We start from the raw sequence: 71,546 nt of genomic DNA, 5'->3' as shown, positions 1-71,546 counted from the left end.
ATCACATTTTATTAAACAAAACAAAATTGGTTAGTTTTTGTACAATGTTATCTGAAATGCAAATAGTCTTGGTATAAGGAATGGAAATGGAATGTTGTAAACTTAATGCTCTAAAATGTTGGTATAGGCTTATGTAAGCTCATTATTAGAATGATTTTGAGGTTTTTTTCTAAATCTAACTGGATTTTATATGGTTAGTGACATTGAAGATTCATAATATACTGAAACTCAAGTCTTTTATTACCCTTCGAAAGTGTGTTAAGGAATTGATTTTGCATAGACATGAAAGTTATTGTATCCCTAAGTTGAGCTATTGATGTGATTTAGCCCTTTCCTTCAATCTTTTCATGACCCAACTTATAGGATTTTGATTTATTCTTTTTTTTTTTCTTATAAGAAAAAGGAAGCTAACTGAAAAGAGTGAAATAGAAACTTTATGTAATTTGAAATTGTGTACTCTGAACGGAAACCCCCAGAATATTTGGTCTTGCAGCTCTAGCGTTTTTAATAGCTACCTCATAATAGTTTAACTTCTAATTCTCAGCAGTTGAGATCTATTAGGTAGACATTTATCTGATAAGCCACATTCTGCTATATCCTCCTATTTCTTATTATATACCACTAAGATTCACTTCACAGACACGTTGGGTGTTTGAAAATAGTAGGTTATCAGGTCAGTTATGGGTTGAATGTTTTACTTATAAACAGTTTAGTGGTGTTGAATGACTGCAAGGATGAGAAAGAACTGTAGTCTAAATGGTTCAGACGAATGCAGTCATGACTTATGAGAGGAGGGTTGGTTAGTAAATGAACAGAGTCTTTAGCAGCGTACGCTTGCTGGGCCAGGTGCTTGTCTACATATGTCCAACAATCGGATGGGCTTGCTCAAGTCAGGACCCAACCCAATGCTTTATTTTCCCCTTTGTTTGTCTTGATTTAGCTAGTGAAGAAGCAGCATTGATATGTTTTGCAGAGGGTTTACAAGAGAAAAAGCTCATGGGAACAACAAAATTTCCTTGATAGTTAGCTTGTCCTAGTTGTATTCTTAAACTGAAGGGACTGAGTTGTAATGATGATCCTTCCTCCAAAGTGATTGAGAAATACACTGGTTTAGTCAAAATGTATATTTCTCAATTTTTTGTATATCTCAAATCTCCCTGTTCGTTGTTCAAAAACCAAAAAAAAAAAAGAAAAAAAATCCCTTCTGTTCTGGTAACTGTGATGTGACTAAGTTAGACGGACAAGCAAATTTTTTGTAGACACTGGTTTAACGCAGCATTTGAATGCCATTTTGCCATGCATGCATAACACTACATATTTACTTTTTGTTGCAGCAGAAGGTGAAAAGAGAGACTGGCTATAACCGTTTTAACTGATGTGATGTGGGCAGACAGATTTGAACAGTGAAAGGATGCTGTACTCATAGTAAAGAGATGTTTAAAGTTGGTCATTTGAGGTTTTTTCATTGAGCAAAAGAGTCATAGGTCTGTCTTGGATGCAGATTTTATTTTGGACTAATTTTATTCATGTATTATTTTACTTAGTTTGGGACACATCCTGTATCAGCACAATGTCTGTATTCAGGATTCCTATCTACCTTGTTTTCTCAGTGTACAAATGTGTGTTTATGATAGAATTTTCACAATTCTTCACCTTGGTGTATAAATTTTGCTTGTTTGTTGGCATCCTGTCTGTCACCCAGTCAACTTCATGAATCAATTTCTTTGATCCCCTAGAATATTATTGTTTTTTGTTTTGTTGAGTTTGATGTGTTATTGACATGTTTTTTTAGACCAACCTTCGTCGTCTGTGCTCTTAGGTCTGAAGTGAAAGCCGAAGTTTGACATTCATGAACTAGAAATCATCTTTATTAAGAAGGGAAGAGACTAAGAAGTCTCCTCAGTCATAGAAAACCCTATCAAACCCTAAAGTGGTTGCCAAATAATGACAGTACAATCACCCATTCAATGTAAAAACAATAGTAATATCTGGGTATATTTAGGACTTATGAAACAGTGAAGCAGATGAAATAACTCAGCAAATTGTGGACGTTGAAGCGTAAGATGCAATGAATAGTAGGAAGAAGAGCAGAGAAACTGTCATCTTTGTAGAACTTGCATCTGATGAGCTGCTATTGGTTGATGGTACATTTTTCGACCCGTTTCCTACACCCATGGAAGCATCAACATGAATGTTTTGATATGAATTTTTTTGGCATTAGAATGGTTAAAAGTTTGTTATACTATCCAGTGCAATGAAGATGTTTTGCAAAAAAAAAAAAAAAAAAAAAAAAAAAAAAAAAAAAACACACACTTCTGTACCTGAAGGTACATTGTTTGGAGATGCTGGTGTTCCTGAGGGAGACACGGCTGGGGAAGCAGCTGCTCAGGTAGTGATGTCACAGGTTAGTAGAGGACTAAATATATTTTCAATGTCAAATTTTACGTTGTTTTGAGTTATGACTTTTTTTGTATGCACTCTTACCATTACAGTTGCTGATGGATGGAGTCTTAACATTGCAAGCTCCAGGAAGGGCCAGAGCCAGAGTCTGGTTGACATTGAGCGCCATGGACGAGGAACTACCGTTAAGGACCTCACACAAGCACTCTGGCTGTGTGCGAACAACGCTAGCAAGCTGTGTGCAGCAACTTGAAGATGGTGTTGAAGAGTTCCCGGTAATGTAGTTGAGGCACGGTGACATGCTAATCAATGCATTTGTACAGCTCGATGACTGAGCTGCTGCTCCTGCCCAGAGCATGGCGACCAGGACCAGGACTACTACACCCATCCCATTTGTTCCACAGGCCATTGGCAGTTCTCTCTTCTCTGATTGTTGCAGAAAATGCTGGTGAGTGAAATGAGACTCTTCTGGCTAGGTATGAATGATTGTGTGATTGGTATTGTGGAAAGTGTTTTGCTTATATAAGAAAATTGGGAAGAAGAGTCTAATGAAAATGGCCAATGTGGGTGACCCACTTGTCCTAGTCTACTTTATTAATAGTCAATAACTTAGATTTTTTTTTTTTGCCAAGATTGTAGGATGTTAGTAAAATAAGATTACGACTAAAGGGGTCGCTGCTGCTCCATCAGTTTGAAGTCCCGACCTTCCCCTCGCCATACACTAAGGTGTGGCTGCAAGAACGCTGGGCCAAACCCCAAGGTCTCAATAACTTAGATTTAAAGGGTGTTTGGAGTTGTTAGAACTTGGTTTGTGGTTTGTTTAGGAATATTTAGGTGAAGAAAAGGACAAATGATTAGTTATATGTGGGTGACCAACTTATTTAACTATTCAACTGGTTCTAGGTTATGCAGCCACCTGTGTTTTAAGGAGGCCCTTCAAATGTGTAGACTTTTGAAACTTCTCCCAAGAATAAAGCATGTGGTGTATACCTAACTCTTATCATTTTGTATGACAGCTTTGGTTACAGCTAGTCATGGTTGGCCATTTAGTGAAAAATGAGGCTCCAAATTTCATTTATTCACTTTTTCAAGGTGGTTCGTGAGACGATGAAATTTTTTTTTTTTTTCTCTCTTACAGTGCAGACTATAAGTAATTAGGGCTGCAGTTGATTCGGTGATTCAGGAACAATTACACAATTTCTAGAGCTTAGTGTTGTTCTGTTTCACTTTCGCGAATTTGTACTTGGGTGATACAAGGGAAGATGGAATTTAGATACAATGGAGCAATGATATATATTATTGATTTTTATTACTATTTTAAATCACATCAATTATGTCAAGTTGCCTTATTTCTACATCATATAATTTTGGTAAATTACACTGTAGTTATTGTAAGTTGCTTTGATTTAATCCGTTTAATTTTGATGCATGAGTGCTTTTATTTACGGGATGGGGGTCACTGCTGTGCTTTTAGCACAACAGCAACTGTTGTGTGTCTATTTGAGGTATATTATGAGTTTATTTTTATGATCTGAACCGTTCATTTTGTAGGGTATGTTGAGTACTTCATGCCTACCAAAAATCATATTAATTGGATATCAATAACTATATGATCCGTAATCAAAAAAATAAACAATAAGTTTTTCTTTTGAGAAATAGCATAAAAAATATGCAATTTGATCATATACTTATTGATATCCGATTAATATGATTTTTGGTAGGCATGAAGTACTCAACAAATCTTACAAAATGAACGGTTAGGATTATAAAAATAAGCCCATAATACACCTCAAATTGTGGCACATAGCACAACATTGACCTGAATTCCTTTATTTAGACTAAAAATGAAGGAATTTACACCATAAAAATAACTCATTACATTACAATTTTATTCCTATTTAAAATAATCAAAAAGTAGTCAAACACTAAATTTTCATTTTGAAAAATGTTAAAAATTTTATCAAATGTCTCACATAGATGAGGGTTTCATATGACACTCACATTGTGTGAGTTTTACACCTATGTGAGATATTTTGGTAGAATTTTTGATAGATTTTTTGGGATTTTTACCATTGCTCTTTCATTTCACCTATTACTTTTCCAATGGACCATCACCACCACTACCGCCTTATTGACACTACCATCACCTCTCCCTACTCTCCTCTCAACCGAGCTAAGTAAAGCGGTTAGATAAATACATTATCTAATGATGTCTTTTTTGTGGGTATAATTTGGAGTTAGTAGTTCTAATGATGTCTTTTTTAAATAAAAAAAATTCAGCTACCAAATAAAAGAAGCTGTTGGTGATACACTAGGCTGTTTGACATCAGTGGTGGCCGCGATTATGCACTGTTGCATGCATCTTGTTAATATTATTTTTTATTATTGCTAAAAAATAGTGATACTGTTTTAACATCATTTTTTTAAATGGTTCTCACTAATTTGATTCCTTTTGGAGCTCAAGGGATTGAATTCAGAACTGAGAATCCATTGAGTTCCATTACCCTATAATTTGTACAACTCGATTTTAAGAGTTATTTACCAAACTCGAGTTATTTCAAAAATTAATAAGGCCTTCTATTTAAGGATGCAGTTATAATTTTGTTTCTTTTAAAAAAATAAATAAATAAATAACATGGTAAAATAGATATTTTATTGTAAAAGAGATGATAATATTATTTTTTTTCATCCAACTAACAAATTTCTAATGAAAAGAAGGTTAAGTATTATGTGAATTAAAATCTTAAGTGAGTCCAATGTAATTATATTAAATGTGTGAACTTTTGGAATATTAATTTTATGCAATCAAAATGAAATAAATTAACTGTAAAATATTACTTTGAGAATTTATGTAGTAACTTTAAAACGAATTTGATCGAAACTAGTGTTTGAATACAATATTTTTTATGACATAAAATCGGATTCAAATTTCACAGTATAGGAGTAGTAAATAGAACAAAACACAAAGTGTCGTTCATTATTGTACTTGTATAACACGACCCATACATAAGAACTTAAAACAAAACATTAATATAAAACATAGACTGTTACACATAAACATTGTATTAAATAGTAGTACTAGAGAAGCTCCAATCCACAGAGCTCTCAATCAAGACTCATAAAGCTGTTTGAAATTAAAGCATATATATATATATATATATATATGTATATATCAAACCGTGAAGAGAAGGAGGGTGACAAACTGAAGGAGGCATCATAGTACTATACTGCCATTATTGAGCTGTCTGATGGAGCTGCTTTAGATCCTGCTTCACCATCCATTCATATGTTAACATGCGAGACTATATAAGTTCATAGTAAGAATGCCTTAAAATCTACTAAAAAATAAATAGGAAAAAAATAGCTATACTTGTTCGAACTTCGAAGAGTTTAAATTAGAACCGTAGAGAACCAATTTTAGACTATTTATAACAGATCGTATAGTTTCAATTATGCTAATATTATATTTTAACTTGTTTGAAGTTTGTTATATCGGCTATAGCCGTACACAAGGGCAGAACAAGAAATTTTACTCGAGGGGACAAAACTATGAGTCTCCGTTTTCACAATTTTTTTGATATATATTCTCCTGCAACAGAACAATTTCTAAAGCTTAATTAAATTTTCACGTTGCTTATTATCATTGTTATTTGATACATTACATTCTGGTATTTTTTATATATTATCCATGGTGCTAATGTAAGGTATTCATGCGGACTTTAAGAAATTTTATTGTTCTTTAGTGTAGCAGCCGCAGAAAAAAAATAAAAACGAAGTATTATAGCATGTGGCGGGCAAATGATAAGGATGATATAAATCAGGATTCTTCACAATGGATCTCTCTCCAATAGTAAAAATAAAGTTATATTGTTTTAGGATGCATGATTTTAATGTCATTTTATTTCAAATTTAACTTAAATCGTTCAATTATATATTTTGCTGCCATGTCTTATTGTAATAAAAAATTATAACAAAATCATCACAAGTAAATAATAGTAAAGTAATCCGACTTGGAAAATATAAGGATAAATAAGAAATTAGGAGAAGATTTCAAAGTACCATAGTAACGAACCAAATTTACTTAGATTTTAGGAATCTACATACTAAGCTTGCACAAGTCTTGTTGGGCTCTATCATCACTTTGCATTGCCTGACCAAACACGTACGTGTGTGTTGGGAAACGGTAACTGCTATGCTCTTTGTGGGAGGGCGTCTCGAATATATTTCGATGATCTAAATTATTCATATTGTAAAGTTTATCGAGTAGATCATCCTTACAAAACATGAAGTTGATTGGATATCTGTAGCCCTATAATCAAATTTGTTTTCATAAAAATTAACAATTAACATAACTTTCATAAATTTTTAAAAACAATTAGGACCTAATTATAGAGTTATGAATATCCGATTAATTTGATTTTTACAGGAATAATATTCTCGACGAACCCTACAATAAGAACGGTTCATATCATTGAAAAACATTCGGAACAATCTCCCACAGAGAGCACAACAATTACTACTGTGCCTATAGCACAACAGTACCCCTTTTCCTATTGGGAAACGGGGATACTACAATGCTCTTTGTGGGAGGTCGTTCTGAGTGTTTTTCGATGATCTGAACCGATCATATTGTAGAATTCGTTGAGTAGATCATCCTTACAAAACATCAAGTTGATTGGATATCTATAGTCTTATAATCAAAGCACATTTGTTTTTATAAAAATTAACAATTAACATAACTTTAATAAATTTTTAAAAACAATTAGGACCTAATCATGAAGTTATGAATATCCGATTAATTTGATTTTTTACATGAATAATATTCTCGACGAAAACGGCACAACAGGTATTGTTGTGCCTATAGCGCAGGAGTACCCCTTTTCCTATTGGGAAACGGGGTTATTTGCTGTGCCTAACTGCTATGCTCTTTGTAGGAGGTCGTCCCGAGTGTTTTTCGATGATCTGAATCGTTCATATTGTAGGATTCGTCGAGTAAATCATCCTTACAAAACATCAAGTTGAATGGATATCTGTAACCTAATAACCAAAGCACATTTGTTTTTATAAAAATTAACAGTTAACCTAACTTTCATAAATTTTTGAAAACAAGTAGGACCTAATCATAGAGTTATGAATATCCGATTAATTTGATTTTTTACATGAATAATATTTTTGACGAACCCTACAATGTAAATGATTTAGATCATCAAAAAATACTCAGGACGATCTCCCACTAGCACAGCAGTACCCCCGTTTCCTGTTTATTGACTCCTATTAACACTGTTGATTTGTGAGTGTTGATTTATGTTTTTTTTCACGCATTGAAAAATTAAAATTTCATGTATATAATATATATGATATGATAAGATACCTCATAGTAAGGATGATGAGCTAGTTAGAATTAGGAGATGCTGCCGGTGGCGGCATAATAACTTCCAGAGAACCTGCAGCTATATTCCCAACAAACAACATCATCAGACATATATCAGTATGTATGTATGAATCTACATTACAATAACATTATAGAGAGTGGCTCAAATTGCAGTTTTGAGAGACCCATTGTATTGGTCTCAATGTACAAAGCATGGTTCAAATAGCAGTTTTGAGAGACCTATCGTATTGGTCTCGATGTAACAAAGCAATATGTTTCGAGAATTGGGTATTGTAGTCATAAATTTTTTAAAATCATTTGTTGTAAAAGAGAGTTTTATAGTAGTCGAACATGCTATATTAGCTGTAAATCAACTTGTGAATCGGTATGTATTGGGAATCAACCAACTGTTATATTGGGATGTATTGGTATTAGAAGGAAAAAGTTAGTGTATATTGACAGATGTAGTACTTATCGATCGATATTTACACTTCTTTTATTTTGTTAATTTTTTTTTTTTTTTTTTTTTTTGCATTTTTGTAGTTAAGAGAAAACTCTTTTAGTAATCAACAGATAAACAAGTTTACTTGAGAAAAAAATATTTTTTATTTTTAAAAGATGAATAACATTTTCTGAACTCTTTTACCACGCTATCACCGTCAATCCCACCACCTCCTCCACGATGGCACCATCAATAAAATTACTAGCGCATTAATTTCGAGATCATAACTGAACACAAGAAAATGTTTTTAAAAAAATCATAAAAATATTTTCTAGTGAAACAAACAAGATTAAAACATAGGGAGTGGTTGCTTGAGTTTTACCACCACATTTACTGACTGGTGGAGTTTTCACATTGCATGCACCAGGGAGGGCGAGGGCAAGAGTTTGGTTGATGTTGAAACCCAGGACTGAGCCACCACCATTGAGTACAGTGCAAAGACACTCTGGCTGTGTATTCACTACACTGGCAAGTTGCGAGCAGCACGAAGATGACGGTGTCGACGAGCTCCCGGTGACATAGCTCAGGCATGGAGCCAAGCTGAGGAGCACACTGGTGCACCCCGACTGAGCCTGGATTCCTCCTGTCCAAGCCATGGTTGCTAGGGCTAGGACCACAACACCTATCTGAATCATCCCAGTTGAAGCCATATTCTGAGCTGATAGTATCTAAGGTTTTGTTTGTTTGCTGGGAATGTTAAATTGTTGTTTGCTTGGGGTTGGGGTCGGGGTTGAGGGAAGCACATAAACTGATATTTATACAATAATAAGGTTAATTAATTAAGTTTTGGGTAGTATTTTTTATAGAAATTTCATACAGAATAATGTGACTTTTTTTTGGCCATTTTATTTCAAATCAAAACCACATTATTGTATAAGAATAATATTAGAAATTCCTAAATTTATCCAGAATTACATATCAGAAATTAGGTTTTAGTTGATTGATTTATTAAACAAATCAACAAATGACATGTAACAATTCATGTTATTAGAAGTGCTTTAGGGTTCATGTTTTAAAAGTCTTAAAAACATGTTTTATGATGAAAACTATTGTTTTAAACACTTGACAAGTTGTATGAACAACACACATTCTTGATTGGTTAAAATAGTCACCAAATTAAAAATGTAATGAACGCGATTTAAAGTAGAGGATTTCATTAATTTAGTTAATAAAAAGATAAATTTTGTTTACACACTTTCCAAATAAATAAAACCAGACTCCCATTATTATAATTCATAGTTATAAAAAATATTATTGTAAAGTTTTTATGGGTAGCCTAACCTTTTAGTAATGGCAAAGCTATTGGTAAGCTACTCAGACTAATCAACTAAGCCACTGGTGTGCCTGTGTATCTATACGGCGGTTTTAATTAAACGCTTTTTATGGAGGGAAGTGAATATCGAACTATAGTACAATCAAATTTTCTGAGCCAGGAATGCTATGTGTCAATCCACAATGTCGAGACATGATCATACGAGAATTAATATTAAGGAAGACGGTAATTTTTTGATTTTTTAAATTTTTTTTAAAAAAAATATATAAAAAATTATGAAAGATGATATGATCTAAAATAAACTAAAAGCTGAAAGATAATTTTTACCCATCTTCTCAAAATAACCCTAGGCAATGAATACTACGCATTGGGACAGAAAATTACGTGTCCAAGTTCTTTTTGTCGTAGTAATTCAATTATTTTTTTAAAAAAGAAATTATTAATTGTTTACGGTCTACAGGTCATGACCATGACAACTGTGTGCCCAAGTTATTTTCCTCTTACGAATTCAATTATTTTTAAAGGAATTATTAGTTGTTTATACGGTAGACGTCGTGGTCATGACATGTGTTACGCCCACAATGTTGTGACGTAGGCTCATTAAACAAAAGATTTAAAGAGTTAATTGAGTACTTTAGAAACTAAATATTTTTAATTTTAAAAGTGAAAATTTTATTATAAAAGATATTTAAGAGTCAATTTGTATCAACATAAGAATATTTGTTAAAAGGTCATCTTGAAAAGTATAAAACAAATCTTTTAGTGATAAAATTTTGAAAATGTCACTAAAAAATAGACTTTTGAAGCAAAATAATTTGGTCTAAAAATAGTTTATTTTTTGAGACAAAAAATTTGGTCCTAAAATGATAATAATTCATCACTAATATCTAATTTTTATTACAAAAAATATAATAACAGCATTTTTCATAACAAAAATATTTAGTCCCAAAAAAATAATTTATCTTTAAATTTTTATCTCTAATTTTTTTTTTTTTTCTTGTAGTGGAGGAATATGTTTCCATGGTCGTTTAAAAAAAAAATGAATTTTTCTTGTAGTAGCACTGCAAACAATCTGTACGGCTAACTAAAACCCGTGTTCTAAACTCTAAGAATTTTTTCGTAAAAATAATATGAAGAATATATCAATGTAAGAGAGCACAAAGAAGACAAGAAGTGAATTTTTCAGAATGAAAAAATTGCTGAAAGAGGGTCTGCTTTTATAGGCAAAGTGGTGTCCCTTTGGAAGGGCCAAACATGTAAGATTTCAATTTGAACAGGTGCAGATTCAAACTGAACATGTGCGAATTTGAATTAAACCTATTAAAACAGGTTTGAATCTATCTGGGAAGAGATTGAATCTGTTTAGGTGCAAACTGTTTAAAACAAGTTGAAAGAACTGTCTGAACTTGCTAGAAAATGGACCCGGAAGAGGCACTGTTTGGACAGGCAAATTGAATTCAAATTTGGCGCAAAATTTGAATTAATTTCATTTAGAAAAAATATTTTTTCACAATAATTTTTGAAAAAAAATCAAATAAATTTTGTCTAAAAAATTAATATTAGGACCAACCCGACCCACAACCCACATCCGCATCCGCACCCGGCACGACTCGGTTTGGCTAGCCGGGCGGCGGCACACGCATGTGGTGGTTTGAGTCAAAGCCCACTTTGTCCATAGTTCCTCCCTTCTATAAACTTGGGCTGCCCTTTGGAGCCTAACCCAAGCATTCCCACATAGAATTTATATACACACATAAGTTTTCTTGAAATTTCAGTGTGGGACAACCATTTCAAGGAAACTCACATTTTATTTCTTTAATTGTCCATTCCACGAACGCGAAAACGACGTCAACTTTCCATTCACTTATAAATGGTTTTGACGAACCGTCTTCACCATGTGACTTGCCATTCGGCAAGAAACACGTCATCTCTTTAGTCCCACTCCATAAGACATGTGGGACCCACTCAAATTTGGGCTCAAAGTTGGCCCAAAATAAACTTATAAAAAACCATAATTCTAACAATCCCCCATATAAATGGAATTAACGAAGAGAAAATACAATAACATGATCTTATTACAGAAAGCACATAAATTGGAAATATTTGCAAAAGATAGGTAGCTTTTGGCTTTGAAACTTCTCTTGTAGACACTATCGAATTTACTATTTAACCAGTGAACATGATGTCTTGAACTGTTCAGTCATTTGTGTAAATCAAGACAATAGAACTCACTATAGCGATCCGGGCTTAGACCTGACCCATTTATTGCTTTTGAATCTGAAAAATCATAGTTATGATGGTCGTTCTTTCCTCTTCTTGGTTGGTTTTGGCTTCGGGGGCCGACCCCATCCTTGTTGGTATCGGCACTCTTTTTTTTTTTTTTTTGCTCTAGGTGTTGACACCAGTGTTGAAAGGGTCGATACCTTATTGTTGCTGTGTTTTGAGTTTGGGTATTGAAATTTAGTGTCGACACCAAGCTGGGAGGTGTTAACACCTTTCATGCTGTTAAACATAAGTGTTCCAACTTTTCTTCATAAGGATCGACACCTCTGCTGCAGGGGTCGACACTTGTGAACTTTTTCCCAGATTTTCAGTCAGTTTAGGCCCTACTTTTTGGGAATTTTGACTAGATATTTTGGGTTGACTTTGGGGTTTATTTTTATTTTGACCTAGTACAATAAATAGGTCCACCACTTAATCTTTTCTTTACTTTTCCTTCTCCTTTCGCCCTCTAAACCGTGAAACTCTCTATTTCTCTCAAAAAGCACTTTTTCACTCAAAGATCCTTAGATCTACTCACTTGAAGGCCTCTCCTCGCCTTGCTTCTTTGAGATTAATTGTAGAGTTTGTCGAGGGCTTAATTTTGATCAGTGCAAAACGCCGTTCCTCTTCCGTTAACTTTTGGGCTTGTCTTCCTTTTTCCTCTTCTAAGCTTGAGGTAGGGACTTTCTATACTCTGGTATGCTTTTTAGCTTGGGTATTTGATGATAGTGCAAATAAATATTGGGATTTGGGTGATTTTAGACAAACCTAGGGTTTTGGTTTAAAATAAAAAAGAGGGGTTTTCAAATAGAGGTGTTAAAAGGGATATGGGGTGATGTTGTGTTGTGTCAAGCTTGTTGATTTTGGCAAATGGGTTGTATTTGGAAGGAAGTGAGGTGTTGGCCTAACATGTTTCAAATGGTTGTTTTGTATAAATCGTGGAATTGGTTCAACACAAGTGAAATTGGTTAAATGTGTACATAAATGGTGGAGTTGGAAAATTATCGTTTCTCATCGATGGACATATGGATAGTTTATCTATTGTGAAGTTTGTATAACTACTTAGAAATATCTGTTTTGGGCTATCGGTGTAGGATAACTATGGTTGTTATAAAACTTGCTTGAGAATTAGGTGAATTGAAACTAATCTCGTATTAATTGTCAGTAAATATGACTATGTGTTTATACATTGTATATGAATCATATTTGGGAGGAGAAATGTGATGTACTCCATGTTTGGAAGGAGAAAGGGGATGAACTCCATTGAATTAAGTTGGTGTGTCTAGGGTGAAAGTCTCGAAAACAACGCGTATATACATGAGTGTCGATTCTCGCGGACGAAATTTTCGTAAAATGACAGATTGAATTGTTTATGTGATAATTGTATTGGTAGAGAATTATTGGGATGTAATCTCAGTTGGATTGTTTGGATAACAAGGGATTTAACTCATGGATTGAGATGAAATGAATTGCCATGAACTAAAGTAAGACTAAAATGGCTTAAGATGTAAAACTTGGCATGGTATGATCTTAACATCTCGAATCATTTGTCATAGGCATTGTATATGCACACCATACTTATACTTTTGTTAAGACTCATATATTGTGATAGATGATTTCTACTGGACTTTGGCTCACCCTACTTGGGAAAAACATTTTCAGGTGATAGTGATATGCCTCTACCAAGGACTTAGCTTTGGAGGATTATGGAGCTGAGAGCTCACTTTTGTTCATTTGTATTTATTTTCTTTTTGTACAAGCCTAGGGCTTTACCTGTATTGAGCTTCTGACTCATTTTGTTGTAACCAGGCGTCGTCTTGGAATGTTGTAAGCCTGTAGGGCATTTTTATCCGTTTATCTTTCTTCCTCTCTTTATTTGAAAACATATGCTATAGATTCAGGGGTAGGCTTTATGAATGTATGATGCATATGCTTCTCTTTTGTATATCATATTGAACTAATGGAAGATAACTTTATTGTCGTTGTTATTATATAATGCTTATGGTGGATGAATTATTATATTATTTTCGGGGCTTTACAACTTGGTATTAGAGCGTACCAGTTTTGAATACTTTGGGTACGTAGGAAGTGGTTAGTACCACAATGGGTTTGTCTCACTTGATAGGGACCCTAGTATGAAAGCCGTGTGCTTTTGTGATAATGATAAGAGTATTGAGCCAGTTAGTATTAAGCCAGTTCAATCAGTTCAAGATTCAAAAGATTCAAGATTCAGTTGTAGCTATAATACAGTAGTTTGTTAGTGTGTTAGAGAGTTTGTTAGTTTGTTAGTTTGTTATCTGTAACAGAGTTAGCCTAACAGAGTTAGTCTAGTATTAATACTCATGTACTGCACTAATAGTTGTTTAATGAGAACCAGATTGTTTTCATGGTATCAGAGCTCCTAAGCTCTAACGAGCAATATCTAAATGGCTTCTTCATCTTCATTCTCTTTGCCTTCAAATTTTGGCATTCTGATCTCAAACTTTACTTTACCTATCACAGTGAAGTTAGATTCAACAAATTTTCTTATCTGGCGCAATCAAATGCAGAATGTTGTGCATGCTACAGATCTTCTCAGCTTTGTTGATGGTTCGATTTCCTGTCCAAATCCAGATGTTCTTGATTCTCAAGGCAAAAAGCATACCTAATCCAGAGTTTGTGAAATGGAAAACAATTGATGCTCACCTCCTTAGTCGCATCTTTACAACACTGTCTCCTACGATCTATTCATCAATTCTTCAATTTCAACATTGCACGCAGGTCTGGAACCATCTCGAAAAGAGGTTTACTTCACTCTCCAGATCACACATTCATCAACTGAAAAATCAATTACAATCCGTTTCAAAGAAATCTCTCAAAATGGAAGAATATCTCAGTCTTATCAAAGATATTTCTGACAAACTTGCCCTAGCTTTAGCATATATTGATGATGAAGATTTGGTTCTTCTCACTTTAAATGGTCTTTCTGCCGAATATGATGTTTTTAAAACTACGATTTGAGCTCAAGCTGAAGTAATCACCATGGAGGATCTATGTTCTGAGGAAATTCATATTGATCACAAAGTTCAGCAATCAGGCTCTGATTTCACTGTAGCCTACACTGTATCAAAAGATTCTCCTTCTGAATCTTCGTATTCTAGAGGCCATTATGCTAATCATCGAGGCAGACATCATCAATTTTATCAATTTCGTGGTCGTTCTCGTGGTCGATCTAGAGATTATCATTTCAATCGCACTTGTGGAGGTCGCCAGAGTTCTTCTACTATTGTTGGTTGTCAGATTTGTGGAAAATTAGGACATATGGCTTTTGATTGTTGGTATCATATGGATCCTAATTTTCAGTATCCAATTTCTTCTTCTTTACCTTTCTCAGTTTCTCAATCTAGAGGCTATTCTCGTGCTTATACTGCTACCACAACTTCACCCCCACCACTCTCATCTGCTTTCCCCCTGGTATCTTGATTCTAAAGCAACCAATCATATCACCAATGATCTAGCAAATCTCAGTGTCTATCAGCCATACACAGGTTCTGAACAAGTTACAGTTGGTAATGGCTCCACTTTACCTATTAAGCACATTGGTTAGGGTTTACTTCCTACACCACAATATTCCTTTCTCTTAACTAATCTTCTTCATGTGCCTGCTATCTCTTCCAATTTGTTATCAGTTAATCAATTAGTTAAAGATAATAATTGTGTCATTGCTTTTGATCATAACTCATTCTTGATTCAGGACAAGAGTACGAAACAGGTTCTTCTTAAAGGACCTAATCTTCATGGTCTTTATCATTTCACTCCACAGAGTTCCTCTTCTCCACTTTGTCATGCTTTTCATGCTGTTGGTGTTTCACAGTCTTTTTCCACTCCATTTTCTGCTTCAGTTTCTCTCTGGCATAGTCGACTTGACCATCCTTCTTCATTGAAGTTTCAACATACTCTACCTTATCTGCCAGACAAAATTTCTCCTAAGACTTCTTTGTTTCAATGTACACATTGTAATGTTTCTAAGATGCATAGATTGCCCTTAAAACTTTCCAATTCCTCTGTTAATAAAGTGTTCTCCGTAGTCCATAGTGATGTATGGGGGCCTTTTGAGCCATCTGTTTCAGGTTTCAAATTTTATGTTTTGTTCATTGATGACTATAGTAGATTTACTTGGTTGTTTCCTTTAGTTTACAAAAGTGAGGTGTTTCTTGTGTTTTTGTGTTTAAAAGCTTATGTTGAAACTCAGTTTACCACCAAGCTTCAAATTTTAAGAACTGACAATGGTACTGAATTTGTTAACAAGCAAATGGATAATTACCTCACTTTTCATGGCATCATTCATCAACTTAGTTGTCCTTACACACCAGCTCAAAATGGTGTAGCTGAAAGAAAGCATAGGCATCTTACAGAGACAGCTATTACTCTCCTTCATCAGTCCTCTCTTCCTTTAATTTGCTGGTTTGATGCTTTTGCCACAGTTGTGTTTTTTATTAATAGGATGCCTAGCTCAACTCTAGCTCACAAATCTCCCATTGAAGTTTTGTTTAACTCTGTCCCCGATTATTCTTTTTTCAAAGTTTTTGGTTGTTAGTGTTTTCCTTGGCTTAGGCCTTACACCTCAAACAAGCTCCAGCCCCGATCTCAACCTTGTGTGTTTTTGGGCTATCATCTCTCAGTCAAAGGCTATAGGTATTTAGACCCTCACTCTGGCAAGATTCATGTGTCTAGGCATGTTCTCTTTAATGAGCATTGTTTTCCCTTCTCTGTTTCTTCCTCCTCCTCCTCTTCTCTTCCTACTATTTCTTCATTTTTCCGATCTCAATCTTCTCTACCTCCTTCTTCACAGTTTATATCTTCCTCATCTCCTACTCCAACTTTTACACCTAGTTTCTCTGTCCTACCTACTTCTCCTCCTCCTCTTCTTTCTATTCCTATTGGTTTCATATATATCAATCTTCCTCATGTTGCTTCTGCTTCTTTTGTTCCTACTGTTGCTCCCTCTCATCCTATGGTTACCCGCAGTAAGTCTCACAAACCCTCTTGTTTCACTGCTGCTTCTCTCATCTCCATTGAACCTACCACCACTTCAGAGGCCTTACAGTCTCTTGTTTGGTTAGCAGCCATGACTGAAGAGTTTCAAGCTCTTCAGAGGCAATCCACCTGGGATTTGGTTTCTCTTCCTCCATCCAAATCTGCAAATAGGCTGCAAATGAGTTTTCAAGATCAAGAAAAATTCTGACGGAAGTATTGCTAGGTACAAAGCTAGGTTGGTTGCCAAAGGTTATCTCCAGCAAGAAGGCATAGACTATTATGAAACTTTCAGTCCTGTTACTAAACAACCCACCATTCGCATTCTCTTATGTCTGGCTTTTCAGTTCAACTGGCCCATTTTTTACATGGAGTTCTTGAAGATGAGGTCTACATGACACAACCTCAATGTTTCATTAATTCTCAATTCCCTCATCATGTGTGCAAGCTTAAGAAGGCTTTATATGGTCTCAAACAAGCTCCTCGAGCTTGGTATTCTACTTTCTCCTCTTTTCTTATTTCTCAAGGCTTCTATAATAGTCATTCAGATTCCTCCCTCTTTATTAAAAAGAGTCAATCTAGTATTACGGTTCTCTTGATTTATGTTGATGACATCCTTCTTACTGGGAGTGAGTCTAGCATTATAGCTGATTTGGTTCATCATATGCATGAGGTTTTTTTCTATGAAAGAGCTTGGTCCTGTTAGCTACTTTCTTGGTGTTTTTGTTTAGCACCATGCCTCAGGTTTTTTCTTATCTCAGCACAAGTATGCTAGTGATTTACTAGTTAAAGCTGGCCTAGTTGACTGCAAACCCTGTGCTACTCTTGTTGCTCTTACGCCTTCTTCTTCTCCTGGTGATACTCTTCCTTTTACTCAACCTGAATTATATAGGAGTGTGGTTGGTGCCCTTCAGTATCTTACAATTACTTGACCAGATCTGTCCTTTGCTGTCAACCAAGCTTGTCAACATATGCATTCTCCTACTGTGGCTCATTTTACAGCTGTCAAAAGGATTCTCAGATATGTCAAAGGTACTTTAGCTCATGGTCTCACCTTCAGTCCTGGCCCATTTACTCTTAATGCCTATACAGATTCAAACTGGGCTGGTGACAGCATAGATAGGGGGTATACCTCTAGGTTTTGTATCTTTCTTGGTTCCAATCTCATTTCATGGTCTGCCAAAAAGCAGCCTACAGTTTCTCATTCATCTACTGAAGCTGAATATAGGTCCATGGCTAACACTGCTGCAGAAATGTGTTGGCTTCAACAGCTCTTGGCTAATTTGTCTAATTCTCTTTTCTCTGTTCCACTTTTATGGTGCGATAACATCTCTGCCATATCTCTTGCTTCAAACCCAGTTTTCACTCCAGGTCTAAACATATAGAAGTCAACTGTCACTTTATTCAAGAAAGGGTTGCTTCCAAGCAAATTGATCTTCGTTATATTCCTACCACAGATCAGTTGGCAGATCTCTTCACCAAGCCTTTGACATCTTCTTGATTTCATTACCTCACAGACAAGCTTCAAGTGCTACCTTGCCCTCTCAGCTTGAGGGGGGATGATAAGAGTATTGAGCCAGTTAGTATTGAGTCAGTTTAATCAGTTCAAGATTCAAGATTCAGTTGTAACTATAATACAGTAGTTAATTAGTGTGTTAGAGAGTTTGTTAGTTTGTTATCTGAAACAGAGTTAGCCTAACAGAGTTAGTCTAGTATTAATACTCATGTACTGCACTAATAGTTGTTTAATAAGAATCAGTTTGTTTTTAAATAACATGCTTATGTGCTTATGTGGGTATGAGATTAAATTTCTAGGATGTTGATTGAGTCTACGGGTTTCTAGAAGTCCTATTAGAGGAGCACTTGATTACTGTTGTTTCTAATTAGAACTCTGGCAATGTCGTAGGACGGTCATTATCCGGGAATGAAATTTGTATGTGTTTATGTGACAATATGCTTATGTGGAGTGAATTATTGTTGTCCACTGCTTTAGAACGTGAGTGAATTAGCTTCGACACATTTGTAAATGTGCTAATCTTTTCTATTACCTTTATTAGGATGTCAGGACGTGGACGTGGTGGTGGTGCGTGGTAGGCCTAGGAGGCATGAAGTGCCTTTACCGGATGAAATTTCGACACAGGAAGAGGGTGTTGGCCAGGCCAATATGGCCAAACCACTTGGTCAACAGGCCATAGACGCCCTAGCCCAGGATATGGCCGGAGCGTTGCAGGAATCCATAGATATTCTCAGGGTTGAGAATCAAGTCTAGGCCCATGTTGCTAAGACAGGACCATCTTTCTTAAAAATAGAGTTTTTTCGGTCGAATCCAAGCAAGTTTGTGGGTGATCCCAAGGAGCCACTAAAGTCAGATGAGTGGCTAGAGCAAATTGTAAAAATGTTCGAGATACCTGGCATCGAGGATGGCCAGTTGAGAATGACCTTGGCATCCTTCTAATTAAAGGGAGATGCGGGTCAATGGTGGAAGTATACGCGTGCGCGTATTGGAGTGACTTGGGAGGCTTTTGTCAACACTTTCCGGGACAAGTTTCTACCTTCCACGATTCGGGAGAAGTTGAGGGACCAGTTCTCCAAGCTGGTACAGTTGAACACTCCGGTGGCTGAGTTTGAGGCCACCTTTACTTAGGGGTGGGCAACGGTTTATCCGAACCACTCAAACTGCCCAACCCGTCCAACCCGGATATAAATGGATGGTTTCACAAACATAATGCGGGCGGATGCGGTTTGAAATATGACAAATTTGCGGGTTGCGAGCGGGTCGTGGTTTAAACCCGCAAAAACCGCCCGCACTTTAATTATTATTATTATTATTATTATTATTATTATTATTATTATTATTATACCAACTTTGTAACTTTTACAGGAGCACCATTATATTCTCCATGATACTAGGATCCTTATTTTTAAGTATTTCTCAACTTTCTTAATGCCGTAGAATTATTAAGTCCTAAACTTGGTTTCTTATATGATTTTCATTAGTGATTCATCCACTTTTTTCTAATAAAATTTTCCTTCTGGTGGTCGATGGAACTTCTAGTTTGATTATTGATTACTGAACTGACAATTCTAATTGAGTACAACCTTTAATGCATTGATATACATTTTTTTCAAGGCAAAAATGCTAGTGTAGGGTTTCTTTGTTTGGGTACTTTCATTTAATGCATTGATATTTAATTTTTATTTGTAAACTCATCAGAAAATTGTTATCACAAATATATAAAATGAATCTGATGCCTAAATTCGATGGGAAAAAAAACTCAAATTAATTTTTAAAGAAAAAAGTGTAAACCGCAAACCGCCCGCAACCGCCCGCACATTTGCAAACCCTATCCGCACAAACTGCAAATCGCACTGCGGGTGGTTACGGGTTGACTTTTTCCCAAACCGCATAGATGCGGGCGGGTCAAAACCGAACCGCAAACCGCACAAAACCGATCCGTGAACACCCCTACCTTTACTAGTTTATCGAGGTTTACACCAGAACTTGTAGCAATTGAGGATCACCGTTGTTTAGAGTTCGAGAAGAGATTGAGGACCGGGCTAATGTTCAAGGTGGCCAGGTCAATGATTAGGGAGTATGGATGCCTTGTGGAAGCGGCGGCTCATTTAGAGACCGTAATGCAGATGGAAGAGGAGGAGAAAATAAAAGGCTCTAAAAGGAGTTAGGATGTTCAGGGAGACAGTAAGAGACAGAAGGGTGCTAACCCACAGCAGTCCCAAGGAGCTCAGTTGAGGTCCATTTTTCCAGTGCCAAGTTCAGGTTTTGGGAGAGGTGGTTAGGGAGATCTCACTTGTTACAAGTATGGCCAGCTAGGCCATAAGTCTCTCGCTTGCCCTTAGAGAGGATGAGAGCAACGGTCTGCATCATCTTCGGCTCGTTCTCAGAACCTGGGTTAAATGAGAGGGCAGTCGCTCACTTGTTATCAGTGTGGGTAGACAGGGCACATGAGGAGATTTTGCCCTCAGTTGGGTGGCACACCCGGTGCATCTAGTTCGAGACAGACACAAAGCCACTAGCCTATACAGTCAACACAGGCCTCGAAGGCCAATTAGGGAGCCTTTTCGACTCAGTCAGTGTATCAGACTTATGCTTCGAGGGGTAAATAGGTTAAGCAGAGACCTACAGGGCGTGTGTATGCTGTTACTGCGCTGGATCTTGTACCAGCATCGTCGGTAGTGAAAGGTACCTTTTTGTTTTGCAATTCAGTTGATAATGTGTTGATTGATATGGGTGCATCCCATTAATTTATTTCGTCTTCTTTTGCATCAGTTTTAGGCTTAGAGTTGGCTCAATTAACATCTCTTATCTGTGTAGAATTACCTATTGGTGGTGAGGTTGTTTTGAAACAAGGGTGTCGGGGCTGTGACATAGAGGTTGCCAGTCGCCGACTTTCTTTTGCATTTGTATTGATTGATATGTCTAGCTTTGACGTTATATTAGGTATAGACTGGTTGTCATCATATCGGGCTGTTATAGATTGCTACCGTCAGAGGGTTACTATATGTACCCCGAGCGGCGATTGTTTTTATTTCTTGGGGGACCGCGTTGATAGAGTCATATCACTAGCGTATGATCCGCATGGGTGGAGTGAGCTTAGTTGCCTTCTTGCCAACTTCTTGAGTACTGAGTGTAATGAAGTCCGGGTTGAGTTGCCAATGGTGGTTTGTGAATACCCAAATGTTTTTCCAGAGGATCTTACTAGTTTACCACCTCACTGAGAGATCGAGTTTTCTATTGATTTAATGCCTGGCACGACACCGATTTCTATGACACCATATAGATTTGCACCTTCTGAGTTGAGTGAGTTGAAGATTCAACTCCAGGAATTGTTAAATAAGGATTTTATTCGCCCTAGTACTTCGCCTTAGGGAGCACCGACTCTTTTTTTCCAAAAAGAAAGATGGTGCGTTATGATTGTGTATTGATTATTGAAAGTTGAACCGGGTAACCATTAAGAACAAGTATCATATGCCTCGTATAGACGATTTGTTTGATCAGTTAAAAGGATCTTGTTGCTTTTCTAAGATAGACCTTAGATAAGGTTATCACCAGTTGAGAGTAAGGGAGGAGAATATCCCGAAGACGGCATTTCGTACGCGATATGGCCATTATGAGTTTCTAGTGATGCACTTTGGGCTAACCAATGCACCAACTGTATTTATGGATTTGATGAACCGAATCTTTCGGGAGTTCCTAGACCATTTTGTGGTCATCTTTGTGGACAACATCTTGATTTACTCACCCTCTGAGGAGGAGCATGAGAGGCATTTAAGGGTAATGCTTGAGTTGCTTAGAACCCACAAACTATATGCTAAGTTTGGAAAATGTAAATTTTGGCTGAGAGAAATTAAGTTCTTAGACCATGTGGTATCCGGAGAAGGGGTGACTGTAGATTCATCCAAAATAGAGGCAGTGCAAGATTGGGAACCACCTAAGAATGCTTTCGAGATCTGTAGTTTTTTGGGGTTGGTCAAGTACTACCGTCGGTTTGGGCTGTGTTTTAATGTAAGAGGGAAAGGTAGTGGCCTATGGCTCGCGACAGTTGAAAACACATGAGAGGAACTACCCCACTCATGACCTAGAATTAGCGGCGGTGATTTTTGCCTTAAAGATTTAAAAGCATTACTTATATGGTGAGAAGTTTGAGGTGTTTTCTGATCACAAGAGTCTGAAATATCTGTTTACACCGAAAGTCTTAAATTTAAGGCAGCGAAGGTGGATGGAGTTCATAGAAGACTATGAATTTGAGTTACACTATCATTTGAGGAAAGCCAATGTTGTAGCTGATGCCTTGAGTAGAAAGTCTATTAGCAATGTAGCTTGTATTTCCATTCAGGAATGAGAGATATTGAGTGCTATTGGGGAGTTTGACTTGCATCTTGATGAGTCCGCTGAGTCTGCAGCCTTATTTTCGGTAGTTTCACAACCTACAATTGTGAACCTAGTAATAGAAGTGTAAAAGGGTGACCTTGAAATCGAATCCCTCAGTGAGAAGATTTCCAATGGGAAGGTGGAAAAAGGCTTGAATGTGTATCCTGATTCGAGTATTAGGTACCATGATCATCGCTTCATGTCAAAGTCTTATCGAGAGAAAGTACTCTGAGAGTTTCACCATTCATGCCTTGTGGTACATTCGAGAGGCCCCGCCAGTTTTGGTGGAGGGGAATGAAGAATGATGTGGCTGTGTTCGTATCGAGGTGCCTAACTTGTCAACAAGTGAAGACCGAACATCAGAGGCCAGCGAGTTTGTTGCAACCCTTGCCTATAACCGAGTGGAAGTGGAAGCATGTCACAATGGATTTTGTTGTGGGCCTTCCAAGGACTCAACAGAGTAGTGATGCAATTTGGGTGGTAGTTGATCGGTTGACCAAGTCGGCGCACTTTATTCCAATGCGCTTAAGTGATTCGGTAGATTGCCTTGCTGACCTTTACATTAGGGACATAGTGAGGTTGCACAAAGTCCCTATGAAGATTGTTTTGGATAGAGATCCACGTTTCACGGCTCGACTATGGCAGAGCTTACAAAGTGCCTTGTGTACGAAATTAACCTTTAGCACTATGTATCATCCTCAAACTGATAGGCAGTCCGAGCGTACTATTCAGATACTTGAGGATATGTTTCGAGGTTGTGTTCTTGATTTTAAGGATTCGTAGAAGAGGCACTTGCCCCTAGTAGAGTTTGCCTATAACAATAGTTTCCAATCGAGTATTGGCATGGCACCGTTTGAGGCATTGTATGGCCGATCGTGTAAATTTCCTGTGCGTTGGGCCAAGGTGGGTGATGCACCTATGTTAGGTCCAAAATTAGTTTGGAAAACGACGAAGAAAGTTGCACTTATTCGTAAAGGTTGGTCACTGCCCAAAGTCGTCAGAAAAGTTACGCCGACCATAAAAGAAGACCTTTGTTTTTTGAGGTGGGAGATCATGTGTTCTTAAAAATGTCACCTAGGAGAGGTTTGATGAGGTTTGGAAAGAGTGGGAAGTTATCCCGTCGATTTATTGGGCCATTTGAGATCCATGAGCGGGCCAGAAAGGTAGTTTACCGTTTAACCTTGCCACCACAACTTTTCGGGGTTCATGATGTGTTCCATATTAGCAGACTTCGGAAGTATGAGCCAGATCCATCGCACGTGTTGGATTGGACCAACTTAGAGGTAGATGAGGATACCTCGTATGAAGAAAGACCGGTGAGGGTCTTAAATACCCGAGACCAAGTCTTGCGAGGCAAGACAATTCCCTTGGTTAAAGTATTGCGGAAACATCACGGGGTTGAGGAAGCAACTTGAAAACGTGAGTTGGAATTCTGTGAGAAGTATTCGGACTTATTTGTTGATGTTTAAGCATGTATTGAAGTGTTGATTATGTTCATGAAATATGAAAGCATTATACGTGTTTTGCGAATATGAAAACATTGAATATGTTATATATGTTTTGGAAACATGGATTTTATATAAAAAAAACATTGTATGTGTTTTAGAAAATGTGAATTGTACGTTCAATATTGGAACTTGTGTATCGAGTTGATGAAAATGGATAACCGGAGAATGGGTCGTGGTGATGAAATTGATTGATTATCATTGTTGAGATTGGTCTAATCATGGCTTTAAAACTTGCTTTAAAATTTCAGGGGTGAAATGCCTTAAGGGGGGAGGTTATAACGATCCGAGCTTAGACCCGACCCATTTATTACTTTTGAATCAGGAAAATCATAGTCGTGATGATCGGTCTTCTCTCTTCTTGATTGGTTTTGTCTTCGGGGGCTGACCCATCCTTGCTGGTATTGATACTCATTTCTTTTTCCTTTTTTTTGCTCCAGGTGTTGACACTAGTGTTGGAAGGGTCGACACCTTATTTACTCTGGTATGATTTTTAGCTTGGGTATTTGATGATAATGCAAATAAATGTTGGGATTTGGGTGATTTTAGACAAACCTAGGGTTTTGGTTTAAAATAAAAAAGAGGGGTTTTCAAATAGAGGTGTTAAAAGGGATATGAGGTGATGTTGTGTTCTGTTAAACTTGTTGATTTTGGAAAATAGGTTGTATTTGGGAGGAAGTGAGGTGTTGGCCTAACATGTTTCAAATGGTTGTTTTGTATAAATCGTGGAATTGGTTCAACACAAGTGAAATTGGTTAAATGTGTATGTAAATGGTGGAGTTGGAAAATTGTCGTTTCTCATCGATGGACATATGGATAGTTTACCTATGGATAGTTTATCTATTGTGAAGTTTGTATAACTGCTTAGAAATATCTGTTTTGGGCTATCGATGGAGGATAGCTATGATTGTTATAGAAATTGCATGAGGATTAGGTGAATTGAAACTAATCTCGTATTAATTGTTATTGAATATGACTATGTGTTAATACATTGTATATGAATCATAAATGGATGTCTTCCATGTTTAGGAGGAGAAAGGGGATGGATTCCATTGAATTAAGTTGGCCTGTGTGTCTATGGTGAAAGTCCCTAAAACCGCACATATATACATGGTTGCCAATTCCCGCGGACGAAATTTCCGTAAAATGGCAGATTAAATTGTCTATGTGATGATTGTATTGGTAGAGAATTATTGGGATGTAATCTCAATTAGATTGTTTGGATAACAAGGGATTTAACTCATGGATTAAGATGAAATAAATTGCCATGAACTAAAGTAAGACTAAAACGGCTTGAGATGTAAAACTTGGCATAGTATGATCTTATAATATCACGAATCATTTGTCATAGGCATTGTATATGCGCACCATACTTATACTTTTGTTAAGACTCGTATATTGTGATAGATGGTTTCTACTGGACTTTGGCTCACCCTACATGGAAAAAAACATTTTCTGGTGCTGGTGATATGCCTCCGCCAAGGACTTAACTTAGGAGGATTGTGGAGCTGAGAGCTCACTTTTGTTCATTTGTATTTATTTGCTTTTAGTACAAGCCTAGGGCTTTACCTATATTGAGCTTCTGACTCATTTTTTTGTAATCAGACGTCGTCTTGGAATGTTGAAACCCTGTAGGGCATTTTTATCCGTTTATCTTTCTTCCTCTCTTTTATTTGGAAACATATGCTATAGATTCAAGGGTAGGCTTTATGAATATATGATGTATATGCTTCTCTTTTGTATATCATATTGAACTAATGGAAAATAACTTTATTGTGGTTATTGTTATCATATAACGCTTATGGTGGATGGATTATTGTATTATTTTCGGGGCGTTACACTCACAAAGTATATTACCAGACACAGTTTAGTTCTCACTATTGTGTTCATTTTGGCCCTAAACAACCTGATCTTTCATGAGTGCTCTAGAGAATTGTAGCGCTTCACAAATCTCATAGAATTGGCCCAGTTCACACTCACATAGGTGATTTTTATGAAAGAGTATCTTGCCATACTCTGCTAGGTATTCCTATATATAAGAATCATTAAAAGTATTACTTAACCTAAAACAAGTATGAATTTGAATTGAACCTGTTGAAACAAGTTTGAATATGTCTAGGAGGAGATTGAATCTGTCTGGGTGCAAACTGTTTGAAATGGGTTTAAAGAACTGTTTGAACCTATTGGAAAACGGACCTAGAAAAGGCACTGTTTGGACAGAAAAATTGAATTCAAATTTTTAGAAAAAATATTTTCCCATAAGAATTTTTGAAAAAAATTCAAATAAATTTTGTCCAAAAAATTAATATTAGGACCGACCCGATCCACACCCAGCACGGCTCGATTTGACGGCAGCGCGCGTAGTGGTTTGAGCCAAAGCCCACTTTGTCCATAACTCCTTCCTTCTATAAACTTGGGGTGCCTCGTGGGGCCCAACCCAAATATTCTCACCTAAAACTTATATACATACATAAGTTCTCTTGAAGTTTCAATGTGTAACAATCATTTCAAGGAAACTCACATTTTACTTCTTTAATTGTCCATTTCACGAATTTGAAAACGACGTCAACTTCTCATTCACTTATAAATGGTTTTGACGAACCATCTTCATCATGTGACTTGCCATGTGGCAAAGAACACGTCACATCATTGGTCCCACCCCAAAAGCGTGTGGGACCCACTCAAATTTGAGTTCAAAATTGACCCAAAATAAGCCTATAAAAAATCATAATTCCAATAGTTTCACCACTAAACTTGCTAATCGCTCATGATTAAGGGTGAATATCAGAGTGAGTTTGGTTGGGTAACAAAAATGGTGTCTAAGTCCACTGTGGGCTAAAGTCAAAAATTTTAGTCTCAACTGAGGCCTCGTTTGGGAACAGGCTTTTTTAGTAACTTTTTGACTTTTTGGCTAAAATGTGATGTAAAAAAAATTAGTATGTTTGTGATGACTTTTTGACTTTTTACGAAAAGATGTGCAAAAAGTAGAGAGAAAAGAGAATCTTTGAATTTTTGGTATGTGTTGTTGGCTTTTTTATTTTTTTAGTAACTTTTTGACTTTTTAACTAAAAGAGGCACTTGCCAAACGAGAAACCCTATTTAATGGGCCAGTTTAGGAGAAGTTATTTACTAGTCTTGAGTATGGTGAAGTGCTCCAAGAATATTGTGATTGATAAAAAAAAATAATATTTAATATATGATATTTGATAATTGATAAAAGCATTACTACATGGTGTCCAAGGCCATCTAATAATTTTTCATTGTTTAGATGAGCTACAAGCCAAGATCCAAACCTACTTGAGCTTCAATACTTTGGCCTAGGCACGTGCCTAGTCCAAGACTTATTCAGATTTGTCCGGACAGGTCAAATTACAAGCTTGGGCCTGGGTTTGAACCAAATGATTATCCTTGCTTGTGACCAAAGCTAGGACTTGATATTCTACTTACTTCTGACCACCTTTTTCAAGTCAAAAATGTGAAATTTTGAATTTTTCTTCATCTAAGTAATTAGGGAAATTTTTTTAACGTGATGGTTCTATAATGGCCAACATAAATGATACCTAATTTTCAACCAACTCAGGACTCGGCTCCTAAAAAATGTAAAAATGTAAAATCGGCAGTCTTATTTATTTGAAGAAGATAACTACAAGTAATTGAGACTAAAATAAAAATAAAATGGTGGTTCTTAACCATGAAAAAATAATTTATTTATCACATGATATATCAAAATTGAGTAAAGAGGAGGGTTGAGATAGAGGGACATGAGAGTATTGGAACATGGATATCTGTTTTCTTTTGCTCAAGTGATGGAAAGTCGAAAATGCTTTCCAAACAAAATTAATCCAAAAAATAGGTGACAAGTTGCCAAACACACACCTAAGCTCCCCATATGTCAAAAAGTTAGTTAAGGTAGTTGAGCTCCATACCCAATCCAATTCTTTACATTTTCTTCGCTCCACTTCCCCGCTAAAATTTCCATCTATAAATTCCCTCATTTTCTTCTCTTCCAAACATCATCAAATTCCAAATCCATCAATCAACACCTTCTACAACTTAGAATTCCATCCTACCTTAAATTTACACATGCAAATGGCAGTTTTCAAGCATTTTTCACGCTTCCTTCCATTTCTAGCAATTGCTTTGGCTGTTCTGACAATCACGGTCCGTGGCCAGGTTCAATCCCCTTGCACGGCTTCTATGCTCTCGACTTTCACCTCTTGCATGAACTTCATCACCAACAGCACCGCCAATGGAACGACGCCAACTCCAGCCTGTTGCAATTCCCTTAAGTCCCTCATGAGCAACGGCACAGGCTGTCTGTGCCTAATTGCCACCGGAAGTGTCCCTTTCCAAATACCCATCAACCGGACCCTGGCCATCTCCCTGCCTCGCGCTTGCAATATGCCCAGCGTACCTCTCAAGTGCAACTGTGAGAACTTCAGAACCAAGAACTCAAATTCAGAATTGTACCAAGAAAAATAGTGTGGGGTCTACCTTCAGCTATTTTATAGTGGAATCCATACCTAGGCTAGAATGAATCTAGACCACACTAGTTTTCTTGGTGTTTTTCCTCTGTTTTATCAATTTACTTAGGTTGCTGATTGAATTTTTTTTGGTGCTTTTTGGTCAATTGCAGCCTCTGCTGCTCCAATTCCAGCTCCAGGTAACCATTTTCGATTCAAATTCTTTTTTATCCTATGATTTGTAATCATAATTTAATTCAATTACCAAAAACATACTGATTTGTACACCAATTTTGAATAAGCTAACATTCATTTTACTAACCATGGCAGGCCCCATTGCATTTAGTCCAACTGTGTCCCCTGGGGCTCCTTCTCTAAGTCCTACAGGTATAATACATACTTCTCTCAAGGTCAAATATGTTATCTTGAAGCCATCTATAGTTTTAAACGATAATTATTAAATTTTTGTCTTTCCAATACTGATACATGTCATTATACGGGTTGGAATGAAAATCGCATGTATCAGATGGTTCTTAATACGTGTAAGTGTTCGGCTGTTATAAAGCACTTTTTTCCAACTAATAATTTTAAAAATTATTGATGATCACAGCACCTAATTTCCAATACTATTACGCTACCACATATATTGATATGTCTCCCAATACTTTTGGCTGGCAGGTTCTACTGTGCCCACACCAGTGTCACCGGCATTGGCACCGGGAACTGATACAACTTCTGACCTCACTCCATCTCCTCCAACCGTGGCATCAGATGCTCCAACTTCAAATTCAGGGATTCGGCCAGTTGTCACCCCGTCAGCCACCGAGCCATCTCACAGTTTTTCACTTTCCCTGCTGATGGCTCTGTTTGGAGCTATGGCTCTGAAGTACTTCTACTAGTTTGCCATTTTTAGTTGCTCTATATGTGTAGTAGTTATGCAATTGAGATATATTCTTTTGGGGTGTGAAAGTATTGTTTGGGTTTGTTCAGACAGTTGAGAGATATTGATGAATTATTTGTTGAATTAGCTTTGTAATATTAATGTCCTAGTGAAAAAAAAAAAAAAAAAACTTGGGTTTTTTCTTTACAATTAAATTTATGTTCATAATTATACTGGGTGCTTATAAATTACTCTATAGCAATGTCAATGAAGATGGGAATAATGTCTAAAACGCTTAAAAGCAACTCCATTGGCCGAGCTACAAGATTTTTTATTTTTTATTTTTAAAAAAAGAAGTTAGATCTGACAAATATTCATGTTTAATAGTGAGTTAATTAATAAGAAATGGCAAAGTTAAATTTTGTACTGTATTGACTCAAAGTTTAGCAAAATCATTATCTAGAAAGAAAAAAAAAACCATTTTTTTTCTTATTGCAATCACAACTTGCATAAATCAAAACTCACGATCACACAATGGCGGTGTTTGGGAACAAATTTTTTAGGGTTTTTTTTTTTTTCACTAAAAGACAAATTGATTACAAAATTAAAAAAAAAAACAAATCCAAACAAAATATCACATCAAATTCTACAATCATTTCACTTTTTTTCTCCAAACATCACATCCAACTACAAAAAACCCAACTATCTTCCCAAATACAAAAAAAAATTTCTCCAATAATATCCTACAACTAAAAAAACCCACTTCCCAAACACTCACATTCTTAAAAAATTTTAAAAAAAAAATCTATAAATTACAAAAAAATAATAATACTAAAATTTGTAATTACAGAAATTAAATTGCTCCAATTACAATTTATCTCTGCAAAAAATCGAAAACATGATATTCATCTAGATCAAGGAAATGTTCCAGTTGATTAGTGGATCATGTAAAAACTAATTGAATAATGATAAGGTTGAAGGTGGTTATGCTAAAATGACAAGTCACTATTAGAATGACATAATAATAATAATAATAATAATAATAATAATAATAATAATAATAATAATAATAACATTTTTACATCATAACAAGCCAAAAAATTAAATTTTTTTTTGGAGAAACAACAAGATAACATCATATATTAAGGCCACTCTTACATGAGCCACCTTACATGCTGTCTAGAAACTTAAACATTGTTCAGCACATACCATTTTACTGCATCAAAACAAGCTCTGGCCTCAGTCATCAAAGCTGACGTTGCAACAAAATAAAATTTCTTCCAAGCCAATTGGTTTCCTTGTGGATCCATACCAACCCACGCTGCTCCCACCTTTACCGTATGCTCCTTCCACACCCCATCAATAACAAACCTGTCAAAACAAAAATGTGGACACCAATTCTCAGAATTAATCAGAACAAAAGAATCCCCTGCTCTATCATTGCCCACATTATTTTTGGTTGAGGCCTCACTACAAGAAAAGGGGGTAAAAAACACGGAAGCATGAGCGACGGCGGTTTTCCCGTCGCAAAAAATAGTTTTTTGCGACGGCAACATAAACCGTCGCAAATGAAGGCTTTAGCGACGGCGTTATCCCCGTCGGTAATAAAAAATGCGCGGATAGGGAGTAAATGCATCAGTATTAGCGACGGATGTTTTTACCGTCGCAAAAAAGAAATGTTTTGAGACGGCGTACGTTTGCTGTCGCAAATAGTTTACTTATTGCGACGGTAATTGTCCGTCGCAAAAAAGTCTAATTTAAACGGCGCCGTTTTATAAATAAAATACTTGCCATTTGCGACGGTGTAAAACCTACCGTCGCAAAAAGTGAAATTTTTTTTGCCCCCTTCCCTATTCATCTTGTCGTTCGATCAAAAACATAATCCAAATCCCTAAAACTTTGAAACCAATTTCTTTGCCCCAAATCCCTACGAAGCCGAACGGCGAACGGCGAACGGCGAACGGTGGTGCGGTCGTGCAGTGCTGTTGCGGCGAGGACGGCAGGTATGCTCTCTCTCTCTCTCTCTGTATATATATATACAGATCTGTATCGTATATATGTATATATATATATTGATAATATATACATTATTAAATCTGTATATATATATATAAATCTGTATCAATATATATATATATATATGTTGACAAAGCTTCTTCATTTAGATAGGGTCTTTGATCCTGCTTGTTTAACAGAAGCAGTGTATGAGGAAGGAGTGAAGAATGTTGCTTTGTCTGCTTTAATGGCATCAATGGTTATGCTTTCCTTTACATCTATCATTCTTTTTTTTTTCTTTTTTTTATTTTGATCTTTGCTACTACTTCGGAAATTACATCTATACATGTTAAACAATTTTTTTTTTTTTCCTCGTATTACAACAACAATGTTTGCATATGGGCAAACTAGCAGTGGGAAAACCTACACAATGAGAGGAATCACTGAGAAAGCTGTTAATGATATTTATAGGCACATAGTGAATGTAAGCTTCATCATACTTAATTTTATGTAATTCAGTTTTTTTATCAGGTTCGAGCATAGATAAATACTCACTTAAACCTCATCCCTAAATCATGGTGAAAACTTTCCATTTGTTTGTGGAAATTTATGCTTGACCAATGTAGGGAACTCAATATTAACATATATATATATATATACATATATTTTAATTTATCGCATTCAATCTGATTATATGTTTGTTTGGCTTCATAACAGACTCCAGAGTAAGACTTTTGTAAAAGAATTCTGGGCTGGAAATCTATAATGAGAATGTCAGGGACCTCTTGAATTTAGAATCTGGACGCAACCTCAAGGCTTTAGATGCTCCAGAGGTGAAACCTATACATACTGATTCATAGTTACAGGAACCATATGTTTCTGTCTTTTCTCCGTGCTAATATTTGTTTCATGTAATTCCTTGGATGCAGAAAGGAACTGTGGTTCGGAAGCTGGTAGAAGAAACAACAAATGATGATCAACATTTAAGACATTTGATCAGTATCTACGAGGGTAAACATTTAAAGATTCTGGTTTTTTTGTGTGCACATGTCTTGAGTGGCATTTTCTTAACCTTTTAATTAATTTTTTTTAAATGTAGCCCAAAGACAAGTGGGTGAAATCGCACTAAATGACACTAGCTCACGGTCACACCAGATAATAAGGCTGGTAAGCTTAGTAACTTGTAATGTATGTTAGCACAAGTGGATAAAACAATGTAGTCAGTTATTACCAACTTCTTACAATTATTTTTTGCAGACAATAGAAAGTACTCATCGTGAAAGTTCAGATTGTGTGATATCTTATGTGGCAAGCCTGGAAAAACAAACTCTTGCCTTCATAAATTTGTTTAACAAAGCTTTGTGCTATTAGTTTACTAAACCTATCCTTAGAGAAATTTTGGAATCATAAATTTTGAAATTTGTAGTATGGAAAGTAATTGGGCCTCTATATATATAGATAGAAAAGAAACTTGGACTGGCCTTTCTTATTCTACTTTGTTACATAAGATTATGTATGTGATGTTCAAAATTATAATATACAGAATAATGATCCATTTTTATTAAATAATTTTTGAGAATTCTACCATACACATCCATTTATCATATGCATCATTAGTTATGTCATTTTTTTTTTCTTTAGTTATGATGAATTATCTTCGTTAATTATGATATTGTTTTAGTTAAGACTTATAAGATCTTTGGTTGTGCCTCATGTGGTGTTTGGTTATGATTTATTTATTTTTTAAGTTATGACTCAGAAAGTATGAAATTATATCATTTTTTTCTTCAATTAATTGATCTCACGTGTTGTTGTATAAGTATTTCATTTTTTATGTTCTTCTGTTAAATCGGTAAATAACTAACTAGGATAAGACTACCTACCTATTTGAGAGAAATTGGATGGATAGGTGTCATGGTACATGAATACGTAGGTATTATATTTAGAGTTACTTTGATGAGATATTTTTGTGGATGTGTATGGATGATGGATAAGAGTTGGATCGATTTTCCAAAAGGATGTCGAGCGAATATATTAATGGGATTGATGAATTCCTTGTGTTTGCCTACACCAATAGGGTCGAAGGTTCGATGATCAGTTGTCCGTGTAGGAAGTGTGAGAATCGATACTATTTTGTACGAGAGGGTGTACGGGAGCATCTGATTTTGAATGGTTTTTTTAAAAAATACAAACATTGGATTAATCATGGGGAATCTTACGTATCTCTGCATGGTAATCGAGAGAATGAAACATTAGCTAATTCAGACATTGGGGATGATATGATTGGAATGATACAAGGGGTTATGGGAAATCCACATGCCGATACAAGTATTGAGGGTGATGAACCACAGGGCCCTGATCCCCATGAATTTGAACCCCAACTCGGTCCAAATGCAGAGACTGCAAAGTATTTCAAACTTCTTCAAGATGCACAAAGTGAATTGTATCCGGGTTGTCAGAAGTTCACATCTTTGTCATTCATTGTTCGACTTTTACATTTGAAGGTGCTTAATCAGTGGACAGACAAGTCTGTTGACATGCTGCTTGAGTTATTGAATGAGGCGTTCCCGTTGGGTGTGAAACTCCCGGACTCATATTATAAAGCTCAAAAGGTCACAACAGATTTGGGCTTCACGTATGAGACGTGGGATGCATGTCCCAACAGTTGCATGTTGTTTCGAAACGAGGACGCCAATCTTGATAAATGTGTCATATGCAACAGCTGTAGATTGAAATCAAATGGTGATGGTGGTTCAAATGGTCCTAACAAAGGTGGCAAATGAATAGCTGCAAAACAGATGAAGTATTTTCCTTTAAAGCCAAGGTTGCAGAGGTTGTTTATGTCATCCAAGACGGCCAAGTTAATGAGATGGCATGCAGAGGAACGAACTGATAATGGTGTCTTCAGGCATCCTGCTGACTCCCTTGCATGGAAAGATTTTGACCGTCGGAATATTAACTTTAGTAATGATTGCCGAAGTGTAAGGCTTGGCTTAGCATCTGATGGTTTTAACCCATTCAGAACGATGAACATAGTTCATAGCACTTAGCCTGTTGTGCTCGTTCCATACAACTTGCCGCCATGGATGTGCATGAAGCAACCATTTCTAATTTTAGCCGTGCTTATTGACGGCCCAAAAGGACCTGGTGACAAGATTGATGTGTACATGCAACCGTTGATTGAGGAGTTGAAAGAACTATGGAATGAGGGTGTGTCAACATTTGATGCATCAACAAATCAAATGTTTCAAATGCATGCAGCCTTACTGTGGACAATTAGTGATTTTCTTGCATACGCAAACTTGTCAGGATGGAGCACTAAAGGCGAATATGCATGTCCTTGTTGCAATAAGGAAACTACATCGTGTTGGTTGAAGCATAGTAGGAAACAATCATACTTGGGTCATCGCAGATTTTTACCTACTGGCCATAAATTCCGGAAGGATAAAGTATCATTTGATGGTACTCGGGAAGTCCGACTCAAACCTAAATTGTTGTCTGGAACTGAGATGTTGCTACAATTAGAATCTGAGGGTATTTTAACCCAATACAAGAGGGATGACCTTAAGGAGAGGCATAGGAGACAGGTACAGAAGGAGAAAGCTGGACATCGCACCCACAGTTGGAAAAAAAAGAGTATCTTTTATGAATTGCCATATTGGGAGCACAATCTAATAAGACATAACCTCGATGTGATGCATATAGAGAAGAATGTTTGTGACAATGTGTTGTGGACAATATTAGGGGTTGCAGGAAAATCGAAGGATGGCGTTAATGCTCTGCGTGATTTACAAGATATGAATATTAGAAAACCCCTACATTTGCAGTTAAGAGGGTCGAATAAAGCCTATTTACCAGCAGCACAATTCATGATGACCAAGGATGAGAAAGATTTGTTCTTGAAAGTGTTGAAGGAAGTAAGAGTTCCAGACGGGTATTCATCCAATATATCACGTCGTGCGCGCTCACATGATAGAAGTATTGGGGGTCTTAAGAGCCACGATAGTCATATTCTGATGCAACAACTTATTCCATTGGCTATTCGAAGATCGTTACCGAAAAATGTAATTGAACCCTTGATTGAATTGAGCAATTTCTTTAGACAATTGTGTTCAAAAGTGAATCGTGCAACGGATTTGCAATATATTCAAGATCGTATCGCTATAACACTTTGTAATCTAGAGAAAATATTTCTTCCGAGTTTTTTTGATATAATGGAGCACTTGCCTATACATCTAGCTGATGAAGCCTTATTGGGTGGAGCGATTCAGTTTCGATGGATGTATCCAATTGAGAGGTATCTTCTTACTTTGAAGCAATACGTGCGTAATAAAGCTCATCCTGAAGGATCAATTGCTAAAGGATATCTTATGGAAGAATGCATGAATTTTTGTGCACAATATCTCAATGATGTGGAAACCAAATCTAGTCGACCCGTGAGGAACTATAGTGGTGTTGATAATTTGGGTCATGCTATTGGTGAAAACACAAGCTTTTATCTTGATAATACTTCTTGGGTACAAGCTCATCGGTACATCTTATTCAATACAAGCACGGTTCAACCATTCATAAAGTAGGTTCAACCATTCATAAAGTAGGTTAAGTCACTCACTCAATATTTTATTATGTTTTATTGAATTTTCTACAAAATATTTTGTATTGCTAAAATTTCAATCTACACAGCGAATACCTTGAAGTACTTAAGCTCAAAATGCCTCGTGTTGACGATCATCAGCTTCGGCGTGAACATTTTGAAACTTTTCACATTTGGTTCAAGGAACGTGTATGTATTTAACTCTATAGATTCTAGTTACTTAAGTCGAACTACATTTTAAATTTTACATTTTCGTGTAAAATAGGTCCAAACTTTACGAAGGACTACTGATGTCATATTTTTTGAAGAGATTATTCTATTGGCAAATGGTCCTCATAACTTGGCAAGGAGGTTCAACGGGTATATACTGAATGGGTTTCGGTATCGAGTAAAGGCCATGGATGATCGTCGAGCCACACAAAATTGTGGTGTAGCTTTGAAGGCAGATACCATAAGTTATGCTAGTCGAAAAGACAAGAATCCTCGTGTGGGGTCTGTGTACTATTATGGACAATTGATAGATATTGTTGAGATTCGATATTCCAATGAAAAGAAACATGTGTTGTTTAAGTGTGATTGTATTGACAACATTCACGGAAAGAAAGAAGATGTCTTCAATTTCACGTTGGTGAACTTCAATCATTTGTTGTACCGAGATAATCGAATTACCAATGAACCTTTCATCTTGGCGTCCCAAGCAGAGCAAGTTTGGTATGTTGCAGACCCGTTACAACCAGACTGGCAAGTCGTGGTGAAGATGTCTCAAAGAGGTTTATTTGATATGAGTTCGACTGATCCACAAATCGAGCCATACATGAGCCAACAATTGGAAGAAAATATAATGCTTCGTGATGAAGAAGTTGGTTGGGTGAGGGAAGCTGCAGAAGGGGAAACAGTTGATGTTCAAATAGGCTGATAGTGGTGGAAACATTAGTAATTCAATTAAGGCCAACGTTGTAGTTAATCATCAATTTTTTAATTTACTTTGTCTTTGTAATTGTATTAGTTCAATTAATGTCATATTATAGTTGACGACAAACCATTGTCTATGTTTCTAATGTCAATTAATGTTATATTGCTTGCAGATTATTATGGGAAGGAAGAGGAAGCCTGATCATCCCCGGCGCATGATGTCTGATGTGCTACATAACAGGACATCAGTAGCACCACAATCAGAGGAGGCATCACATCGGCCACTATCGGAGGGGCCTTTAGTGGCACCACAGCAGCTACTATGTACTCAGCCTCCACGCCTACCATCGGTGCATCCACCATCAGTGCCACCACAGCAGCTATCATCATCAGCTTATGAGCCATCCGCAGGTATATAAATTTGCTTTGATTTGTATGAAAATTATTTAAACATACATTTATTTATGCTCATTATATATAACTTGTTTATTCTCATTGTATTTTGCAGACCCTTCGACTTCTTCACAGCCCACCTCAGGTTTATTTGATATAATTTGTATTCACATTATTTAAATTTGCATTTGTTTATTACCATTGCATATTGTTTACTGTTATTGTATCTCACAGGTCATATTAGTTCTTCATCAACCTCGACTAGGCGTGGTAGAGGATGTGCCAAGGGCATTAAAGAGTGGGGTACTGGTAAAAAGCTAGACATACAATTTGATGGAAATTACTGCCTAATAGAGGATAACGTGGCTAAGTTAACTACTCAACTTGGCATTATTGTGCGGAATGGTAACATTGTTCCTCTTACTTTTCTTGACTGGAACAATGTGCCTGATGATATTATCGATGCTATCTGGAAGGATGTGAAGGTAAAAGTATATTTTTGTCCACAAATTCGAATTCCAAAATTGTGTTATTATTATTTAAACTTTGAAATTGTGTTTTATAGGACAATTTGAATATATGTCCAGAGGAGTACAAGCCAATCTGCATGAAAAACTGCAACAGCATATGGAAGGATGACAAGAACAAGCTTAAGGCTAAGTATTTCAAGCCTAGAAGTTCTGATCCTAATCTGAAGGATGATGTTCCTATGCACATTGTGCCAAGCCAGTGGGAAGAACTTGTGGAGTGTTGGCATACTTCCGATGCTGAGGTATACAAATAAGTTATATTTATGATATGTAAACATACAAATCATATTTACATACTCACATTTGTCGAACCTGTTATAGAAAATCGCAAGTAGGAACGCTAAAAATCGGCGAGCTCACGGCATAGCTCATACCACAGGGCGTACTACTTTCTCTCAGATACGGCATGAGGTTTACATTTTATTGTTTTATTTTTGTATATAAATAAACATTGTACATTTACAAATTATTTACATTCTAATTTTCATATTTCTAAAAAAATGCAGATGACCAGTAAGGGGGAGTCTACTGATAAGATGAATGTTTGGCTTATGACACGTAGAGTAGATGACCCAGAGGTTATTCAGACCTTGGTAGTTTCCAAACACCTTTGATTGTATTTAAAGTTTATTTTTTGTGTGTCAACCATCTTAATTTGGCATATACTTGTATGTCTTATTCAATACAGGATGAGTTTAATCGTCAACTCTCTATGCTACCTGAGGATGGTCGGACTTTGGAGGCTAGGAATGCCATTTTCCATGAGTTGATAGGTCATGACGGACATAGATATTGTCGCACATACGGGAGAATTGTGCCTCGGAGAGCGGTATATAAAGATGGTGCTGGGCCATCACAATCAACACCCCAGCCATCGACTATTGATCAGATCACGCAGAAGGTTCGTGCAGAGCTAAGGGATGAGTTAAGGGAGGAGCTGTGAGCAAAGTTCTCTACACATTTACAGCAGATGAGAGCTGAGATGATGGCCTTAGTGTCACAGGGGGCAAGTGTGGATCCCAACAGACAGGTTCGATATAAATTAAATTGTTTGATAGTTCAATTTTCACACAAGATTATGTATAAAATTCGAATATGATTACCACATTATGTATTGAATATCATAGGTTCCTGATGCATCGAGTGGCCACCAAGCATTTAGGGAATCTGCAGAAGACGAGAATCCATATACACCACCACCAGAAGATCAGGTATAAAATGTATCTTTGCATTCTAAGCTAAAATATATCTTTGCATAATTTTGAGTTAACGCCCCAAAATCACCAAACGGCGTCGGTTTAGCACAAAAATTGGCACACACGACCGCCTAGGCACGAGAGACTTGTGGGAGAAGACGGGGCTCGAATCGGGTTCCCGGTTTGGGAGTTAGAGCCGGATTTCACTTTAGGCAAACTAGTTCCTTAAGAAACTTGAATTCGAGAAGTTAACGCCCCAAAATCACCAAACGGCGTCGGTTTAGAACGAAACTTGGCATACACGACCGCCTAGGCACAAGAGACTTGTGGGAGAAGACAGGGCTCGAATCGGGTTCCCGGTTTGGGAGTTAGAGCCGGATTTCACTTTAGGCAAACTAGTTCCTTAAGAAACTTGAATTCGAAGAGTTAACGCCCCAAAATCACCAAACGGCGTCGGTTTAGCACGAAACTTGGCACACACGACCGCCTAGGCACGAGAGACTTGTGGGAGAAGACGGGGCTCGAATCGGGTTCCTGGTTTGGGAGTTTGAGCCGGATTTCACTAAACTATCTTTCTAATTATATGGTAGTTAATTTTTTATATTTTTCTGTAATTAAAATATTACCACCATTATATTGTTATTAATTATTTTTATTTTTTTTTTCCAGATATTTCCTGAGTAGCAGTTTGCTTCGCGTGGAATGTGGGCGCGTAAAGATTATGACCAACTTCTGTTTTTGTAACTCATGAATGAATCAAGACAAAAACTTTTGGTTTTGATTTTGATTTATGTTATTTAAATTTGTGACCAACATTATGTATGTATTATGTGACCAACATTAGGAATTTTTATCATTTGCCAACTTTTGTTTATGTATGGATTTATATTATTATGTCATTTTTTGATTTTTTTTAAGCTATTTTTCATTTGCCAACATTAGTTATTTTATTTATGTATTTATATTATTATATCATTTACAAACATTACAGGTTATTTTTATATTTTAAATAATTGTAAAACAGGAATTTTTTTTTTGTAATTTTTTTTGAGACGGCAGAACACCCCGTCGCAAAAAAAAAAAAAAAAAAAAAAAAAAAAAGCTGTGCCAGGCTTTTTTGCGACGGCAGCCATACCGTCGCAAAAGGTGTTGAATTTATTTGAGAAACAAGGCTTTAGCGACGGTGAAATTGCCGTCGCCAATAGTCATAAATGCCACATTTTTTGCGGCGGCATTTTTTGCGACGGAATTTTGCTGTCGGCAAAATCTTATTAGCGACGGAAAGCTTGTGCTGTCGCAAAAAACCCAGATCTTCATCCACTATCGGCGACAGATATTTGCCGTCGCAAAAAAGAACTATTCCCGTCGCAAAAACAATGGTGCCGTCGCTAAAGATCTTTTGCAACCCCCCATGTTGCGACCCCCACTTGCCGTCGCAAAAAAAAAATTTACCGTCGCAAATAGCTTTTGAGACGGCGTTTGGATTATTTGCGACGGCGTTTTGCCGTCGCAAAAAACAATTTTTTTTTGTAGTGCCTTATCCTTATGATGTATTTGGTTAGGAGATTTGGGAAGAGATTTAGAAAGAAAAAAGAAAAAAATATGTGAAATTAAATGAAATATAAATTTATTTTATTTACATTTCACCTACTTTTTCCCTTTCTCTTTCTAAATCTTTTTTCCAAATCTCTCAACCAAATATACAATGTTAAAGTCTGAGAACTTGTTATGATCCATATTCAAAACCAGAGAATTAATTAGTGTGTTTGGTTTTAATTTTTTGAAAATTGAGTTTTTTGTTTTTCGTATTTTTTTGTTTGTTTTTAGTGAATATTTTTTTATAATTTTAAGCAATTTTTTTACTTTTTTACATACACCTTACTTAAATGTATTTAAATAGTAAAATATTTGTAAAAAAAATATTTTAAAAAATTAATAAATTCATAAAAATATATTGAATTTTTGATTTTTTTATTTATATTTTTGGTATTTAATGAATTTTTTTTTAAAAATTCATAAATATTATACAGTGTTTTTATGTTATATGTGTTTAAAAATTAAAAAAAAAAATTACTTAAAATATTTAAAAAATTTAGTGAAAATAAAAAAAAAAATATGAAAAACGAAGAAGTAAATTTTTTAAAAAAGTTATGTGGCTTTATTCCTATGAATCCAAATACCCCCACAAAACCCTAATTTGGAACCATTGCCACATCCATTCATGTAACCAAACAACACTCCCCTTCTTCAAAATTATGATTAAAGGGTTGCTTGGGATGATCTAAATAAGTGCATTTTTTATTTTTTTATGAAAAGATGTGCAGAAAAGTGGAGAAGTGATGTGATGAAAAAAAGATAAAAAGATAAAAAGATGAATTATTTAGGGGATGCCAAACCACCCCTAAGATTAGAAGCTCGCCAAATGTGTTTGGAGAAAATACAGTGGAAACAAAGATAAGGCTAAGTTTGAGAACTTGTAAAAAAGTTAAAAAAATCAAAAAGTTATTCAAAAAGTTAAAAAGTTAACACTATTCACCAAAAGTCAACAATTACGACTGCACAACTCTCAGTTCGAATTTTTCCCTACAAATCAATTTTTACAATTTTTTATTATACATTTTTTCATAAAAAGTCAAAAAGTTAACCCAAACATTCATATTTTCAACCTCAATTTTTTAGTCTAAAAAGACAAAAAGTGCACTTATTTAGAACACTCCAAACAACAAATCATATTCATTTCACTTTTTCTTTCAAAAAAATCAAAAATAAAAAAAAAATTTCTTAAACAAAACTAATTTAGTGAAGTTAAATTAACTAAAAAATTAAAAAGTTATGTGAAAATAATTCTTTCCAAACAAATAATTTTAACTTTGACCATCAGAGTTGGTTCCTGTCGGTCGTTCAACTGCTTTGATTGCTCATTCCTGGTTATGATTTTCTATGATTGCTCATTCACACACTTTAATTAGGGACATAATAGAGACCCTCCAATTACTACTCCCATTATTCTCACACGGGTGATTTGAGGAGTAGGAAAAAATAAATAAATATGTAACTAATGAGAGAGAGAGGGTTAAAGGGGGTGGGAGAAAAGGGAGCATGAAACATTTTTGCTTTAATTAATGGGGGAATTGTTGATCAGTGATGATTAGAAAAATTATTTACAAAAAAATATAAAAATGGAAAATTTATTTATAAATCTCATCTTGAAAAATGATGATTCATTTAGTTTTAATATATTTTTTTTTTATAAACTAAATAGTCTCATTGATTTTGAAAATGTAGATTTAATATATTATTTAGAAATTAAATTTCCGATTATATCCTTATTTCTATTATGTTTCATTTTTATTTTATTTTATTTTTGTGTGTGTGCGCCTGCGCACGCGCTAGAAAGGTAAAATACACAACTTATGGAAATTAAATTTGGGATGAAGTTTTATATGAGAATTTTATATATATATATATATATATATATACGGAATGACTTGAAATATGAGATTTTTCAAATATTTCAAAATGAGTACAAAAATGATTTGAAATATGTGATTCTTTAAATATTTCAAAACGATGTGAGATTCTTTAAACATTTCAAAAAAAGTACAAAAACTTTTTAATAAGTTTTGGGCAAATGTATAATTTTAAACTATAACACTCTAATGTAGCACTCCAATATAACACTCTAAAAAAATTCCTTAGGCCATGTTTGTTTGGACGAATTGAATGTTGGATTAGCATTCTTATGACTAATAATCATATGACTACGAATCCCTTTAGATTGTGTATTCTATCCTATGGTTTGATTAAGTTATGATTATGAGGGATTAACAAAATATTATCCATTCCAATGTTTATATAAGAGGATAGGACATGACAGAACATGGGGCATCTAATATATTGACCATAATACCCCTATTATAATTATTATAAAATTTTGCACTAGCATATGTTATAATTTTTAAAATGCAAATATCCCTATTGTTGCTTCACATCCATTTCGATTCATTTGAACAAAATTTAACCCATTTTTTTAATAGAAAAAATCAAAAATCATTCAACTATAAAATTTATATATACATAAGCAACCATTAAAAAAAATACACTGCTATTTTAATCATCTAACCATTCATTGCCCAAATTCAAAAAAATATTTATTTGAACAAAATTTAACCCCCATTTTTTTTAATGAAAAAATCAAAAATCATTCAACTATAAAATTTATATATACACAAGCAACCATTAAAAAATATGTACTGTTATTTTAATCATTCATTGCCCAAATTCAAAAAAAGTATTCATTTGAACAAAATTTAACTATTTTTTTTTTAATAGAAAACATCAAAAATTTAACTATAAAATTAATATACATAAACAACCATTACAAAATATGAACCGCTATTTTAATCATCCAAACCATTCACTGTCCAAATTCAAAAAGACACTAATTTTTTTTTTTAAAAAATTAACTCTTTTTTTTGAACAAAAAAATATCAAAAATCATTCAATTATGAAATATAGCTATTTAGAAAAATAATGATATCAGAAAATATAAAAAACGGAGCAAATATATTTATGAGAAGATGCATACAAAACACCAATTGTAGACCTGTTGAATTAAAAGTCTATGGTTGTAATTAATGATTACTACCATTCATAATTGTTATAAATAATAATATTATTGTTCTTAGATCATCTCCAGTAGAGAATATGCCAATATCATGTTTTCAGTTGCATGTTGAAATTGTTTTGGATTTTTTTTTCAAATATTTAAAAATTTTATTATTTTTTAAAAATATTTACAAATTTAAAAAATATTTTATGGATTTTTTTTTAAATATTTAAATGAGGGAAAAAATGAAATCTATTAGTTATGATTTCCTAAGACAACAATAGCACAAGATTGCAATTGTAGTGATATTTCTTCTTTGAAAATCAGCACTAGTTCTAGAAAGACAGAGAAGGTAGAGACGAAACTCTGTAAAATTAAATCTCTTCAAATATATATATATAGTCAAGGTAAATTGGGTCATTTGATGAGTTAGTCCAGACTTTGGCTTAATCTCCCAATTTATATCTTAACCTTCTTTGTGGGATTGAATAGTCCATCATATATGAGATACCATATTCGAATGGATTATTAGTCCATACTTCAATTTTTTAACCAAATATCGGATTAATAATTTTATTGGACTACTAGTCCAATCTCAAGCATATATCCGCCCAAACAAATATTGCCTTAGTGTACTATTCCCAAATGCAACACTCCAATATAACATACAAAAAAAATTCTTTAGCTTACTTTTTCCAAATGTAATATTCCATAAAAAGATATGAGATTTTTCAAACTATTTCCAAAGGGGTACAAAAATTCCTTAGTAAGTTTTGGACAAATATATAATTTCAAACTGTGAGTGTTACGTTTAAGAAAAGTACACTAAGGAGTTTTTTAGTATTTTTTATGTGTTATATTGGAGTGTTACGTTTGATATTACACTGATTGGAGTGTTACGTTTAGGAAAAGTATAATAATGAGGGTTTTTTTTGTGTTACATTGGAGTTTTACGTTTCAAAAAAGTACACTAAGAAATTTTTTTGTATATTACATTGGAATGTTATAATACGAATTGTCCAAATGTGTAATTTCATATTTGGAGAAATCCACTATTATCTTTAAAATATTAAACTCACAAGTATAAGAGACTATTCTTTTGTGTAATTTTTATTTTAATAGGACTTTTGAATTTATTGGTACTTCACCCAAAAAAAAAAAATTATTAATATTTATCATATTTTTATAAAAAACCTTCTCATCTCCAGTGATCAATAATTCCCCTTAATTAATTCATTGACGTATAGTCAATTCAAAAATAACAAGAACATAGAGGGCATTTCTGGAACTCAATATATTTTCTTTCCCGCCATTTCCCTTCATGTATTCACAACAGCCTCAATAACAGATATAACCGCCTCACAGTCTCCTCTGTCAAGACCTCTCTCAGCAGCAAAACCTCTCTCTCTCTCTCTCTCTCTCTCTCTCTCCATCATGAACTGCCACAATCCGATCCACCATTTTCCTGCTATCATCATCACTCCCCTCTTCGCCTCCATGCTCGCCCTCGCCTCCACTTCGCCGCCACCAGAAGCCGCCAGAGATTGCTCCGGCGCGGTGGTTGCGTTCTCGCCGTGCCTTCCCTTCATCTCGTCTCCGCCGAACAACGTCTCGTCCTCGCTCTCCTCTCAGTGCTGCGATATCTTCAATTCGCTTTTCGACAACCGCGGTGCCGACTGCCTCTGCTACTTTGTGCGGCAGCCTCTGATCCTCGGCTTCCCTCTCAACTCGACGAGACTTCTTTCTCTCTCTTCTCGTTGTCCTCTGACAAATTCTGGATCAAATACGAATGGCTCTCTCGAATCTCTCTGTTCAGGTTCGTTCGTCAGTTCTTGAATGTTGATCTCTTAATGAATTGAATTTGTGTTTCTCTGAATTTCTACTTCATTTCAATTTCTGGTTAATTTGCGCCGATCTTCGCAATACAGTGAAATTCAAGCCACAGTGATATGTATATATCGATTTCATCGTTATAATATTTTAAGTGCCTTGAAATATAGTTCGATTTCTAGTGTTAATTCACACTTCCATCCAAATTTAATTTCCATTTATGATTCCAGTCTACAAACTGATGCTTTTCAATTTTTTTTTTTTTTTTTTTTTTTTTTTGGATTTTATTATCAATTGAAAGCATATTTTTAACGACAGTTCAAGTGATTGATAGATTTATTTTTCCAATTTTTGTTGTCAGGATCGTCACCACTGCCTCCTCTGCAACGCATAACAGGTACTTGTGATGATCTTTTCATTCCTCATAATTCTTGATTCTCCTACAATTTTCTTTCTTACTTCTATTTTTGGGAGTTAGTTTTTTCAGTTCAATTTATTTTTGGTTTTTAGTTAAATTTTAAAAAAATTGTGTCAATTTTATTATTTTTTTAGATTGTCTAGACTAAATGATTCTAACAATTAGAAATAATTATTTTTCTTTTTCAATCTACAATCAAATAAACTTGACTCAATTGAAACACTTTAAAACAATTTAAATATTACAAACCAAAATAACATAAATAACATACTTTGAAGAATAAAAATATAATTAACCCTAAAAATAATATAGGGATGTCTATGTGATTAGAGATTGCAAACAACATAAAGAGCTAATAGCAGATCATAGAAACTGACTTTAAATTACCATAAGATTAACATGAGAATGAGATAATGCTTATTGCATAGCTAGTAGATGTGACTCAACCATTTATTTAGTTTGTTGTTTAAGGCTCAAAATAAAATAAAAACTCAAAAAAAAATTATTGCTGGAAGTCTTATTTTTTAAGATAAAATCTCATTTTGATATTAAAATTTTAATGTTTAACCGAAAATCTAAAAAAATCTTGACCTGCTAATGTTGACTAGCCACCCACCCCATAACGCAACTAAATTTGCAAATAGTGATGGAAATGTAAACCACAGGACAGCTCACACAAGCTGAGTAAATATGATCTGTCTAAAGATGTCAAGACATTTCTTCCACTGTTTTGCAGGTTCTATTAATTCTCCACCTCCTCCTGTTGATGCTTCTGCAACACAAAACCCGTCAACCGCAATACCAAGCTCACCGCTTGAGTCTGCCAAATATTCACCTGCAGCAAAACAGATTTACTGCAGCGACTGGCTTTCTCTTGGACTGGTTATTTTACTTGTTCCCATCTTCACCAACCTTCACTGCCACACCCATCACTGATCCTCACCAAACAGATCCATACTCATTTGTAATTTTGCCTTTCATGAAGCAAATTACTGTAATGACACTGACATTCGCTCCCCTGTTGTGTTTTCTCTGAGAAAATTCACCTGATTTTGAGACTGGCAGGTTCTTTATTTGTTCATCTAACCATGATGTGGTTATAAGAATTTGTCAACAGTTCAAGAAAGCAATCCATAGAGCAATGATTTTGGAAACAGAAACCATTTTCTTCTAGCTTTTGATAACACCAACCAATCATTGTATGCCAAACACTAACAGGGCAAAGCAAAGCATATATGAATGTTTTTCTGCTTCTGCGACATAAATACTGATCTATAATGTTTCACAAAAATCAGAATCACAGTGGGAAAAATTCGCAGATTGCTTTCATATAACAAGACTCGGAAGAAGAAAATGTGTTGCCTGTTGCTTCCACAAGAAAGTTACCAACAAAGTTTACTTCCAACCATCCGACCACTCAGTTTCATCAAAAACAGGTTCATTGAACTCTTCGGCCTGATGGGTCTGTTCCTCGCATTCAACTTCATCAGATGGCTGAGGGTTCTCTTCTTCATAGCCCAAGTTGTTCTCTTCCGCGGGGCACTCCTGAGGTGAATTTTGCCTTTCAGGGAGAGGACAACCTTGATAGGAGCCATTATCCACACAACGCCATAAGAACATATTCCAGTATAAATCCTGCCAAATGCAGCGGCTAAATATCAGTAATCTAAACGACTAAAGCCCAGTCGCAGTGGGTCAGAGACTTCCAATGATTTGAAGCTCCATAAGAAACAAATTATGAAATACATATTATGAAGGTAACTTATATTATGAATACTGTATGGTTCCTGCAGTGTCATTACAAAGAGTTCACCATGTCAAATAACATTTTAGACCGCAAAGAGACAAATGAAATGCTGATCAGAGAGAGCGAGAAATGAAACATTTGGTGTTACAAAATTCTAACTAGGGAAAGAAATGTACTATATAGTTAGTCCTACATTTAGACACACCATTTTCTACTGCCTACACACAATTGTAATGGGACCTGCATCATCACTATAGAAGCAGGCGGTAGAAAATAGTGTCTCTAATCTTAGTTAATTTGACAAGTTCGGGATTACCTTGCCAATGATGTGTGGGTTCCCAATAACAATCAGCAAAGACCTGGCACGGGTAATGGCAACATTGAACCTTCTGGGATTGCTCAAAAATCCCAAGCAATGGAATCTGTCAAACTCGTTGTGCTTCACCGTTGATCGGACAGTAGATATAATGATTACTTGCCTTTCTTGTCCTTGAAATTGCTCGACACTGCCAACCTTAATGCCAGAGCAACCCAAACTTTCAAGGGTATTACTCAATTTGAGTACTTGTTGCCGATAAGGTGTTATGACTCCAATATCTTCCCCATTCAACCCCTTTTTTTCCGTCAGTTTTGTGATGATCTCAACAACCTTGCTTGCCTCAAATCGATTAAACCATGATGGATTATTCCCTTCCCGCTCGTCATAGCCTTGGATACCAATGAAAAGGAGAGGAAATTCCATGTTAGGAAGGAGGTCCACCCAAGTCACAGAGGAATCAGAATCATCTTTGAATGCGATTAATTCTCCGTTATAAAACAATTGTGAAGGAAGATACAGAATTTCCGGGTGACATCGGTAATTCCGAACCAGCTTCGTGACGTAATTTTCATTCCCAGGATCATACAACTCGCATTCAAACAGCCTTGACAAGTACGACTTTCCCAACCCATAAGTCTCGGCATCTTTGGAGTGAATTACAGGACCTAGTTGCATTGGGTCTCCAGCAAGAACAACCACTGTCCCCCTTCGACAAAGTTGGGATACAGGAATCATGGTATCAGGCTCCGAAGCTTGGCCCGCCTCGTCCAAGAAAATGTGAGAAAAGTGGCCTCGCCTTACGCCTTCTGCATAAAGAAGAGCAGCACTCATGTATGTCGATATGACAATTTTGTAACGTATTAGCTTCTTGAGTGGAGGACATGTGAAGGCTGACTCTTCAAAGAAACAAAAGCAGTGAAAATCAGACTTAATATCTTCAATAGATCGAGAAGGTGCATTGAGCCTAAGAATATCTCTCTCTTCAACCGCAACAACCTTCTCACAAAGCAGTTTCTCGAGTATAAGATCGGCTGCACTATTCGAAGGTGCACAGACAAGAACCTGGGCATCATTTCGCTCTGTATAGAGCTGAAGGATTGCTCCTACGAGTGTCACGGTCTTGCCTGTACCTGGAGGCCCATGGATCACATAAGGCGGCCCTTCTTTGCAACCAAGTATCATCCTAATCGCATGGTTCTGCTCCTCATTGAAAACAGAAGACATTGGGGGCAGTCGAGGAGGTCTAATCAGTCTCTTTCTAGTTGATTCACTTGGGAAGAGAAACTCTGTTTCTAAACCTTTAGAAGCTTCAACGGCCTGATATAATCTTCTCATGTTTATTCGATTATAGGTGAACTGTACATTATAGGGTTTCCCAGCTTTGTGATGAAAGTGAAATTCTTCATCAAACTTCAAATGTACTTCTTCAGCCTCAACACGGTAGATATAACCCTGTGCAAGACACATACAAAGAGTAATCTTTCAATATACTTCAAATTCTAAACTAGTACAAAAATATATACACAATACAAATGGGTAAAAGAAGGAAAAGAATTATAGATCTACCATTTTATTTAATACATTTTTACCCATGCGAAGGTGCTTTGTCATTAGTGGACTACTCAATTTAAGGCCCTTTATTTGCCTGCCTAGTAACAGATATGGAAATCAGGAAACCTTCTATTGTATATAGTTTCCAAATCATACGTTAGTTCATGTATCCAATTCTATAGTTCTGTTGTATGTACTATATTCATATCATGGGTGACATGACAATATAAATTATAACTAGAGAAAAAATTCGAAAAGGGTGGAAACAATGAATCAAAAATGTAATATTCACAAACCAAACCAAACCAAGCCATAAGTCCCATAAAAAATGTAACACTCAACAAAGATGACAAATTCAGAGTCAAATATTCATTCTTGAGATCTAAAATCAAAAAGGGTTTTGTTAAACGAGTGCCCAAGGGCCTTTGTTAATAAGCTTAAAATAGTGGTACATTGAGTATGTGCCATAAAGAATGTATAATCATTTTAAGTTTTGGTACAAATACCCTTAGGGCACTCGTTACCAAGATCCTACAAAAACAATTAGGGCATTAATTAATATATTTCCTGAAGTATGACTATCATTCCTATGTAGAAGACTAAAGCAAAAAAGTAAACATAAACCATGTAGACTATATACCCCATTGATTTATCATCATGGCTTGAAGCAGGTGTAAAAGATCAACTCTATGATATTTTTACTACGTCTTACCATAACAGAGGATTGAGCAAAAAAGAGCAAATGGTTAGGAACACCAAGATGCAAAAAGGATTAGTAATGGAAATTCCATCGGATCAAATTGGCCCAAGTTGTACATTCGTTAGCCCATGCTAAAGTTTAAGCCAATTTCTGCCAATATCCATGTTTCATTACATTGATCGATCAAGTGCAAACAAAACTACATGTTAGAATAAAATTTGTGCATTCCAATGATTCACTTAAAAGAGAGAATATAAAAGCCTAAATTCTGTATATAGTTATATAGTATTTACTTTCCAGTAAGATAATGTTAGATTTTTGCTTTCCTGAGTTACATATTTGAAGTTCTCACAATGTACCCTAAAATAATATTCTGTGTAGCTTCAAAATTTTTGAGAAAGGTGTACAAAGAAAGTCCAACACGGGGGATACATAAAAATGGCATCAGATTCTACATACTATAGCTAGCAGGTGATTTGTATACGATGCAGGAAAGGGCAAAAAGGAAAGGAGAAGCAAAAGTGCATGTTACCTTTACACTTCAATGTACCTTTAAATGATGTTATAATCATCGTCACTAGACTCGCTACCATATGTTTAAAATAGCTTTTGTTGAAAATGTTCAAAGTGAGATATATTGTAGGTCTTGTGAATGGCATGAGATTGTAAAATAACTGATGTATTATTATTGATGTATTGATGTGTAAATTACAGATGGTGAGGTACTCATTATATAGGAGATGATTGGGAAGTAGGTGAGTGTGTGTGGTAGGTGAGTTGAGTGGAGGTGGTAGGTGATGATATATTTTAACAGCCCCCCGCAAACTCAAGGAGGATAGAAACTAACCAACTTGAGTTTGGAGAGAGGAGCAAAACAAGAAAATACATAAAAATAATAAAAAAAAAAAAAAAAAAAAGATAGAAGACACTGTATGGTCGTGTCAGACCGGTGGTGAAGACACTGTATGGTGGTGTCATAACGTGGTAGAGGACACTGTATGGGGGTGTCATAACGTGGTAGAGGACAGTGTATGATGGTGTCATAACGGTGTAGAGGACACTGGATGGCGGTGTCATAACGGTGTAGAGGACACTGTATGGTGGTGTCATAACGTTGTAGAGGACACTGTATGGTTGTGGCAGACCGTTGTAGCAGATAAAGTCTGGACAGTTGACGAGGTCACACCGGACTGATGGAGATGCTAACCGGAATCAATGTCGGGACAGTTTATGGGGTCATGTCGGACCGTTGAAAAAGCTAACCGGAATCAAATGTCGGGACAGTTTATAGGGTCATGTCGGACCGTTGGAGATGCTAACCGGAATCAAATGTCGGGACAGTTTATGGGGTCATGTCGGACCGTTGAAAAAGCTAACCAGAATCAAATGTCGGGACAGTTTATAGGGTCATGTCGGACCGTTGAAAATGCTAACCGGAATCAAATGTCGGGACAGTTTATAGGGTCATGTCGGACCGTTGGAAAAAGCTGCACCCTCAAAAGGTGTGCCCAATCTGTCAAAAGGCGTGCCATTAAAAGGCGTGCCCATTTTATCAAAAGGTGTACCGGACATGATGGCGAGGCACGTGGGCGCCTTGGCTTGCGTGCCCGTTTGTCGGCTGGTGGCAAGAGGCGCGCGATACGCGTGGCTGCCTCGGCTATTTAATCAAGACGGAGGCTGAGGCAAAAGGCTGAGACAAAAAAACTTCGAAAATCCTTTGAAAAAACTCTTCCGTTTCTGAGAGAAAGACTCTGTAACACTTGCCCAGAAAATGGCTTCATCGTCTTCCCGCGGGCTGCTCACCCTCTTTCCCGACCTCAACGAGTCAACGAGAGAGAGAACTGGTGCAGTGGCACTGGAAACCCAACCAAGCGCCCCGGAGTTTGCTCCGTTGAACTTTCCGATGCGGTCGGTGGAGCAAAGAATGGCAGAGCAGTCGGATGTGGAGGCCAATCAGTATACTCTGAAGGCATGTGTGGAAAGCATGACGGCGGTCACAAACTTGTCGAACCGGCTGCAGAGTAGGACAAATGAGGTGCAGCATTTAAACTCCCAGCTGGCTCTGCTCCAACGCATGTATAAGGATGCGCGAGCAGAGATAAGCGTGCTAAGGGCAGAAAACAAGGAGCTGAAGCGGAAGGCCACCGTGATGTTCCGATTTGGAGGTCCTCCATATGCTGCAGTGGAGGAGTATGGGGGAGTGATCATGCCCAGTGGAGTGGGAAACACGGAGGCGACACCGGCAAGGGCCGCCCAGGATGGAGGCAAGAAGAAGAGACCGGCGGCAGAGTAGAAAAATCCCGCCTGTGGATGTGTGTTGTTGAATGTTGTTTTTTTTTTTTTTTTTTTTTTTTTTTTTTTTTTTGTGGTGTAAAATGGTGATCGGGGTGAGCCCCGACATGAATAAAATAAGGTCGTCTTCTTCCTCTGTGTTGTTTTTTTTGTTTTGTTTGGTGGAAAAGGAAATAAAAGAAAGAGTGGAAATATCAGAAGGCGTGGGAATCGGAGAGCGAATAAATGGGATATAAAAAAAATAAAAATAAAAAAAATAGACAAAAAAGTAGTGGATTGAAATAGTAAATAATAAAATAAAAAGAGAAAGTGTACTGTCGGTGTTGGTTTTGTAGAAGAATAATAAGAATAAGAAGAGAAAGTGAGGTGTGCTTGAGTGTTTTGGGTGCAAAGAATAAGAAGAAGAATAAAAAGAAGAATAATAAAAAAAAGGTAGGAATGGGGGAATAAAATAAAAGAAAAGGATGATGGGGGCAAACTTGCGGTGGCTTGGTAAAAGATGGAGGAAAACAAAGATAAAAAAAAAGGAAAAGAAAGGGGAGTGGGGGACAGGAGGGCATGGATGATGTTGGGGTAATATAATAATAGTAATAAAAAAATAAAAGGTTAAACCATCAAGGAGTGAAACAGGGAGAGAAGGTAGAGAGAGAAACATTGATCAGCAATGGGTTCGTTGTCAGCACAGTGCGGTGAAAGCTCCGGGTGCCTATAAGCACTGCAAACCGTGTTCGGGTTCGTCGAATCACAACCAGAAAAGGAACGGTGCTGATGCGGAGGCGGCGTCGGTGTCGGAGAGGATTCAGCGCTCTTACCGAAGAACTGGGAGCTCTAGCCCGACGCCGAGGCTGTGGGGGAAGGAAATGGAGACGAGGCTGAAGGGGCTTGCGAGCGGCGAAGCCACGCCGGCTTCTGGTAGTGGCCGAACCAAGTCGGTAGTGTTCATGGAGGAAGATGAACCTAAGGAATGGGTTGCGCAGGTGGAGCCTGGTGTTCGTATCACTGTTGTTTCTCTACCGCAGGGTGGGAATGATCTGAAGCGGATTCGATTCAGTCGTGAGGAAACAAAGAAAGAAGATTTTCTGGTATGTGTTGAAAAAAAAAAAAAACTCCAGCGGGCAGCGAAGGCAAGGTTGCCGGCCGGCTGCCCGCCGGAAAAAAAGGGTATAGGCCTAAATCTTATGGCTCTGATACCATGTAAAATAACTGATGTATTATTATTGATGTATTGATGTGTAAATTACAGATGGTGAGGTACTCATTATATAGGAGAGGATTGGGAAGTAGGTGAGTGTGTGTGGTAGGTGAGTTGAGTGGAGGTGGTAGGTGATGATATATTTTAACAGAGATTACACCTACTTTGCATTTAGTTGAGGATACATGTTGACAATACACATTGATTTACCTTTGTATCACATACTGCAAGATACAGACAACTACGCAACCACATGAAGATCTTAAGCTGAAAATTGAACTTTTCAGAAATGGTTTTCTTTTGTAAAACCAAGGAATCTAGCGTAGTAAAAGGTAAAAAAAGTATAACATGTAATTGTGCTAGAATCACCTAGCAACCAAACTTAGCTACATATTTCCTTGGAAGGGCCATAAGTACAACATACTAGATATATGTATTGCCATACATACAATAATATCAATTTAAGTTCGATACAAAATAGGTCATATTTTTAGAAACACTATAGTAACATGCTTTGAAAATGATGGTTCCTGATTCAGATTGTATCATCTGATCCCAACACACACAAAAAATAATAATAATAAAAAGAAGTCCTGCACAAATAGGAATGGACCTGATAGGGACGAGTTCTGTCATTTGCATCTTCAGAGGCAAGCTTAGCATATATAAAATCTCCACACACAAGTGAAGGCCGTTTCTCAGCTAGTCCTGGGACCTCAAGGGTCAAAAATGGTCCCTTCTTCCCAAAAACGATGCACTCCATGTCATAACCCCTCATGTCTTCCTGATTCAACAAAACACCCGTATTAGTGCAACCCCCCCCCCCCCCCCCCCCCAACAAAAAAAAAAAAACAACAACAACAACACATATCCTTAATTTTATTCTTTCCTTGAAAAAACAAAAAGTTACCTCCATTTTGATTTCTTCCATGTTCAACAGAGTAGTGAAGTAATTGCAATAATTTTCTTTTTTCAAACCTTCTGTGATACCAGTAGGGATATCTTTATTCTCGACCAATTTTCGGATATCCTTTGGGATCGGATATGAAGGCAAGCAAAATCTGGGCCCTCGGGTTGAAGCCTTTGCAGGACGTGCACCCGGAACATATGCATCCACAGCGTATGCATCTACAACCAACGGTTTCTTTTTCCTATCTCTACGGTATGGCTTGTTTGAAGCCAAAGACTTGGAGATTTTATCTTCTGCCAAAAGAAGGACCACCCGTTCAATTCTGTCGTCCCCTACATCAAAATGCACTGCCGTTGTGTGCAAGCCAACTCCCTTAGGTTTGCAAGATAGCCAAACAGTTAAAGTTTGACCAGGCTGTAACACTCTGTCATCCAAGCAAAAGTACTCTAGGAATTCTCGGATGTACTCCATGTCTGAAGTTGGTGATGGAGGTTCCATCAGAGAAATGGTGAATGAGTCCTTTGGATTTGAGTCATAGATATCAACCTTCCAGAGTTCAACCGGTTCCATGGTGGTGTTCCTAATGGTGATCAGATCACTAGCGGTTTCTCCAACCGATATAGATTGAGGTTTTCCATTTACAACAGGGAATGGAACAGATACTACTATTGGACCCTCTTCATCTGGGTTGTAACTACACACTGATTTATCATCATCGTAATCAATGAACCCAATTTCTCCTCTGTCTGGGATCGAAGAGAACTCATCCCAATTCCCGCAAATCGTACTCATATCACCAAATTGTTTTTATCAAATGCACAACACAATCTGCGAGTTTCAATTAACACATAAAGAGTAAATCCCCATTCTGTCATATGCAAGACAAATCATATGCATTGCACATTGCTGCTACAAAGTATGCAACTACAAGAAACCCAATCCACAACCCAATACCCAATGGAACAACTACATTGTCATCAAAATGACATTACTAACAATAGGATCAACCAATATAAGAACGCTACTAACAAACATAACAAACCAATCACAAAACAATTGTTTGACTGTATATGTAATCCATAAGCACAATAATCAATATATATGTGTATATATGAGTTCTAATCGAAAATTTGTAACTGACCATGTTATCATAATTCATAAGAAATGGGATTTAATTAAGGAGTGCCCTAAGGGCATTTATTAACAAGCTTGAAATAATTGTACATTATTTATAAGTGTACATGTCATAAAGAATGTACGACCGCTTTGTTAATCAATGCCGGGCACTCGTTAACAATACCCTAAGAAATAACACAAAGCATCGATGTTACATAGTAGATAATGCAACGAACCCAATTTATTACTGAAACCTCCCTTGAATTTTGTTGGCAGGACACACACAGAGACACACAAACAAAAGCCAAAAGGGCAAGTATAAGATCAAGATCAACATCAACACTGGTTTTTACAGTAAACCCACAATCCGAAACAAATCAAAAACAAACCATAGTTCAAAGAAACAAAAAGATCATCAGATTCATAAACAAAAAAAACCCACAAAACCTCTCTAAGAACACACCCACACACACACCCAAATGTACAGATTGAGAGAAACCCACCTCGATCGGAGCTCGAATGCTTGAATTTCTAGGAAGAGAGTGAAGAGGGCACTATGCAGATGGACATAAAAGCAAGAGAAACCCAGCCAATCACAGCCAGTGTCTGTGTAAACTAAAAAAAGAAGATGAACAAAGAGATGATGACAACATAACAGCTGGTCTTATATGTAATGCCAAAGTAGATTCCATTGAGATCCCTGTAACGTAATACATTTCAAAACTCTTATATACATATATACATACATACAAATAAATGTATGTACATTGTGAAGGCTTTAGAGAAGAAGACGGAACTAGTCAAAACCCTTCTAGTTAAAACCTTGGATCATTATTCGGTTAATTTATTTTGTTTCGTAAATTTTTTTGATCTATAATTAAGGATTATAACCCACCATTTACGCCCCAATACATAACTCAAATACTAAAGTCCAGTATTGCTGAAGCCTCACGTAACAATAAGAACCAATGACATCAAGACACATGGCAAGAGAATGGCAAGCCACATAAACAGACAAAGATCTGCAAAGTTATTGCCACTGCACATTGCCATTAATGAAACTCCTTACAGCATTTATTGCGATAACCCCTCTCTGTCGGGACAGAACGCCTTCACCATGAACAAGGTGAGGTAGAGCATAGACTTTCGGCCAAAGTGACAGGTCAGAAGGAACAACGAAATGATTACCAGAGGATATAAGCAGACGTCGAAGACAAGAAGAAGGTTAAGCTTTCTAACCCTAATCTATCTCTACATTCCACCTCTTTCTCTCTAACTTGCTCGTCGGAGGGTTCGCTGGGGGACTCCCCGTTCCCCGTTGAACTCTTGTGCAGGTTCCTCTATGGGCTGGATCACTCGGACACCGGTTTGGGAAGCGTGGATCAGTCCGACCCATTCTGTCTGGAATCCGTAGTATCATCAGTTGGCGCCGTCTGTGGGAAAGTTTTTGTTCCGCGCGCCAGTTGTGCTCATTGTTGCCAGAAACCCTCTCCCTATAACACCCTTCTACCACCAGTGAAGGTGGATGGTCACAACTAGATTCATGGCTTCTCACCCCAATGTTGCCGATCATCAAGCCAACCATCCCAATCCAAATAACCCACCACAGTATTTCACCGAGCTCACCAACAGCATTAACCGCCTAGCCGAGCAAAACCAAACCCTGACTAATGCTCTACTCCAAAGAAACCTTCATATGCCTCTTCTACCACCTCCAGATATCTCATCCAACCAAGAATGAGCCCCGAGCCATACTATCCAACAGCTTAATCCACCCAACTTGGAAGGCTTGCAACCCCCTTTCCCAAGTATAAACCTGCCACCCCGAGGCCCACATCCATCGATCCCGGCACCAACCCCCGAAGGAGAGGCCAGCAGCGTCTAGCCCCCGCTGCCTTCCGGTGGTGACAACATTCCTCTCTAGGACGCAGAACTCCGAGCCATGAAGCTCCAACTCCAAGGGGCCATGTAGAACATACAGCATAAACCATCTACCACAGCCAACTCCCCATTTGTTGTCTCCATCAGGGACAAACCTCTACCTCCTAAGTTCAAAATGCCCACGATTGACTCTTTTGACAGTACAACGAACCCAGTCGATCACTTGGAGACCTACAGAACCCTCATGATCCTCCATTCATTCTCCGATGAAATCATGTGTCGGGCTTTCCCCGTGATACTCAAGGGGTCGGCTCAACTCTGGTTTAGTCAACTGCCAGCAGACTCTGTCTCCACTTTTCAGCACCTCAATGACTCCTTTCTCAGCCATTTCATTAGAGCCCAGCGCCAGCGGCGTCCGGCAACCCAGCTCCTCAACATCCGTCAAACTGAGGGGGAGTCGCTGTGCAGCTTTGTCACCCGCTTCAACACCGAAGCCCTGCAGGTGGCAGAAAACGATGACAAGGTCATCCTCACGGCATTCATGGCCGGCCTACGATCATCTGATTTCCTTTTCTCCCTCTCAAAAAACCCCCCGACCTCCATGGCAACCCTTCTTTCCAAAGCCCAAAAATACATGAACGCAGAAGATTCCCTAGCCGCTCGTCAAGACCCTACAGCCAAAAACCCGACCCCAAGAGAGAAGAGAAAGGACTCAGAAACCAGAAACACCCAATACAATAACCAAACGCCTCAGTATACCGACCGACCCCCCCGAGCCGACCGGTCAGCAATAGCCCGACCGCCCGGCCAGTTCGAACGTTACAAATGCATAATTCCCCCATGGAACAAGTCCTCACTCAGATCCAACGAGACTGCCCCCTGAAATGACCCCAACCATCACGGTCTCCTTCCAATCAGCGAGACCAGTCCAAATATTGCCGTTTTCACCAGGACCACGGTCATAATACCGAGGAGTGTGTTAACCTCAAAGATCAGGTCGAGGGCTTGATACGTCAAGGACGTCTAAGTCGGTTCACGAAAACCCGCCCTCAGCAAAGGCAAAGAACTGAACCCATCAGAAACAACCGTTGTGCACTCCTCCCTAGCAACCAGCACAACCTAACCCTGGCCATGATCGCCCTCCACAGCAACCCCGAGCATAAGGTAACCCCGCCCCTCCTGTCGGAGAACTCAGAGTCATAGCCGGCGGGCTTGCTTGTGGAGGCCCATCCCGCTCGGCTCAACGGGCAGAACTCAGAAAAATAAGACAGGGCTCAGACAAAGAAGTTGCCACATTAGACCGCCCTCCCAAACAGCCCAAGCAATGGATGGAGCCTATCACCTTTACAGAAGCCGACTACACAGGCATCTATTACCCCCATGACGACCCCCTCGTCATTTCTGCCCTCTTCTCCAATTACAAAGTTAGATGAGTCCTCGTCAACAATGGCAATTCTTCAGACATCATCTTCCTAAATGCTTTCCGCCAGCTCAAGATCGGGGAGGAAAGCCTGTCTCCTCTCCAAACCCCGTTGGTCGGTTTCACTGGAGACCGGGTGACCTCCATCGACTCCATCGATCTTCCTATCACAATCGGCGAATACCCGCAGCAGACCACAAAGTTACTCACCTTCCTTGTTGTCGACTGCCCCTCTGCTTACAATATCATCCTTGGCTGCACCGCCCTAAATGCCTTCCAAGCTATCACATCCACTTTCCATCTTGTCATCAAGTTCCCCACCGATCTTGGAGTCGGCACAGTGAGGGGAGAGCAGACCGTGGCTAGAGAGTGTTATGTCACCTCACTTAAAGAAGTCAAGCTTAAGGAGGCTATGATCATTGAAAGACTAGACGTCAGAGACGAGAACGAGCTGGTCAGAGGGGAACCAGTGGAAGAGCTCGTCGAGGTCCTCATCGATCCCACCAACCCGGCAAAAACTGCCAAGATCGGCAGCCAACTATCCTCCCAGGCCAAGGCTGACCTCACCGCCTTCCTGATTGAGCACAACGAAGTATTTGCCTGGACCCACTCCGATATGCCAAGTATTGACCCCTCCTTCATCACCCACCGTCTCAGCATTGAGCCCCATTTCCGGCCCATCTGCCAGAAGCAGTGCATCTTTCACCCAGAGCGTAATAACCTTATTGCTTTTGAAGTAGATAAGCTCCTTGAGACACCGTTTATCACAAATGTGGACTACCCCAGATGACTGTCGAATGTGGTTCTGGTTCGTAAAAATAATGGTAAATGGCGACTCTGTATCGACTACTCCGACCTCAACTGAGTTTGCCCCAAAGACAGCTATACCCTTCCTCGCATAGATCTGCCGGTTGACGCCACGGCCGACCATCAAATGCTCAGTTTCATGGATGCCTTCTCTAGATACAACCAAATTCTGATGCACCTGTCTAACCAGGAACACACCTCTTTCATCACCGACTGGGGAACCTACCATTACCATGTGATGCCATTTGGGTTGAAAAATGCAGGAGCCACTTACCAACGGTTGGTCAATGTCGTCTTTCGTCACTAGATAGGCCGGAACGTGGAAGTATATGTCGACGACATGCTAGTCAAGAGCAAGCTCTCCACTAATCATCTAGCCGACCTGCGAGAGACCTTCACCACCCTATGAAAGCATCAAATGAAGCTCAATCCGGAGAAATGCCCATTCGGCGTAGGATCTGGAAAGTTCTTGGGTTTCATGGTCAGTCAGCGGGGCATCGAAGCTAACCCTGAAAAGATCAAGACCTTAATTGAAATGCAGTCACCCAGAACGGTTAAGGAGGTTCAGAGGCTTACTGGCAGAGTTGCCGCCCTCAACCGCTTCATTTCCCACGCAACGGACAAGTGCCTCCCCTTCTTCAAAGTTCTTCGGCAAATTTTTGAGTGGACAGCAGAATCCGAAGAGGCCTTTCAGCAGTTGAAACAGTGCATGGCCAACCCTCCTTACTTTCTCAAGCAATCACGGGCGAACCCCTCTTCATCTATTTAGCCGTGTCAAACACCGCAGTCAGTGCAGCACTCATCAGGGAGGACAGCTCTGTCCAACGACCGGTCTACTACATCAGTCGGGCTCTCAGAGGCGTGGAACAAAATTATCCATTGTTAGAAAAAATGTCATTGGCTTTGGTCACCGCCTCTAGACGACTCCGTCCTTACTTCCAAGCCGATTCCATAGTGGACCTCACTGACCAACCATTGAAGAAGATAATGCAACAACCAGAGCTTTCCGACAGACTTATACAATGGTCGGTCGAGCTCAGCCAATTTGACATCTCCTACCGGCCTCGAACGGCGATTAAAGGGCAGGCTGTTGCCGATTTCATCCTGGAATTCACTAATCCCACTCCAACCATAGCTCCTCCGTCCCCACCACCCTTTACCGAGCCAAAAGACCCCCATTCTTGGACCCTCAACGTCGATGGATCATCTCGCAAAGAAGGCAAAGGGCTGGTCTCATCCTCACCGCTCCTGAGGGTGGTTATTTCAAATATACTCTCCGCTTCTTGTTCAACGCAAGTAATAATGAAGCTGAATATGAAGCATTGATCGCAGGTCTTTGCCTCGCCAAAGACATTGGTGTCAGCCACATCCAAGTGTTCAGCGATTCCCAGCTCATTGTCGGACAAATCACGGGGGAATTCGATGCCAAAGAAGACACAATGCGAGCTTATAGGGATATCGCACTCCCTCTCGCTCGCCTCTTCAATAATTTCCACATCAAGCGTATCCCTCGGATGGAAAAATCCACAGCAGATGAAATGGCTCAGTTAGCTTCGGCAGACCAGTCAGACCTCAACCACGGTGTTCGCCTCGAGTACTTGGCCCACCCTGCCATTTCCCCAACTCAGTAGTAAGTTTGCTTCCTCCAAAATGAACCTATTCCATGGGCGACCAACATCTTTCTATTTCTGACAACGGGGGAACTCCCAGCCGACAAACAGCAGGCCGCCAAAGTCAGGGCCCAGTCGTCCAACTACATTCTTGTCAGCGGCCTCTTGTACAAATACGGTTTTTCACGCCCATACCTGCGATACCTCAATCCTGCTCAAGCAACCTACGTGATGAGGGAAGTCCATGAGGGTATCTGTGGTAATCATTCGGGCGCCCGGGCCCTAGCCCACAAAATACTTCGCACTGGTTATTTCTGGCCTACTCTCAATTAAGATACGACAGACTTCGTGCTCAAATGTGATAAGTGCCAGCGTTTTGCCAACATCCCCCATGCTCCTCCTACAGAATTGATCACACTTTGCAGTCCCTACCTATTCGCCAAATGGGGGATCGACCTAGTTGGCCCATTGCCCACTGGCCGAGGCCAAACCAAATTCGTCATTGTCGCCATTGATTACTTCACTAAATTGGTGGAGGCAGACCCCCTTGCCACAATTACCGAGCGGAACACAACCAGATTCATCTGGCAGTCGATCGTATACAGATTTGGCATCCCTCAAGCCATCGTCTCCGACAACAGCAAACAATTCGACAATGCCAAGTTCAGGAAATTCTGTGCAGAACTTCAAATTCAACCATGTTTCTCTTCCCCAGGTCATTCCCAAGCCAATGGCCAAGTTGAGGTTACCAACCGTTCTCTTCTCAAGATCATCAAAACTAAGCTGGAAGCTGCTAAGGGACTCTGGGCTAAGGAATTACCGAATGTACTCTGGGCCTACCGCACTACCGCTCGAACCCCCACTAGGGAGACCCCCTTTCGCTTAACATACGGCACTGAGGCGGTCATCATAGTGGAAATTGGTCTGCCTATCCCAAGAATTCTACATCCGAATCCAGAACTAACTGAGGAGCTGCGTCGGGCAGACCAAGACCTAATCGAAGAGCTCCGAGAAACCACTGCTGTCAGACGGGCCTCATACCAACAGAAAATGAGAACACATTACAACCGCAAAGTCCGACCTAGGGAGTTTGCCGTGGGGGACCTTGTTTTGCGCGAAGTAACCCTTGCCACCAAAAATCTGGCTGAGGGCAAACTGGCAGCCAAGTGGGAAGGACCTTACGTTGTTAAAGCCAGACCTCGTCCGGGCACTTACTGACTTCAGGACATGGAAGGCCGAGACCTCCCCCATCCGTGGAACGCCGAACACTTGAAGCGTTATTTTCAATAAATCCCCATTTTTGTATTGATCAGTTATTGTATTTTCTTTTTTGGCAATCTACACACTTGAATGATCTTCTTCTTCTCTCACCTAATGTAAATTTCTGATCAAATGGGCTACACTTTACACGACAACAATCTTATATCTCAATTATCTGTGTAGTACCTCAATAACGTCTTGATTGCAGCACTCAGTTACAAGCCTCAGCCAGACTGAGCATGAAGAGCTCAGCCAGACTGAGTCACTTAAAGCCTCAGCCAGATTGAGCATGAAGAGCTCAGCCAGACTGAGTCACTTAAAGCCTCAGCCAAACTGAGCATGAGGAGCTCAGCCAGACTGAGTCACTTAAAGCCTCAGCCAGACTGAGCATGACAAGCCTCAGCCAGACTGAGCATGAAGAGCTTAGCCAGACTGAGTCTCTTAAAGCCTTAGCCAAACTGAGCGTGAACAACCTCATCCAAACTGAGCATGACAAGCCTCAGCCAAACTGAGCATGAAAAGCTCAGCCAGACTGAGTCACTTAAAGCCTCAGTTAGACTGAGCATGAAGAGCTCAGTCAGACTGAGTTACTTGAAGAGACAGCCCGAGCGAGTTAATCATGGCTCAACCTGAACTGAGCACGAATGAAACGCTCGGCCAAGGCCATTCTTGCAACTTCATGATTGTGGCATAGTTGCCATACGTAGTCAAATTCCAAGTCCATGTTTTTAAGCCTCTTAACACTCTTTACATTTTTTAACTTTCATTTCCCAACCCAACCTTTCATTTGTCAACACCCTTACAACGTGATTTAAAACTTCACTTTTTGGGACCCTTACAAGCCAGACTGACTCCCTTTTGGGTCGTGATTTGAAACTTCAATTTTTTTGACATTCTCACATTTTAAACTCCACTCTGCATTGTGGTTTTCTTACAAGTCAGACTGTCTCCCTACTTCTCAATTTTCACTGCGATTTATACAGAAACCTTATTTGAATAACCATTCTCATTCTTCTCAAATTTACAAAAATAAAGGCCACAGTGTGACAAACACAACTTAAAAATTTATTTATTCACGCACTTATACATAAGTTTACTGCAGAAATTACACTCTCAAAAAAAAAAAAAAAAAAAAAAAACAACAACAACACTCAAAACACCAAGAAAAATTCCATTTATAAGCAAAGTGCCAAAATTTACATTTCATCAATCTTCCTCGCTCGAAGCAAGGTCTTCTTCGTTCACACCTTCGTCTAAGGGGGTCTGGGCCACGTCGTCTTCCTCTATTCTAACAGTGTTGAAGTCCAAGTCTGGGAACAGCTCTTCTGCTTTGCGTCTTCCAGCCACTGTCCCAGAACTCGGCTATCTCATGTTTGTAGAAGTCTGACCGCTGGAAGCTCTGGATCACTTCTTCTTCACTCCTGCTCCCAGCGATAGCTCCCGACGGGCCAGCCCCCCCAGACCCCTCTCTTGCCAAGTTGCGGGCGATCGCGGCATCGATAGCCATCTGGAAGTCAGCAGACCCCTTGAACTGCTCTACTGCTACGACGCATAAGTCGAGGTATGCTGCCCTCTTAGAGCTTGACTTGGTCTTTTCTTCCTCCAACTTCTTCTCTAACCCCGCCTTCTCTGCCGCTGCCTTGGCGCGCTCGTCTGCCAGATCCAGCTCCAACTCAGCAATTTTCAGGTCTGCTTATTCCTTTTCTTTGACCCACTAAGCGCACAGATCTTCATTGCTGGTCATGGCCACTTCAAACCGATCGTTGGTGATAGTGCAGGCTTTTTGGGCATCTTCCAGTTTCTTCTGCTCGCCAACCAGTTAGAACTTGAGCTACACCACCTTGCGGCGTTCCGCCTCCAGCTCTAACTTGGTCGCGAGCAGCTCAGCATTGGCTCGATCGGCTGAATAGCCCTGCACCACCGCCAACACTTCCATCTTCTTGTCCTTTTCGGCCTCTTCTAGCCCCTTTGCACACACGCTCCGCACGGTCTTCCTTCATCTAGCAGTTTCTCTCCTTAAACTTTCAAGTTAGGCCTTCGCCTCCTTCAACTTTACCTTCAGTGGCCGCACTTCGCCTTTGGCAGCCGCAGCCTTTCTCAGTAAGGCTCCTACCAAGGCAGTCACCTCCATCTGGGCAGAGCATAGCCCTTTTAGCAGCTTAGCCTCAGTGAAACCGGCCATCGAGCGCACGGCTGCGTCTTCCATCACTCCCAAAAGATGATCTGCAGCCCCTCTGGCTTCTCTTCCTTCTCCTTCCACTCACCCGGACACCGCTGGGACGTGGTAGAGGGCGGTCTTCAACCCAGCCCTCTCTTTTTCTCCTTGGGGCACAAGACCCCCCTTGGGCTGCTACTCTGCCCTCTCTTCAGGCCTAGTCGCCCTATCTTCAACTTGTTTTTCAGGGCCAGTAGCCCCACTCATCATCTCTTTTGATGCCTGTTCCGCCCTCTCTTTTGATGTCTCCGCCATTATCTCCTTCCTCCTCTTCAAGGCGGGCTCCTCCTCACTCTCCCTCACTCTCTTTTTATTCTTCAAAGCGTCCATCTCCTTTTTGTTCCTCTCCTTCAGAGGATCCACTAGGGGCGGTCGTGGCTCAAAGTTGCCAAGATCCTTCTCCCTTGGGGCACGGTCGGATCCGCTCATTTGTGATCGGCTTCGGAGCAGGCCCCAGTTGGGTCTCCTTGTATTTGTTCGCTCGGGCGAGCAACCTCCTTTCCTCCTCCTCCTCCGCCTTCCGTTGCCTCTCTAACTCCTCCCTTGCCGGATCCTTTTCCAACGGTTGCGGCCCCAAGTTCAGGGCAAACAACGTTGAAGACAGGACCAGCTCGTCCCACCTCACTCATTTCTCTTCCCTCAATTCCCTCACCATCTTCACTCGGTCCTCCGCCGCCTTGTCTAACTTGGGCTCGACCGATTTGGTGGGCACCTTCCACGTTGCGCGAACTCCCACCCCACCGTTCGCCGTTACAAAAAACCATCTCGGCCTCCATCACTTCACCGACGATGGAAAATCCGCCACCAACCCTCGCCCGCCACCGCTTGCAGAGTGACCCAAGTCTCCTGCTGATCGGAGGCCTTGTAACAGGAGAAGAACTCCTCTACTGTCATTGCCGCCCCTCCGATCGCCTGAAGCCAGGGATTCGCGTAGGCCATTACTATCTTCCAAGCATTCGGCATCAGCTGCCCTGGCGCTGCCTCTAACTTGTTCAACACATCCACCACCACTTGGGGAAGAGGTAGCCTCAAACCTCCTCGTAATGCCTCCTCGTACAAACTGAACTCATCCGACCGCACATCCGACGCCCTTTCCTTGGATATGGGCAGTTTTAGCCCTATCTCCGACGGAATTTGATACTTCTCCCTTATTCCCTCAAACTCCTCTGCTGTCAGTGCGGACCTATCCGATTTGGTGTGCCAATGGTCTAGCTCCACCTGACTAATGGGCCTCGCGGCCGAGATTATTGTCCTGGGGCGAGCCCGCACAGCCTGACCTGCTCCCTCCCCCTCCCTACGCTTCGTACAATATTGTTCTACCAAACCCACCGTATCGTCGCTGCCTAATGGATCCACCCTCACGGTCGTTGCTTCCTCTTGAGCCGTCTCTCTCGTGTGTCTACGAATAGCTTCGGATGCGGGCACAAGAAAATTCACAAAGCGTTGCAAGGGTGTATCACCAGCGACGAAGGAGTTTACACTTGGAATATTTTGGTTGTTTACAAAGAGATACGTACAATGAATAATACCAAAAGCCCAATGTTTGCCTATATTCCAAGGGTTACAATTAAATTTCGCCAATTTGAAAATTTTCAAAAATCCGCCAAAACTGTCTTTTCAACACCCTATAATGACCTATCGTTTCACTTCTTACCCAACGCCTAACCTTCCTCACTACAAGATTCTGTCACGTGTACGACCACGATCCACTGCCCCTTTCCCCTTCCCTGTCTTTTGCACTTCACTTAAGCATGCACCCCGCCGCTTCTAGAGCCCCACGCCACACCAACCACCCTTCGTGGTCGGCCCTCCTCATGGTCGGTCTCTCCACTCGGCCACCCTTCGCGGTCGGCCCTACACATGGTCGGTCCCTCCACTCGGCCACCCTTCATGCTTGGCCCTCCTCATGGTCGGCCCCACCACTCGGTCACCTGTGTGGCCAGTCCCTCCACTCGGCCACCCTTCGCGGTCGGCCCTCCTCACGGTCGGTCCCTCCCACTCGGCCACCCTTCGCAGTCGGCCCTCCTCACGGTCGGTCCCTCTACTCGGCTGCCCTTTGCGGTCGACCCTCCTCACGGTAGGTCCCTTAACTCGGCCACCCTTCGTGGTCGGCCCTCCTTATGGTCGGCCCCCCCACTCGACCACCCTTCGCGGTCGGCCTTCCTTATAGTCAGTCACCCCTCTCGGTCGACCTTCACCCTGCCGGTTTCTCACCACCCCCATTTTCTTCATTGTTCCCTTCGTTGGACTAAAGTTGTACTTGGGAATGGGGGACTACTGACATGGGTAAGCCCGTAAAGATTATAGCCCCACATTTAGGGCCCAATACATAACTCAAATACTAAAGCCCAGCATTGCTGAAGCCTCACGTAGCAATAAGAACTAATGACATCAAGACACATGGCAATAGAAGGGCAAGCCACATAAGCAGACAAAGATCTACAAAGTTATTGCCACTGCAAATCGCCATTAATGAAGCCCCTTACAGCATTTATTGCGATAACCCTTCTCCGTCGGGACAAAACGCCTTCACCATGAATAAGGTAAGTTAGAGCATAGACTTTCGACCAAGGTGACAGGTCGGAAGGGACAACAAAATGATTACCAGAGGATATAATCAGACGTCGAAGACAAAAAGAAGGTTAAGCTTTCTAACTCTAATCTATCTCTACATTCCACCTCTCTCTCTCTAACTTGCTCGTCGGAGGATTCGCTGGGGGACTCCCTGTTCCCCGTTGAACTCTTGTGCAGGTTCCTCTATGGGCTGGGTCACTCAGACACCGGTTTGGGAAAGCGTGGATCAGTCCGACCCGTTCCGTCTGGAATCCGTAGTATCATCACTATTTATATCAATTTCGACGATAATAAATTTTTTTTAAATAATTGTATAGCTAACTTGAATCTTATCTGATAGATCTTAATGAGAGAATTCCTAAAATACTAATTTTATTAAAAATCGAAATCTAAATCGAAATCGAAATCGAAAATTATATTATTTTAAAATTTAATATTTTAATAATAATGATATGAGTTAGTATTCATTTAGGAAGAGTTAAAATAGCTTGATTTTTTAGCTATTTTAATCTAATTTTTTAGTCTCGTTTGGTTTTTATTTTTGGTTTTTTTAACTTTTATGAGAGAAAAAATGTAATGATTATGATTTGGATGTGGCATTTTGTCTAATTTTGTCTTTTGTGTTTTTTAGTCAAAAAACCAAAACCAAACATAGCTTAAAATTTTTTATACTTATTCTTAATGCATTAAAATTTTATTATAAGATGTAGGGGTGTTCGCGGTTCGGTTGTGGCCGAAAAACTTTCAATCCGCCATCTGTCCGCCGGATTGGCAGATTAAAAAAAATCAATCTGCATCTGTCTGCCGGATTGACGGATGATAATTGAGCGGATTGACGAATAGATACGAATCAGTTTGACGGTTTAAACTTTTATAAATTTTAAACATAATATAACAACTTATCAACATTTTTTTATTATAATAATCCAACTAAATATAACTAAAAGATTATCAAGTAAATTGTCAAATATCAATAATAAATACGTATAAAGAAATCATACATTATCAAAACTATTTCATTACTTTTTTTATTTAAAAACTATTTAATTTGATTTAAAAAAACAAAAACAAAATTAAGCCTTATATTTTTCACACAAAAATATTAAATATCAACACTTTGCCATTTGACAAAAGGATTTCCAAATTGAAAATATAGCAAAATATCTAAACTCTTTTTCAATTGAAAATATAAACAGAATATCTAAACAAATTAAAAATACAAAGTCTTACAAATTACTAGAGGTACTCACAGTTTTGGCGATTTGGTTCCAGTCAAAGGAATCTCAAATTCGCCATCCCTTCAAAACTAGGTGGATTGAAAAAAATCAATTTGCAACCGTCCACTCGTCATCACACATCCGTTCAAAATGCGACGGATCGATTTAGTTCAATCGATTTTGCGCGGATCAAAACATTCGTTGCTTACCCTTAATAAGAGAGCATTGACCAAAACTCATGAAAATTTGACTGAGAAAAAAATCTGTTTGGTTTTAGTCTTTAGAATTCACTTTTCAGGAAATTTTATTTTTTCATTTTTTGTATTTTTTTATTTTCATTGAATTTTTTTAATATTTAAAACAATTTTAAAAATTTTTAGGCATACCTAACTTAAATATATTTAAAAAGTATAATATTTGTGAAAAAATCTTTAAAAAAAATTATTAAATATCCAAAATACAAAAAAAAAATTATAAAAATTAAGTATATTTTTTGTATTTTGTGTATTTATTAATTTTTAAATATTTTTACAAATATTTTACTATTTACATATATCTAAGTAAGGTGTATTTACAAAAATTAAAAAATTATCTAAAATTTTAAAAGTATTCACTGAAAATAAAAAAACACTAAAAATAAAAAAATTAATTTAAAAATTAAAACCAAACACAAACAAAACCTTTGTTTCAATTTTTTGGATAAATTACAAACACACCCTTTGAGGTATACTTAAATTACAAATTATCTCATGTGATTCTAAAAATTACATTGTCTCTTAAGGTTTTTAATTTAATAAAAAATAGGTCATTTCATTTTATTAATAAATTATCAAGATAATTAACCGTTTTTAATAATGTTACAATTTTATTTTAATTAATAATTTAGATAATTTTATTATTGTATAGTTGAACAGTTATAAATTTTATTTTTTTAATTAATTTTACTAAATAAAAAATTCTGATAAGAAAATATTTATAATTTTCTAAATTATAAGAGAAAATTTATATTTTAAACAAATTTTTAAAGATAAATTTATAATTTATCATAATTTTTTTAAATCGTGAATGGTTAGGAAACGACAAGTAGTTTAGGAAGGGGAGAATATTTTCAATGATGCCGAAAGAAGTGCTTGGACTGCCACTTAAGTAGAGTGGCCCCACCACTAAACACGTCTACTTCTCTCTCTCGAGAAACACGTAACATAAAAAGTAAATAAATTAATTAAAGCTTGATTTGGCATAATAAAAAAAAGTCAAAAAGTTATTATCGTATTTAAGTTATATCATCTTATTTAAATCGCATCAATTCTCTACCACATCACTTCAAATTCAATCCATATCTAACTCATATTTAATAAAAAGTCAAAAAATATATATTTTTAATTTATCCCAAACAACTTTTAAACTAAGATAGCGTTTAGTTTAGTTTTAAAATTATGATTTAAAAATAGAATTACTCGTATATTTTAGGTTTGTAAATTGTTAAATTATGATTTGAAAATAAAAAAATTATTTGATTATGAGTTTTAAATTTTTGAAATGAGAAAATTTATTTGGTTATCAGTTTTGAAAAGAATTTTTAAAACATAATTCAAAACCTTATAACTCATAATCAAACACACAACTCAAAACTCTATTAAAAATTCTATTCAAAATTCATAATTAAACTCTTTTTAAAATTTAATTCAAAAAATAATTATTGAATAAATAATTTTTATTTGAAAAAATAAAAAAAATAGAAATTTTTTTTATTTGAAATATTAAAAAATATATATTATTTTTTGTGAAAAAAAAATCTAGCTAGTGCTTTAAAATTACTTTTGATTGTATTTTTTGTTGGAATTTTTTTTTAATTGTTTGGCTTAAAATGGCCTAAAAAAATAATTTTTATATTTAAAAAATATTAAAAACAAATATAATTTTTTTGTTTTCGGATAATAGGTTGCAGTTGCGTGCACACGCGCACACACAAAAAAACCAAAAAACATTATTTTGGTCAACTAGGCAGACTACCGGTCAGACGTTTAGGGGATGTCCAGGCAGACAACCGAGTAGACCCAAAATTTCAAAAACTGTCTGAGAGAATGTCCGGACGGACGACCGAGTAAACTCAAAAATTCAAAAACTCTCTGGTTCACCAAACATATTTTCAAATGTGTTTTGAAATGTGATTTGGAATCATATTTTGAAAACTACAATCAAACAAATGGTTAGAATATGATAGTGAAATCATGATTTGAGAATAGAACTAAATAGAGCCAAGGGATTTTTGAAATGTGTTATTTTAAGACATCGTTTTATTTTATTTGGATTATATCAATTTTATTTTGATCACATCATTTTTATTATATTGTATATTTTTTAATAAAAAATAAAAATATATTCTTATTTAAATTATCCTAAGCAACTCTTAACCTTATATTTTGATATTAAATTCATCAACTTTCATGGTTGGAGCACTTTACCCATATGGTTTAAATATAGTTAAAAAAATCTTATGTAATTTTGAATTAAAGTATTACCATTTGTGTTTTCGGCTAAACTAACAAAAGGTGTATCACAAATACAATTTTTTAGAATGGGTTTGATTTTCTAAATAATTAAAGCAAAACCAATACAACCAAAAAATATAAATATATATATATTCTCAGAGCTAAAATTAAATTAATAAGTTAATTAAAATAAATTAAATTAATTTA

At 37.8% G+C, this 71,546-nt stretch overlaps 5 protein-coding genes, 2 long non-coding RNA genes and 1 other non-coding gene across 11 annotated transcripts in view; 6 read left to right on the top strand and 2 right to left on the bottom strand.

Annotated features, from left to right (window-relative positions):
• The window catches only part of PHP (PLANT HOMOLOGOUS TO PARAFIBROMIN), a 6,785-nt gene extending 5,100 nt beyond the window's left edge, over positions 1-1,685 (top strand). For 2 of the 4 annotated variants that reach the window (XM_028258888.2, XM_028258886.2), the window contains exon 4: positions 1,335-1,685. Coding sequence is in view for 2 of the 4 variants with exons in the window: in XM_028258886.2 (XP_028114687.2) it covers positions 1,335-1,376 (42 nt within the window). In the remaining 2 variants the exon portion in view is untranslated. The remainder of the gene's footprint in view (positions 1-1,334) is intronic. The other 2 variants (XM_028258887.2, XM_028258890.2) reach the window with 1 other exon arrangement.
• A 154-nt stretch (positions 1,686-1,839) lies between these two features.
• Positions 1,840-3,173, bottom strand: LOC114312629 (non-specific lipid transfer protein GPI-anchored 5). Its single transcript, XM_028258892.2, has 3 exons — positions 2,485-3,173; positions 2,322-2,381; positions 1,840-2,165 (listed from the first exon to the last, which is right to left on the bottom strand). Exons 1-3 carry the CDS (start codon positions 2,807-2,809, stop codon positions 2,035-2,037), a joined length of 516 nt encoding a protein of 171 aa, XP_028114693.2. The 5' UTR covers positions 2,810-3,173; the 3' UTR covers positions 1,840-2,034.
• Positions 2,716-3,725, top strand: LOC114312630 (uncharacterized). Its single transcript, XR_003646904.2, has 2 exons — positions 2,716-2,848; positions 3,539-3,725. It is a non-coding gene; the product is annotated as an uncharacterized LOC114312630 (long non-coding RNA).
• A 24,449-nt stretch (positions 3,726-28,174) lies between these two features.
• LOC114312621 (non-specific lipid transfer protein GPI-anchored 20) lies at positions 28,175-29,774 on the top strand. The gene is made up of 4 exons (XM_028258879.2): positions 28,175-28,645; positions 28,853-28,879; positions 29,010-29,066; positions 29,358-29,774. Exons 1-4 carry the CDS (start codon positions 28,300-28,302, stop codon positions 29,576-29,578), a joined length of 651 nt encoding a protein of 216 aa, XP_028114680.2. The 5' UTR covers positions 28,175-28,299; the 3' UTR covers positions 29,579-29,774.
• A 2,476-nt stretch (positions 29,775-32,250) lies between these two features.
• LOC114312633 (uncharacterized) lies at positions 32,251-37,600 on the top strand. The gene is made up of 5 exons (XR_014331890.1): positions 32,251-32,387; positions 32,484-32,565; positions 32,654-32,721; positions 37,234-37,471; positions 37,569-37,600. It is a non-coding gene; the product is annotated as an uncharacterized LOC114312633 (transcript).
• A 661-nt stretch (positions 37,601-38,261) lies between these two features.
• On the top strand, positions 38,262-38,902 carry LOC145792489 (uncharacterized). Its single transcript, XR_014331889.1, has 3 exons — positions 38,262-38,394; positions 38,490-38,576; positions 38,672-38,902. It is a non-coding gene; the product is annotated as an uncharacterized LOC145792489 (long non-coding RNA).
• A 6,159-nt stretch (positions 38,903-45,061) lies between these two features.
• LOC114312632 (Bifunctional inhibitor/lipid-transfer protein/seed storage 2S albumin superfamily protein) lies at positions 45,062-47,038 on the top strand. Its single transcript, XM_028258894.2, has 3 exons — positions 45,062-45,604; positions 45,980-46,015; positions 46,773-47,038. The coding sequence occupies exons 1-3, from the start codon at positions 45,223-45,225 to the stop codon at positions 46,970-46,972; spliced, it is 618 nt and encodes a 205-aa protein (XP_028114695.1). The 5' UTR covers positions 45,062-45,222; the 3' UTR covers positions 46,973-47,038.
• A 143-nt stretch (positions 47,039-47,181) lies between these two features.
• Positions 47,182-56,675, bottom strand: LOC114312625 (putative RNA helicase SDE3). The gene is made up of 5 exons (XM_028258883.2): positions 56,367-56,675; positions 54,748-55,575; positions 54,451-54,621; positions 48,100-49,554; positions 47,182-47,671 (listed from the first exon to the last, which is right to left on the bottom strand). Exons 2-5 carry the CDS (start codon positions 55,537-55,539, stop codon positions 47,432-47,434), a joined length of 2,658 nt encoding a protein of 885 aa, XP_028114684.2. The 5' UTR covers positions 55,540-55,575; positions 56,367-56,675; the 3' UTR covers positions 47,182-47,431.
• Positions 56,676-71,546: the final 14,871 nt, after the last annotated feature.

This window comes from Camellia sinensis, chromosome 6 (assembly GCF_055761805.1).
Source record: "Camellia sinensis isolate YWXY chromosome 6, ASM5576180v1, whole genome shotgun sequence".
NCBI classification, from domain to species: Eukaryota; Viridiplantae; Streptophyta; class Magnoliopsida; order Ericales; family Theaceae; genus Camellia; species Camellia sinensis.
The sequence above is the reverse complement of the archived record's forward strand: the minus strand, read 5'-3'. Positions and strand labels throughout refer to the sequence as shown.

Bases quoted from the DNA above. Each gene is read 5' to 3' on its own strand.
- LOC114312629 (XM_028258892.2), bottom strand. From the start codon at position 2,809: ATGGCCTGTGGAACAAATGGGATGGGTGTAGTAGTCCTGGTCCTGGTC. The intron at 2,382-2,484 runs GTAAGAGTGCAT...CTACCTGAGCAG, and splicing joins ATCCATCAGCAACTGTAATG to CTGCTTCCCCAGCCGTGTCT. The intron at 2,166-2,321 runs GTACAGAAGTGT...CCATGGGTGTAG, and splicing joins TCCAAACAATGTACCTTCAG to GAAACGGGTCGAAAAATGTA.
- LOC114312621 (XM_028258879.2), top strand. From the start codon at position 28,300: ATGCAAATGGCAGTTTTCAAGCATTTTTCACGCTTCCTTCCATTTCTA. The intron at 28,646-28,852 runs GTGAGAACTTCA...GGTCAATTGCAG, and splicing joins CGTACCTCTCAAGTGCAACT to CCTCTGCTGCTCCAATTCCA. The intron at 28,880-29,009 runs GTAACCATTTTC...TAACCATGGCAG, and splicing joins TGCTCCAATTCCAGCTCCAG to GCCCCATTGCATTTAGTCCA.
- LOC114312632 (XM_028258894.2), top strand. From the start codon at position 45,223: ATGAACTGCCACAATCCGATCCACCATTTTCCTGCTATCATCATCACT. The intron at 45,605-45,979 runs GTTCGTTCGTCA...TTTTGTTGTCAG, and splicing joins TCTCGAATCTCTCTGTTCAG to GATCGTCACCACTGCCTCCT. The intron at 46,016-46,772 runs GTACTTGTGATG...ACTGTTTTGCAG, and splicing joins TCCTCTGCAACGCATAACAG to GTTCTATTAATTCTCCACCT.
- LOC114312625 (XM_028258883.2), bottom strand. From the start codon at position 55,539: ATGAGTACGATTTGCGGGAATTGGGATGAGTTCTCTTCGATCCCAGAC. The intron at 49,555-54,450 runs GTCCATTCCTAT...TGTCTTGCACAG, and splicing joins ACAGAACTCGTCCCTATCAG to GGTTATATCTACCGTGTTGA. The intron at 47,672-48,099 runs GTAATCCCGAAC...TGCATTTGGCAG, and splicing joins ACCCACACATCATTGGCAAG to GATTTATACTGGAATATGTT.